General features: G+C 44.2%; 1 protein-coding gene across 1 annotated transcript; it reads left to right on the top strand.

Annotated features, from left to right (window-relative positions):
• The first annotated feature begins 61,418 nt into the window (after positions 1-61,418).
• On the top strand, positions 61,419-67,368 carry LOC125508993 (uncharacterized). Its single transcript, XM_048673823.2, has 8 exons — positions 61,419-61,688; positions 63,242-63,872; positions 64,428-64,850; positions 64,953-65,243; positions 65,364-66,158; positions 66,530-66,585; positions 66,660-66,753; positions 66,880-67,368. The coding sequence occupies exons 2-8, from the start codon at positions 63,246-63,248 to the stop codon at positions 67,066-67,068; spliced, it is 2,475 nt and encodes an 824-aa protein (XP_048529780.1). The 5' UTR covers positions 61,419-61,688; positions 63,242-63,245; the 3' UTR covers positions 67,069-67,368.
• The last annotated feature ends 4,721 nt before the right edge of the window (positions 67,369-72,089 follow it).

Here is a 72,089-nt window from a genome sequence, read left to right as displayed (position 1 = left end):
CATCGACGCCGTGCGCCGGCGGCCACTACCCAACGTCCACCGTGCCTACCTGCATCCACCTGCAGCTAGAGGAGGGCTTGGCCTGCAGCAAGAGGACGACATGACCTGCAGCTGGGTGGCCACATCCAACAGAGAGGATAGAGGCGGTTGGGTGATGGATCTTGCACGCCGTCCTCCGGACACGAGGCTGCCGAGCTGCTGGGTCACCGTCCACAAGCAGCAGCAGGTTGTCTTTCCTACCTCCCATACAGAACGCAGACGACGCTGAGCTTCTCAGCCCCTCCTCCCTCCTCTAGTGTTCCTTTGCAGAAAAACTAGCTCTGGGCCTGTTCGTCCCGACCTTCCTCTTCGACCGCACCAGTGACGATCTCCTCCGAGCAGTGAGCTACTGTCCGCAGCATCCTCTCCTCGAGCATTGTCGAGCTGTTGTTGGTGCACTACTGCTGCAGTTCAGCTTGAGTGCGAGAGGAAAGATTTCTGAGACAGATTAGTTGTTGTTGTTGTCCTTGGGATTTTTTGTTTGAACCTGCTATTGTCCGTGGTTAAAGAGGTACAATTTTGTTAAATGAACTCGCAGTACACCTCTTTTCCTAACAAAGGCAGCCAGCTATGGTTTCTGACCTTCAATTTGCTTGTGTGTCCAGTGTGTATGTATATATGTGCCAATGTTTTATATACTATATTGGTGCTGAAATTAAGTGCAAGATGTGCAGATTTTGTTTTCTAGCATGCGCGCGTGAATGTGTAGGCAAACTCCCATTGACATTTTGTTCTCAACTGTGGCACAATTTGTCAGATAGAATATGTAGATATTTCTTCCATTGGTGTCCAAAATTCCTGACACATACGTACGAGCAATTTTTAGTTTAGATTTTAGTTTTGCTGTGCAATTGGGTCATACTAGGCACCCCTAAGGATTGGAGAAAACTCTCCGCACAGTATGTTTTCGCATTGGATATTTTGTCAGGAAGTTTTGATGTATGTTTGGGGTACTTCTAGGCGCTAAAGTTTTTCTCCATGCTGAATTTTGTGTGGCCCAAGGTTTGCTCCAATCCCCTATATGTCATAGTAAAAGAATCATAAGCGTATGTTTGGGGTACAAACGCGTACTGGCCTTCTCTCCAAACACATACTTGACCTTTAATTTTTTTGTGTGAAGGTCAAAATGTTTTGTTCGAGAAGGTCAATTGTGTTACGTGTATCTCAGCAAGTTCAAATAATTTGAATATGCAAAATGTTGTGTTCGAGAAGGTCAAGTGTGTTATGTGCATCACCTCACCCCCATTGAATCTTTTGCATTTTTGTGTATTCTTCAAAAGTTCAGGTCATCATGAGATGCTTCGATTGAGTTACTATGAAATTTTTTTCGCTAAAAATATAGTGTAGTTTAAAAAGTTTTTTAAAAAGCAAAATTTTCCTGTTTCTAAAAAACCTAGAAGTTCAATTAAAATACCAGAGAAGTTCAGTGTTTATAAGAAAACTTGGATTTCTTTAGTTCCTAAAAAATAAAACCCAAGAAGTTCAAATTAAGATAACACAGAAGTTCGATGGTTATATACCATGAAGAAAAACAAAGCTTCAACTATAACAGTGTTAACTTGAGAAGTTCAAATTTCATAAAATAGAGTTCAAAGAAAATGTTACTCTTGTACTAAAAAATTCCCATGGATTTTCCTATTATTAAAACATGATAACCAAAAAGTTCAAACTAAAATAACAAAGTCATTCAAAATAACAAAGCAATTAACTCTGAGAAGGTCAAATTAAAATAACAAAGCAATTCAAAAATATATATTTTTTAAATATTTTCTCCGTTTCTATGAAAAACCTAGAAGTTCAAATTTATAAAATGAAGTGGTTCTATGTTTATTTATAAAAACAATCCCTGTTACCAAATAATAAAGCCAAGACATTCACTTTAAAGAAACGGAGGGTCTGATGTATACAAAAAAATCAGATTCTTCTCATTTCGCGAAGAAATAAGTATAAAGTTCAATTTGAAAAAGTAAAGTATAAAAGGATTTTCACCGTTTCTAAATAAAAAACTCTTGAAGTTCAAATTAAAATAATAAAGCATTTTGATTTTACTAAAAACTAGGTTTATTCCCATTACTAAAAAACAAGAAGTCCAAATTTAAAAAACGATGAAGTTCGGTGTAAATAAAAAAACTCATATTTTTTTCGTTACTAAAGAATAAAAATAAACTCGTGAAATTCCTTATAGGGACAAACACATCCGTTTTATTTTCCACCTTTATAAAATAAATACAAAGAAGTTCAAAATAAAAATGTTGAGAAGTTCAAATTCAATTAATAAAGTAGTTCAACATTTAAAACATCTTAGATTTTTTTTCGTTACTAAAATATGCTCAAAACAAGTCTTAGCATGTTCAAAACAAGTCTTAGCATGTTCAAAATATGCTCATAACTAGTTATGATTTGTCAAAAAAATCCTTTCCAATGCTATCATTTGCTCAAATTCGACGAGTGCTTTGGGTGTTAGGGACAACTATTTTACAGAGAAGTTGAAATTGAAAATGGCCAGAAGTTCACGTGCTGCATGGTGTGTGTTTTCATATGAGAAAATAGAATAAAAAGTTAAAGTATAAAAATTTCACTGTTAGAAGTTCAGGTGCTCAGCACGGGGAAGTTCAAAAACTTCTTGTGAGAGAGGCAATCGGCACTATATATCAGTTGTGCAACTCCGACGAACGGGTGAGAAATTACGAACAAAAAAACATGGTAGAAGTTCAAGTGAAAACATCGGGAGGTGCGATGATATAGAAAGCTTAGATTTTTCTCGTTATTAAAGAATGAAAAAAAAGAAGTTCAAAAATAAAACAACAAGAAGTTTAACTTTTAAAAATAGAGTGCTTCAAAATTCCATAAAAAGATTAAAGAAATAAAATCAGGAAGTCCATATTAAAAAGATGAAGAAGTTCGATGATTATAGAAAACTCAGATTTTCCTCGTTATTAAAGATTGGAAACAAGAAGTTCAAAAATAAAAAACAAGAAGTTCAACTTTTAAAAATAGAGTGCTTCAAAATTTTATAAAAAAGGATTAAGAAATTCAGATAAATATTTATAAAAACTCACATATTTTCACGTAACTGAGAGAAGTTCGATTGATAACTGCCAGAAGTTCACGTACTACACGGTGTGCATTTTGTATTAAAAAAGGAATAAAAAAGCAAAGACTAAAAGTTTTGTTGTTATAAGTGCAACTCCTCGGTCGAACAAAGTTAAAAAAAATATTGTGAGAGGGGTTTGTACAAAAGGAGTATCATTTTTGTAACACTAACGAATGGATGAGAAAATTACAAACGAAAATACGTCACAGAAGTTCAACATGAAAACAACATGAAGTTCAACTACTACGCTGAATGAATTTCATATGAAAAACTTTTAAAATCATCGCGAGTATGAAAAAACGATCAACACGGGAAAGTTAAGTGCTTACAGCAGCTTTCCACCAGTATATCACTTGCTCAATTCCGGTGAGTGGATGGAGAGTTACGAGCAGTGGATGGAGACCTACGAGCAAAAAAATCATGTGAAAAACAGAGTGAAGTTTAGGTACACGCGCCGAGAAGTTCAGGTTCTTCACGTGGTGCATTTTCGAAGAATCTGTTTCGCGATAAAGGCAGAACGAATGATCTCGCTGTTTTCGAAATTACAGGAAAACGGCTAGGAATCAGAGAAAACCATCAACATGGAAAAGTTTCGCATTTTCCATAGCTTTTCAGAGATATATTATTAGCCTCATTCCGATAAAGTTTGTAGAAATTATGGGGAAAATATGTTTTTAGACATTTTCCAAATTGACTTAAAACTGTAAGGAATTAGGAGAAACAATATATACAAAAAGTTTCGTGTTTGTTCAATCTTTCCAACGCCATATCATTTGCTGCATTCGGACGTACGTTTAAATAATTAGCTCGAAAATATGAACTCGGTGGAACTTGTATCATTTTCAAAATTACTTTTAAACCGTTCAAAATTAGAAAAATCTTTTAACATGAAAAAGTAGCGCATTTTCATAAGCTTTCCAACGCCATATTATTTGCCTCAATTGGATTAGCCATTTAGAAATGCATCAAAAATACAAACTCGGGTGTTCCATTTGTGAAATTCTACGATTTTCCGAATTACTCTTTAACCGTAGGGAATTAGAGAAAACTTTCAACATGTGGAAGGAGCAGTTTTGCAGCAGCTTTCCAACGCCATATTATTTGCCTCATTCCGATAAACGGTTTAAAAATGCGATCGAAATATGATTCACGTTTTTTGTATGAAGAAAAAAAGGTTTTCAAAACTGCTCTTAAACCGCTTACATTTTGCCAAAAATTTAACTTGGGTCATGATACTGATGTCCATAGCTTTCCAACGGTATATTGCAAGCCCCATTTGGACACCTTTTAGCTGAAGTTCAACCTAGTACTAGGGGAAGGTCAGGCGCGTTACTCAGGAAGTTCATGTTGTGATCAGAATATTATTCTGATCCCGTGATCAAAATAGTGTTTATGTATATATATATATATATATGAAAAATGTTTCTGGAGATGTTAAATTATATATAATATGCTCTAGTAATTGTTAGAGGGATTTTAAATTTAATTTAATATCAACGGGTCTTAAAAGTTCAGGTGTTGGAAGGATAATTGGGCCACAAGGGCCCAATAGGGGAGGTGCCACCCCTTTGCCCTTTTTGAGGATAAGGGGAGGCCGAATTGGAGTGGAAAACTCCTTCCTTGGCCGGCCTAAGGGGGAGGTTTCCTCCCCCACCCCTGTGGCGCCCCTCTCCCCTCCTCCAACCTATATATACTAAAGGTTTTGGGCATTTTTGAACACATAAGTTTTGGAGCCTCCTCTAGTTCATCTAGTTCTAGTTTTAGTTGGTCATAATTGACTAATTAGAGCTAGACCTAGTTCCTATAATCCTCATAATTATAAACCCAATGTTGTTCTAATCTCCTCCCTCTAATTCTCCAGCGATGATTAGCTCTGGACGGCGAAGCGCTACCGGATCATGAAGATTGTATGCTTGCAACCAAGTAGAGAGGTCATGCTTTCGGTCTTCCATTTGATGGATCATTCGAGGGCGGTTCACGGGATCATCATCAATGGTTCGAGGGACTCTAAGTACGATCTACACCGGCTTGTCTACTTCTTCTGCACTCCGGAGTCGGTAACGGTCGTTGATCGAAACCTTATATGCATCTTCGTATTGTTCTTGGGTGTTCGTAGGGTGTTTTTTTGTTTTCTACTACGTTTCCCAAACAGTGCCATCAAGAATGGTTCTACGAGTAGATGAAGGTTTCGATCTAGATCACATACGGATATGATGGTTTGATGTTCTTGCTATGCTTCCCTCAAGTGTTGCTTCAATTCAGTGCAATGATGTCATGATGTACCTTTGTACAAAGTTCTAACAATCGGTCGACTCTGGCTGTCGACAATATGCTAGCAGTTCATTGGACTTCGTCATAGTCAAGAATAGTGAACTGTCGTGTACACAATAGGGCAATGTAGATGAATGATCTTTTAGGGGTCATGCATATTAAACAAAGTTTAGTGTGGGGCTAGAGATATTTAATTAAGTCTCTTCTCTCATACATCCTGAAAGTTAATCTAGCAACAAGAATTATCACCTTGATTTTGCATGTAGGTAGTTAGTGTTATCCCGAAACCTTAGCAACCACATAATTAAATTTTGCCAAACTGTTAGAGGACGTCTAACTTGGTTTTGCACGTTTGCATGCGATGTGGTATAGTCTTTGATACATCTCCAACGTATCTATAATTTTTGATTGTTCCATGCTATTATATTATCTGTTTTGGATGTTAATGGGCTTTATTTTACACTTTTATATTATTTTTGGGACTAACCTATTAACCGGAGGCCCAGCCCAAATTGTTTTTTTTGCCTATTTCAGTGTTTTGCGGAAAAGGAATATCAAACGGAGTCCAAACGGAATTCGGGAGCGCGATTTTTGGAACAAACGTGATCCAAAGGACTTGGAGTGGACATCAAGCAATCAACGAGGTGGCCACGAGGCAGGGGGCACGCCTACACCCCCTGGGCGCGCCCTCCCCCCTCGTGGGCCCCTCGTGGCTCAACCGACCTACTTATTCCTCCTATATATGTTCGCATACCCCAAAAACATCCAGGAGCACCACAAAACCCTATTTCCACCACCGCAACCTTCTGTACCCAAGAGATCCCATCTTGGGGCCTTTTCCGGAGCTCCGCCGGAGGGGGCATTGATCACGGAGGGCCTCTACATCAACTCCATGGCCCCTCCGATGATGTGTGAGTAGTTTACCTCAGACCTTCAGGTCCATAGTTATTAGCTAGATGGATTCTTCTCTCTCTTTGGATCTCAATACAAAGTTCTCCTCGATTCTCTTGGAGATCTATTCGATGTAATCTTCTTTTGCAGTGTTTTTGTCGAGATCCGATGAATTGTGGGTTTATGATCAAGATTATCTATGAACAATATTTGAATCTTCTCTGAATTCTTTTATGTATGATTGGTTATCTTTGCAAGTCTCTTCGAATTATCAGTTTGGTTTGGCCTACTAGATTGATCTTTCTTGCAATGGGAGAAGTGCTTAGCTTTGGGTTCAATCTTGCGGTGCTCAATCCCAGTGACAGAAAGGGAAACGACACGTATTGTATTGTTGCCATTGAGGATAAAAATATGGGGTTTATATCATATTGCATGAGTTTATCCCTCTACATCATGTCATCTTGCTTAAAGCGTTACTCTATTCTTATGAACTTAATACTCTAGATGCATGCTGGATAGCGGTCAATGTGTGGAGTAATAGTAGTAGATGCAGGCAGGAGTCGGTCTACTTTTCACGGACGTGATGCCTATATACATGATCATACCTAGATATTCTCATAATTATTCGCTTTTCTATCAATTGCTCGACAGTAATTTGTTCACCCACCGTAATACTTATGTTATCTTGAGACAAGCCACTAGTGAAACCTATGGCCCCCGGGTCTATTTTCCATCATACAAGTTTTCAATCTATTTTATTTTGCAATCTTTACTTTCAATCTATATTATAAAAATAGCAAAAATATTTATCTTATTATCATTATCTCTATCTGATCTCACTCTTGCAAGTGGTCGTGAAGGGATTGACAACCCCTTTATCGCGTTGGTTGCGAGGTTCTTATTTGTTTGTGCAGGTACGAGGTGACTCGCGCGTGGTCTCCTACTGGATTGATACCTTGGTTCTCAAAAACTGAGGGAAATACTTCCGCTGCTTTGCTGCATCACCCTTTCCTCTTCAAGGGAAAACCAACGCATGTTCAAGAGGTAGCAAGAAGGATTTCTGGCGCCGTTGCCGGGGAGATCTACGCCAAGTCAAGACATACCAAGTACCCATCACAACTCTTATCCTTCGCATTACATTATTTGCCATTTGCCTCTCATTTTCCTCTCCCCCACTTCACCCTTGCCATTTTATTCGCCCTATTTTGCTTTCACTCTTTCTTTTACTTGCTTAGTCATTATGGCTAGTCCTTTATATAATCCTTTATCTCCAAGAATGAGGTCCTTAATTTTAAACAAAGGGGGAGAAAATCTAAAACATGCTTGGTACAGAATTTGCAATGCACAGAATAGATCTACTAGGAAGCAATCTACTTCCGTTCTTCTTTGCAATTTTTATGTAGGCATCACTCCTTGGAATAGATATATTCTTGATACCATTACCAGAGGAAATTTCTTGGGTAGCCATACTTTTGATTCTTATAATGCTATGCTAGATTTGTTTGGCTCACCACCTCTTTTGGTTAATGGAACTATTTTAACTTTGGAACATATGATGCAACGACTTGAAATTATTGAAAATAAAGTTGCCACCGTAGAGTTAATTGAAAATTTGGATAGAAAAATCTGTAACCAAATTACCCAATACGGATCTAAGGTAGGAGTTGCTCTTAAATTTTTTAAAGAAAAGGGACCTATGGTTAATGAAAAGATAGATCAAGATTCCACTGGAATTGATAAAATTGAGGGTATTATTACCAACCTTGGGTCTGCCTTTTCTTCCGTGAAGAACACTCCTCCTAGTGCTAAGATTTCCAAATTGATGTATGTTCCTAAAAATAAGGGTGAAACTTCTAGTAAGGGAAATGCGGACCTCAAATCCATAAGTGTTCACCCCAACTTTCTCTCACTATCCTTAAGGAACCTTTTGCTACAAATGATTTTCTCGATTTCATGCCTAGGATTTTGATAATTAATAAAAAGAAAGAAACTCCTAGGAGTTATAGGTGTTTTATTAAAGAATTGCCTACCAAAGATGGCAATACCTAGATCTATCTTCGCTTTTATGCCTCGCTAGGGGCGTTAAACGATAGCGCTTGTTGGGAGGCAACCCAATTTTATTTTTATTCCTTGCTTTTTGCTCCTGTTTAGTAATAAATAATTTATCTATCCTCTATTTTGGTTGTGTTTTTTGTGTTTAGTTAGTGTCTGTGCCAAGTAGAACCGTTGGGAAGACTTGGGGAAAGTCTTTTTAATCTTGCTGTAAAAAACAGAAACTTTAGCGCTCGCGAGAATTGCTGCCATTTTTTATTGGAGAGTCATATTTAGTTAATTATTTTTGCAGATGGTTAATAGATAAATTCCTCACGTCCAGCAATTTATTTTAGAATTTTTGGGGTTCTAGAAGTTTGCGTTAGTTACAAATTACTACAGACTGTTCTGTTCTTTGACAGATTCTGTTTTTCGTGTGTTGTTTGCTTATTTTGATGAATCTATGGCTAGTAATGGAGTTTATAAACCATAGAGAAGTTGGAATACAGTAGGTTTAACACCAATATAAATAAATAATGAGTTCATTACAGTACCTTGAAGTGGTGTTTTGTTTTCTTTCGCTAACGGAGCTCACGAGATTTTCTGTTAAGTTTTGTGTTGTGAAGTTTTCAAGTTTTGGGTAAGGATTTGATGGATTATGGAACAAGGAGTGGCAAGAGACTAAGCTTGGGGATGCTCAAGGCACCCCAAGGTAAAATCCAAGGACACCAAAAAGCCTAAGCTTGGGGATGCCCCGGAAGGCATCCCCTCTTTCGTCTTCGCCTATCGGTAACTTTACTTGGAGCTATATTTTTATTCACCACATGATATGTGTTTTGCTTGGAGCATCTTGTATGATTTGAGTCTTTGCTTTTTAGTTTACCACAATCATCCTTGCTGTACACATATTTTGAGAGAGACACACATGAATCGTAATTTATTAGAATACTCTATGTGCTTCACTTATATCTTTTGAGCTATATAATTTTTGCTCTATGTGCTTCACTTATATCTTTTAGAGCACGGTGGTAGTTTTATTTTATAGAAATAATTGATCTCTCATGCTTCATTTATATTATTTTGCGCGTCCTTTTGAACAACATGGCAATTTTATTTTAGGAATAATAAAAACTATCATAAAAAGTGCATTGAATACTATGAGAAGTTTGATACTTGATGATTGTTTTGAGATATGGAGGTAGTGATATTAGAGTCATGCTAGTTGAGTAGTTGTGAATTTGAGAAATACTTGTGTTGAAGTTTGTGATTCCCGTAGCATGCACGTATGGTGAACTGTTATGTGATGAAGTCGGAGCATGATTTATTTAGTGATTGCCTTCCTTATGAGTGGAGGTCGGGGACGAGCGATGGTCTTTTCCTACCAATCTATCCCCCTAGGAGCATGCGCGTAGTACTTTGTTTCGATAACTAATAGATTTTTGCAATAAGTATGTGAGTTCTTTATGACTAATGTTGAGTCCATGGATTATACGCACCCTCACCCTTCCACATTTGCTAGCATCTCTATTACCGCGCACCTTTCACCGGTATCATACACCCACCATATACCTTCCTCAAAACAGCCACCATACCTACCTATTATGGCATTTCCATAGCCATTCCGAGATATATTTCCATGCAACTTTCCACCGTTCCGTTTGTTATGACACGCTTCATCATTGTCATATTGCCATGCATGATCATGTAGTTGACATCGTATTTGTGGCAAATCCATCGTTCATAAATTTTTTCATACATGTCACTCTTGATTCATTGCATATCCCGGTACACCCCTGGAGGCATTCACATAGAGTCATATATTGTTATAAGTATTGAGTTGTAATTCTTGAGTTGTAAGTAAAAAAAGTGTGATGATCATCATTATTAGAGCATTGTCCTAGTGAAGAAAGGATGATGGAGGCTATGATTCCCCCACGGGTCGGGATGAGACTCCGGACGAAAAATAAAAAAAGGAAAAAAAGAGGCCAAAAGAAAAAAAGAAAGAAGGCCCAAATAAAAAAATGAGAGAAAAAGAGAGAAGGGACAATGTTACTATCCTTTTTCCACACTTGTGCTTCAAAGTAGCACCATGATCTTCATGATAGAGAGTCTCCTATGTTGTGACTTTCATAAACTAGTGGGAATTTTACATTATAGAACTTGGCTTGTATATTCCAATGATGGGCTTCCTCAAATTGCCCTAGGTCTTCGTGAGCAAGCAAGTTGGATGCACACCCACTTAGTTTCTTTTGTTGAGCTTTCATACACTTATAGCTCTAGTGCATTCGTTGCATGGCAATGCCTACTCACTCACATTGATATCTACTGATGGGCATCTCCATAGCCCATTGATATGCCTAGTTGATGTGAGACTATCTTCTCCTTTTTGTCTTCTCCACAACCATCATTCTATTCCACCTATAGTGCTATGCCCATGGCTCACGCTCATGTATTGCGTGAAAATTGAAAAGGTTTGAGAACATCAAAAGTATGAAACAATTGCTTGGCTTGTCATCGGGGTTGTGCATGATTTAATATTTTGTGGGATGAAGATGGAGCATAGCCAGACTATATGATTTTGTAGGGATCACTTTCTTTGGCCATGTTATTTTGAGAAGACATAATTGCTTAGTTAGTATGCTTGAAATATTATTATTTCTATGTCAATATTGAACTTTTATGTTGAATCTTTCGGATCTGAACATTCATGCCACAATAAAGAAAAATTACATTGAGAAATATGTTAGGAAGCATTCCACATCAAAAATTCCATTTTTATCATTTACCTACTCGAGGACGAGCAGGAATTACGCTTGGGGATGCTTGATACGTCTCCAACGTATCCATAATTTTTTATTGTTCCATGCTATTATATTATCTATTTTGGATGTTGATGGGCTTTCTTTTACACTTTTATATTATTTTTGGGATTAACCTATTAACCGGAGGCCCAGTCCAAATTGCTGTTTTTTTGCCTATTTCAGTGTTTCGCAAAAAAGGAATATCAAACGGAGTCCAAACGGAATGAAACCTTCGGGAGCGTGATTTTTGGAACAAACGTGATCCAGAGGACTTGGAGTGGACGTCAAGCAATCAACGAGGCGGCTACGAGGCAGGGGGCGCGCCTACCCCCCTAGGCGCGCCCTCCCCCCTCGTGGGCCCCTCGTGGCTCAACCGTCCTACTTCTTCCTCCTATATATGTGTGACGCCCGGATAATTAAGCTACAGTAAACCTCTGCTAATGGTGCCACGTCACCTCGGTTACTGTTGATAAACTCGAGTTGGTTCAAGCCGATTCAAATTCAAATTCAAAATCAGGCAAACAATAAAGGTTTTCAAACGTTAGAATTTAAAATGATCATCATGTGGCAAATAATCCGTAACTTATTTTGGGTGTTGGAACCAACCTTTTTCAAAATGTTTAAGTGCCTAAACTAAATAAAAACAGGGGCTAAAACAATTATTAAATACTTTTCAATAATAAACAAATGTAAAACTAATTTATTTAGTGCCAAATTAATTATGACAGTAGCCTAACTAATAATGCTAATTTAGGGGCTGAGTTGATATATTATAAAAAAAACTGCATATAGAGTAAAACTAAAAGAAACAGGAAAATAGAAAAAAAAGGAAAAGGTCAAACAAAAAAAACATAAAAATAGAAACACCCCCCCCACGCTGGGCCGAGCGGCCCAGCTGGCCTCCGCACCGGCCGGCCCACCAGGCCCAGCCGGCCCTCCTCTCTGGCCCACAAGGCCACCTCCCCGAACCCTAACCCCCACCCGATCCCCACTCTCCCCCACTCGCACCACTCCTCTCCCCCCCTCGCTGGATCTGGATCAGGATCCCGATCCCCTCGCCCCGACGCCCGTCGCCGGACCCCCCCCCCCCCCGCCGGGCACGCCCTGCTCCTCCCCTGAGCTCGCCTCTCCCTCCCCTGCTCCAACCTCCGTCGCCACTCCCGCGCCAGAACCCTCCCCCACCGACGCCTCGCCAAGCCCGACGCCTCCCGTCGTCATCGTCGGCACCAGGCGCCGCCTCGCGTGCGCTGCCCCGCCGCCGAGCTCCGTCGCCGGATCTGCACCAGCCCGCCGCCCGTCTCCGGCTCACCTCCCCTCTCGCTCCTCTTCCCCGACCCGATCTGGATCGGGAAGGGGCAACGAGCCCGACGCCGCCCTGCCTCTGAAGCCGCTAGACCTCGCCGCCACCTCGCCCCGTAGTCACCCCGCCTCCCTGACGCCGCGTCGCCGGACCGCCCGTCTTCGTCCTCCTCCACGACCGGCCTCCTCACGCCTCGTCGCCCCCTCTCCCCATCAACGCTGGTGAGGCCCCGGGCCTCTCCCCTTCTCTGCCTCGCCCCTCGCTCGCGGTCACCGCACGTTAGACCGCCCACGCGTGCGCCTGCGGTGAGCACGCGCTCACCGCGCCCTCTGCGCCGTCCTCGCCGTCCGCCGCATCCGCCGTGGCCCGCTCCCTTCCATGGCCGGCGTCGTGCCCCGTCATGGCTGCCGGCAAGGCACCGCCCGGGTCCAGGCGACCCGGCGCCCGCAACCGCGCCCGTTCGGGCGACAACCATCGCCCCGGCGCCCAAAACCCGTTAAGGCCCCCTGTGCCTATGACAGGGGGGCCCACGACCAGAACGTTTTTAACAAAAAAAGAAAAATAAATAATAAATATAATAATTAAAATGTTAATTAATTAATTAGAGAATTAATTAAATCGGATTAGATTAACCTAATCATTTAGCTAAAGCTAATTAGCCCTATTTAATTACTATGAGCCTATGACATATGGGCCCCATGCCCCAAAAAAAGGAATTATAATAATTAATTAATTAGGATAATTAATTAATTTAATTAATTCTGTTTAGTTAACCTAAACCTAATTAGGCTAATTAATTCTGATAATGAGATAACAGTCAATGACCGACGGGCCCCACCCACAAGTTGACTGGTCAACGGTCAGAGTTGACCGCTGACATCATGATGATGTCATAATTGTATTTCCTAAATTAATTAATTCTGTTAGTCCTAAAAATGATTTAAATCTTTAATAATTAATATAAAATAAACCGTAATTCGGATGAAAAAACTTTGTACATGGAAGTTGCTCAGAACGACGAGACGAATCCGGATACGCAACCCATTCATCCGCCACGCATCCCTAGCATACCAAACACGCAACTTTCCTCCTCCGGTTCATCTGTCCGAAAATGCGAAACACCGGGAATACTTTCCCGGATGTTTCCCCCCCTTCGCCGGTATCACCTATCCCTGCGTTAGATCACCTCTAGCACCACGTTTGTCATGTTATGCTTTGATTGCTCTGTTATTTATTGTGTTCCCCCTCCGTTACTTTTCCGGTAGATCCCGAGACTGCCGCTGATGCCCCTGTGATCGACTACGTCGACGACGACCCTCCTTCTTGTCTGAGCAACCAGGCAAGCCCCCCCTTTGATCACCAGATATCGCCTACTCTTCTCTATACTGCTTGCATTAGAGTAGTGTAGCATGTTACTGCTTCCCGTTAATCCTATACTGATGCATAGCCTGTCCTTGCTACTACTGTTGTTACCTTACTTGCAATCCTAATGCTTAGTATAGGATGCTAGTTTTTCATCAGTGGCCCTACATCCTTGTCCGTCTGCCATGCTATACTATCGGGCCGTGATCACTCGGGAGTTGATCACGGGTATATACTATATACTTTATACATGATACATGTGGTGACTAAAGACGGGTCGGCTTGAGGAGCACCCGCGAGTGGAGTTTTGAGGCGGAGCGGCAGGGCAGGTTCCGACCACCTAGGAGAGAGGTGGGCCTGGCCCTGGTCGGCGTTCGCGGATACTTAACACGCTTAACGAGATCTGGGTATTTGATCTGAGTCTGGCCATTTGGTCTATACGCACTAACCATCTACGCGGGAGTAGTTATGGGTATCCCGGCGTCGTGGTATCAGCCGAAGCCTTCGTGACGTCAGCGACTGAGTGGCGCGCGCCGGATTGGACTGGAAGGCCACTAGGCTAGGTCTGCTTTCGGCCGCGTTCGCAACGTGCAGGTGTGCTAAGGGCGATGGGCCCAGACCCCTGGGCGCTTAGGTTTAGACCGGCGTGCTGACCTCTCTGTTGGTCTAGGTGGGGCTGCGACGTGTTGATCTTCCGAGGCCGGGCATGACCCAGGAAAGTGTGTCCGGCCAAATGGGATCGAGCATGTTGGGGTATGTGGTGCACCCCTGCAGGGAAGTTAATCTATTCGAATAGCCGTGATCTTCGGTAACAGGACGATTTGGAGTTGTACCTTGACCTTATGACAACTAGAACCGGATACTTAATAAAACACACCCTTCCAAGTGCCAGATACAACCGGTGATCGCTCTCTCACAGGGCGACGAGGGGAGGATCAACGGTTAGGGTTATGCTATGCGATGCTACTTGGAGGACTTCCGTCTACTCTCTTCTACATGCTGCAAGATGGAGGTTGCCAGAAGCGTAGTCTTCGAAAGGACTAGCTATCCCCCTCTTATTCTGGCATTCTGCAGTTCAGTCCACATATGATAGCCTTATTCCAATTGATACCAATGCATACATATGTAGTGTAGCTCCTTGCTTGCGAGTACTTTGGATGAGTACTCACGGTTGCTTTCTCCTTCTTTTCCCTCTATCCCTTCTACCTGGTTGTCGCAACCAGATGCTGGAGCCCAGGAGCCAGACGCCACCTTCGACGACGACTCCTACTACACCGGAGGTGCCTGCTACTACGTGCTGCCCGCTGACGACGACCAGGAGTAGCTAGGAGGATCCCAGGCAGGAGGCCTGCGCCTCTTTCGATCTGTATCCCAGTTTGTGCTAGCCTTCTTAAGGCAAACTTGCTTAACTTATGTCTGTACTCAGATATTGTTGCTTCCGCTGACTCGTCTATGATCGAGCTCTTGTATTCGAGCCCTCGAGGCCCCTGACTTGTAATATGATGCTTGTATGACTTATTTTATTTGTAGAGTTGTGTTGTGATATCTTCCCGTGAGTCCCTGATCTTGATCGTACACGTTTGCGTGTATGATTAGTGTACGATTAAATCGGGGGCGTCACAATATGTTCACATACCCGAAAACATCCGGGAGCACCACGAAATCCTATTTCCACTACCGCAACCTTTTGTACCCAAGAGATCCCATCTCGGGGCCTTTTCCGGAGCTCCGCCGGAGGGGGCATTGATCACGAAGGGCCTCTACATCAACTCCATGGCCCCTCCGATGATGTGTGAGTAGTTTACCTAAGACCTTCGGGTCCATAGTTATTAGCTAGATGGCTTCTTCTCTCTCTCTGGATCTCAATATAAAGTTCTCCTCGATTCTCTTGGAGATCTATTCAATGTAATCTTCTTTTGCGGTGTGTTTGTCGAGATCCGATGAATTGTGGGTTTATGATCAAGATTATCTATGAACAATATTTGAATCTTCTCTAAATTCTTTTATGTATGATTGGTTATCTTTGCAAGTCTCTTCGAATTATCAGTTTGGTTTGGCCTACTAGATTGATCTTTCTTGCAATGGGAGAAGTGCTTAGCTTTGGGTCCAATCTTGCGGTGCTCGATCCCAGTGACAGAAAGGGAAACGACACGTATTGTATTGTTGCCATCGAGGATAAAAAGATGGGGTTTATATCATATTGCATGAGTTTATCCCTCTACATCATGTCATCTTTCTTAAAGCGTTACTCTATTATTATGAACTTAATACTCTAGATGCATGCTGGATAGCAGTCGATGTGTGGAGTAATAGTAGTAGATGTAGGCAGGAGTCGGTCTACTTGTCACGGACGTGATGACTATATACATGATCATACCTAGATATTCTCATAATTATTCGCTTTTCTATCAATTGCTCGACAATAATTTGTTCACCCACTGTAATACTTATGCTATCTTGAGAGAAGCCACTAGTGAAACCTATGGCCCCCGAGTCTATTTTCCATCATACAAGTTTTCAATCTATTTTATTTTGCAATCTTTACTTTCAATCTATATCATAAAAATACCAAAAATATTTATCTTATTATCATCATCTCTATCAGATCTCACTCTTGCAAGTGGCCATGAAGGGATTCACAACCCCTTCATCGTGTTGGTTGCGAGGTTCTTATTTGTTTGTGCAAGTACGAGGTGACTCGCGCGTGGTCTCCTACTAGATTGATACCTTGGTTCTCAAAAACTGAGGGAAATACTTACGCTGCTTTGCTGCATCACCCTTTCCTCTTCAAGGGAAAACCAACGCATGCTCAAGAGGTAGCAGTCTTCATCATGATAATAAGTTTATGTATGGGCTGATTATATGATGCAACATTAAGTGTAATCAGGAGTACTATGTTACCACATGTTTAAGTACGTGAGATGGTTATATGATGCAACGTTACGAGGAGTACTATGTTACCACATGTCTCTCTTTCCCATTAATTACTTGCCATATCATCTATTTTGCCTAAATATATGTGATGTTATCACTTATACTACTCCCACTATGGGTAGTTCATGGATGCAATCTTCGTGTTTACTCCATGGCCCTGTAATAACCAACCAAGTGAGGCCACGTCATCCATAACTATCAATTATGTTAGACTAGTCACAGTGAAGAGTAACTTACACTATTAACATACACGCTACCTTAGGCTATGTTACTACCTTCATAGTGGGTAGTAACATATGTGTTGTGTCATGTAAAGTTTCATTTATTATGTTATAGACTCATATTGTCTTGGGATATGTGATGTTACGGTAACTAGCTAAGTTACTCACTGCCACATAGGCAAATTTGCTGAGTTGAACCCAATATTACTCTTGAAGTTAGGCCAACTGCAACACACGACCCCAAACGGACGTCCGTTTCGTCCGTTTGGGGTGGCAATGGGGTCGTGTCCGCCCGGATTTGTGGATGCGTCGGACGTGCTCCTAATGCACGGCCGCATTTCGGCCGCATCTCGTCTGTTCGAGAATATAACAAATATCTGGAATTAAACATGGCAATAGTTGCACGTCCGAAATAGTCTTATTACAACCCAATCGAATTAAAAATAATATCAAATAGTCTTATTACAATCCAATTGAAAAATGTTTGGACGTAAAGAAATTAAACCGATAGATAGATCTATTGGTTGTCAATGTGAGTCCACATGTGCTCAACCAAGTTATCCTGGAGCTGGACATGAGTAATGACAATCACACAATTCCTGATGAAACTCGACAAACTGTTCAATGGTTGCAAGAGGTGCATGCTCAGGCTCAACATTTTCACCCTGAAAATCAAACCCTTGGTCGTAGATGATATCATCGCGCTCATCCTCCACGATCATATTGTGCATGATCACACAAGCAGTCATCACCTCCCAAAGCTTCTTTGTGCTCCATGTCAATGCAGGGTTACAAACGATACCCCACCGAGACTTAAGCACACTGAAAGCATGCTCCACATCCTTCCTAGCACTCTCCTGCATTTGGGCAAACCTCTATCTCTTCTCTCCTTGCGGATTGGGTATGGTCTTCACAAGAGTGGACCACTGAGAATAGATACCATCAGCTAGGTAATATCCCTTGTTGTAATGGTGGCCATTGACCTCAAAGTTGACCTCCAGGGAGTGGCCTTCTGCAAGCCTTGCAAATGCAGAGACCGCTGAAGAACACTAATATCTTTCTGAGAACCAGACATGTTGAAGAAAGCATACCATATCAATACATCTCCAACGTATCTATAATTTATAAGTATTCATGCTGTTATTTTATCATTCTTGGATGTTTTACAATCATTTTATAGCAACTTCATATCATTTTTTGGGACTAACCTATTAACCCAGTGCCTGGTGCCAATTGTTGTTTGTTGCCTGTTTTTTACATTGCAGAAAATCAATATCAAACAGAGTCCAAACACCGAGAAACTTTTTGAGGATTTTTTATGGACCAGAACACTTCCAATGGGCCAGAGCTGCACCTGGGGGGTGCCTCGAGGGGGGCACAACCCACCAGGGCGCGCCTGGGCCCCCAGGCACGCCCTGGTGGGTTGTGCCCACCACGGTGGCTTCCCGTACCCCCTCTTTGCACTATAAATTCCCAAATATTCCGAAACCCTTCGGGGTTAACCTAGATCAGAAGTTCCGCCGCCGCAAGGCTCTATAGCCACTGAAAACCAATCTAGACCCTTTCCGACACCCTGCCGGAGGGGGGAATCATCTCTGGTGGCCATCTTCATCATCCCGGCGGCCACCACGATGAGGAGGGAGTAGTCCACCCTCGGGGCTGAGGGTTTGTACCAGTAGCTATGTGTTTAATCTCTCTCTCTTGTGTTCTTGAGATGTCATGATCTTGATGTATCGCGGGCTTTGTTAATATAGTCGGATCATATGGTGTTTTCCCCTCTCTATCTTGTTGTGATGAATTGAGTTTTTCCCTTTGAGATTTCGTTGTTATCGGATTGAATACTTTTATGGATTTGAGAGCACTTGATATATGTCTTGCATATGAATACTCGTGGTGACAATGGGGTATCATATTGATTCACATGATATGTGTTTTGGCATTCAACTCGCGGATTCCCGCGGTGACATTGGGGTAATCTATGCATAGGGGTTGATGCACGTTCTCGTCTTTTGTTTCTCCAGTAGAAATCTTGGGGCACTCTTTGAGGTTCTTGTGTTGGATTGAGTATTATGAATCTGAAATTATTTGGTGTTATTTTAGTACAAACTCTTGGATAGATCAATCGGAAGGAATAGCTTCGAGGTGGTTTCGTACCCTGCAAATAATCTCTTCTTATGTTCTCCACTAGATAGGAACTTTGGAGTGATTCTTCATCGCACTTTGAGGGGTGGTTATATGATCCAATTATATTAGCATTGTTGAGAGATTGCACTAGGCCTCATTTTCAAGCATTGCAATACTGTTTTTGTGCCTGTTTACTATTTGCTACCTTGCTGTTTTTATTTATTAAGATTATAAAAATATATTTATACCATCCATATTACACTTTTATCACCATCTCTTCGCCGAACTACTGCACCTATACAATTTGCCATTGTATTGGGTGTGTTGGGGACACAAGATATTTCTTGTATTTGGTTGCAGGGTCGTTTGAGAGAGACCATCTTCATCCTACACCTCCCACGAATTGATAAACCTTAGGTCATCCACTTGAGAGAAAATTGCTACTGTCCTACAAAACTCTACACTTGGAGGCCCAACACAAGTCTACAAGAATAAAGTTGCATAGTAGACATCACATACACAGATATCTTGTGAAGCCACAGCTTCGAGTATAATAGTGGCACCTTTCACATGCAGCTTGTACTGCCCCTGCAAGCAAATGGATAGTTCTTCTACTTCCAGTGCATACAATCTATACTACCCAGCATGCCCAAAAGCCCCTCTCGGCATTGATCACCAACAACCTCTCTGTATCAATGCCTGCTACCTCTTGAGCATGCGTTGGTTTTCCCTTGAAGAGGAAAGGGTGATGCAACAAAGTAGCATAAGTATTTCCCTCAGTTTTTGAGAACCAAGGTATCAATCCAGTAGGAGACAATGCAAACAATCAAGAACCTTGCAACCAACGCGATAAAGGGGTTGTCAATCCCTTCACAGCCACTCCCAAAAGTGAGATCTGATAAAGATAGTAAGATAAATATTTTTGGTATTTTTGTTGTATAGATTGGAAAGTAAAGATTGCAAAATAGTAAATGAGATGCGATGTAAATAAAAGAGATGCAATATAATAAGAAAGAGACCCGGGGGCCATAGGTTTCACTAGTGGATTCTCTCAAGATAGCATGTATTACGGTGGGTGAACAAATTACTGCTAAGCAATTGATAGAAAAGCACATAGTTATGAAGATATCTAAGGCAACGATCATGAATATAGGCATCACGTCCGTGTCAAGTAGATCGAAACGATTCTGCATCTACTACTACTCCACACATCGACCGCTATCCAGCATGCATCTAGAGTATTAAGTTCATAAGAACAGAGTAACGCATTAAGCAAGATGACATGATGTAGAGGGATAAACTCAAGCAATATGATATAAACCCCATCTTTTTATCCTCGATGGCAATAATACAATATGTGCCTTGCTGCCCCAACTGTCACTGGGAAAGGACACCGCAAGATTAAACCCAAAGCTAAGCACTTCTCCCATTGCAAGAAAGATCAATCTAGTAGGCCAAACTAAACCAATAATTCGAAGAGACTTGCAAAGATATCAAATCATGCATATAAGAATTTGATACGTCTCCGTCGTATCTATAATTTTTGATTGTTCCATGCCAATATTATTCAACTTTCATATACTTTTTGGTAACTTTTTATATTATTTTTGGGATTAACATATTGATCCAGTGCCCAGTGCCAGTTCCTGTCTGTTGCATGTTTTTGGTTTCACAGAATATCCATATCAAGCGGAGTCCAAACGGGATAAAAACGGATGGAGCTTATTTTTGGAAAATATGGAAAATTCGGAAGGAAAATCAACGCGAACCAGTGCCCGAGGTGGTCATGAGGCAGGGGGGCGCCCCCCCTTATGGCGCGCCCCCTACCCTCGTGAGCCCGCCGTAAGGCGGATGACGCTCTTCTTTTGCCGCAAGAAAGCTAATATTCAGAAGAAAAAAATCACGGCGAAGGTTTCAGGCCAATCGGAGTTACGGATCTCTATATATATACGAAACGGTGAAACAGAGCCAGAAGAGAACGCAGAACCAGAGAGAAACAGATAGATAGATCCAATCTCGGAGGGGCTCTCGCCCCTCCCACGCCATGGGAGCCAAGGACCAGAGGGGAAACCCTTCTCCCATATAGGGAGGAGGTTAAGGAAGAAGAAGAAGGGGGGCCTCTCCCCCTTGCTTCCGGTGGCGCCGGAGCGCTGCCGGGGCCATCATCATCACCGCCATCTTCACCACCATCATCACCAACTCTTCCCCCCTCTATGCAACGCTGTAACCTCTCTCTTACCCATTGTAATGTCTACTTAAACATGGTGCTCAACGCTATATATTATTTCCCAATGATGTATGGCTATCCTATGATGTTTGAGTAGATCTGTTTTTTCCTAATGGCTATTTGATGATCAAGATTGGTTTGAGTTGTATGTTTTATTATTGGTGCTGTCCTATGGTGCTCTCCGTGTCGCGCAAGCATGAGGGATTCCCGCTGTAGGGTTTGCAATATGTTCATGATTTGCTTATGGTGGGTGGCGTGAGTGACAGAAGCACAGACCCGAGTAAGTAGGTTGCTTGCGTATGGGATAAAGGGGACTTGATACTTTAATGCTATGGTTGGGTTTTACCTTAATGAATCTTTAGTAGTTGCGGATGCTTGCTAGAGTTCCAATCATAAGTGCATATGATCCAAGTAGAGAAAGTATGTTAGCTTATGCCTCTCCCTCGAATAAACTTGCAATAATGATTACCGGTCTAGTTATCGATTGCCTAGGGATAAATAACTTTCTTGTTGACAAAAGCTCTCTATTAAAAATAATTTAGTTGTGTCTTTATCTAAGAAGCCCCTAGTTTTATTTACATGCTCTTTACTTTCTTGCAAGCTTATCCAAAAACACCTACAAAGTACTTCTAGTTTCATACTTGTTTCTGGTAAAGCGAACGTCAAGCGTGCGTAGAGTTGTATCGGTGGTCGATAGAACTTGAGGGAATATTTTTTCTACCTTTAGCTCCTCGTTGGGTTCGACACTCTTACTTATCGAAAGAGGCTACAATTGATCCCCTATACTTGAGGGTTATCAAGACCTTTTTCTGGCACCATTGCCGGGGAGCAATAGCGTGGGGTGAATATTCTCGTGTGTGCTTGTTTGCTTTAGCACTAAGTAATTTTTATTTGTTGTTCTTAATTGTTTTCTATCTTTAGTTATGGGTAGAAAATGCAAAATACCAAAAAAATTAGTTGTACCTACTGAACCAATGGTTGAAGAACCACTCAAAATCTATCACACTGCTGAAGCTTTTTACTTGGATCATCTTCGATCCCTTTGTGCTCGTGCCGAAACCCCAACTAGCTTAGTTGAGGGCAAATCTTTAGATGAGTATGCTTGTTATGTGCGACACCGTATATCAAAAAAAGGGAAACTATTATGGGGTCAAATTCAACGTTTGCAATGCTATGCTTGGAATTTATGTGAAATATATGATTTTACTTGTTGTTCTGAAAACCCTAAGAAACACCTTCCCTGTCAATGTGAGTTTAGTGATAATGGAATCGTATCTTCGTATGCTAAGGGTGTTTACAATTACTATGATGTTCAACAAATTGAAGAATTTGTTGCTTTTGAGGGTGCTTATGAAATTGCTTCTTTGATTGAAAAGTATGATGCTACTTTTCACAAATCTGAAATTTTTGCTATACTTAAATATTGCTATGATAATTATGCTTCTAATACCTATGTTAAACAATATATTGAGGAATACTCCGCTGTCCAAGAAGAGATTAATATTTTGCAGGAGTCTATGGAAGAAGAAATTGATGAAACCGTGAGCTCATTGGATGAAAAAGATGATGAGGAGAGTGAAGAACAAAAGGAGGAAGAGCGGATTGATCACCCATGCCCACCTTCTAATGAGAGTAACTCTTCAACTCATACATTGTTTAATTCCCCTTCGTGCTTACCGAAGGATGATTGCTATGATGACTGTTATGATCCCTATGATTCTTTTGAAATATCCCTTTTTGATGATGCTTGCTATACTTGTGGCCAAGATGCCAATATGAATTATGCTTATGGAGATGAACTTGCTATAGTTCCTTATGTTAAACATGAAATTGTTGCTATTGCACCCACGCATGATAGTCCTATTATCTTTTTGAATTCTCCAAACTACACTACATCGGAGAAGTTTGCACTTATTAAGGATTATATTGATGGGCTGCCTTTTATCATTGCACATGATGATTCTGATGAATATAATATGCATGTGCTTTCTGCTCCTACTTGCAATTATTATGAGAGAGGAACTATATCTCCACCTCTCTATGTTTCCAATATGACAAAATTGCAAGAAACTATTTATACTATGCATTGGCCTTTACTATGTGTGCATGAATTGTTCTTTTATGACATGTCGATGCATAGGAAGAGAGTTAGACTTATTCATTACATGATATATGTTGCTTTGTGCTCATTACTAAATTACAAATCATTGCTAATTAAAATTGGCTTTGATATACCTTGGGATCCGGGTGGATTCACTACTTGAGCACTATATGCCTAGCTTAATGGCTTTAAAGAAAGCGCTGCCAGGGAGACAACCTGGAACTTTTAGAGAGTCATTTATTTCTGTTGACTGCTTTTATATAGTTTAAAAACAACAAAAATAAAGAGGGGAACCCAAAACTTTTTCAAAAAGGAAAGTGAAAGTGATAGAGACAAGCATTGTTGAAGTGGGAGCTAGCCTTGAACTTTGTTCATGCTCACGGCAACTTTGTGAATCTTGATTACAGAAACTTTTCAACAAAAATAATTATCCCCTTGTACAATTCCATTTTATTATAAAAATAATGTGCCAAGGTTTGCCTTTAGGGTGTTTACATTTGCTTGATGGTTTGTTCGGTGCAGGACAGAAACTTTGGCTGTAGTGCGCGATTTTATATTTTTAGCTGGAACGTCAAATGGTTCTGATTCTTTTTGCAATGTCTTCCTATACAAATTTTTTATTTTTCCTAATTTTGGCAGAATTTTTCAAGTAACAGAAGTATGGTTAATGTTCAGATTGCTACAGATTGTTCTGTTTTAGACAGATTCTATTTTTGATGCATAGTTTGCTTGTTTTGATGAAACTATCAATTTATATCAGTGGATTAAGCCATGAAAAAGTTATATTACAGTAGACACAATTCAAAAACAAAATATGAATTGGTTTTCAACAGTACTTAGAGTAGTGATTTGCTTTATTATACTAACGGATCTTACCGAGTTTTCTGTTGAAGTTTTGTGTGGATGAAGTGTTCGATGATTGAGAAGGTCTCGATGTGAGAAGAAGGAAGAGAGGCAAGAGCTCAAGATTGGTGATGCCCGAGGCACCCAAAGTAAATATTCAAGGAGACTCAAGCGTCTAAGCTTGGGGATGCTGGGGAGGCATCCCCTCTTTCTTCAACAAATATCGGTATGTTTTCGGATTCGTTTCGTTCATGCGATATGTGCAAGTCTTGGAGCGTCTTTTGCATTTAGGTTTTTATTTTTATTTTTATGCACCATGCTGGTATGAGATAGTCCTTGGTTGATTTATAGAATGCTCTTTGCACTTCACTTATATCTTTTGAGTATGGCTTTATAGATGCTTCATGTGCTTCACTTATATCATTTGAAGTTTGGATTGTCTGTTTCTCTTTACATAGACAACCGCCATTTGTAGAATGCTCTTTTGCTTCACTTATACTTGTTAGAGTGTGGGCATATATTTTGTAGAAAGAATTAAACTCTCTTGCTTCACTTATATCTATTTAGAGAGATGACAGGAATTGGTCATTCACATGGTTAGTCATAAAATCCTACATAAAACTTGTAGATCACTGAATATGATATGTTTGATTCCTTACAATAGTTTTGCGATATAAAGATGGTGATATTAGAGTCATGCTAGTGGATAGTTGTTGATTGTAGAAATACTTGTGTTGAGGTTTGTGATTCTCGTAGCATGCACGTATGGTGAACCGTTATGTGATGAAGTCGGAGCATGATTTATTTATTGATTGTCTTCCTTATGAGTGGCGGTCGAGGATGAGCGATGGTCTTTTCCTACCAATCTATCCCCCTAGGAGCATGCATGTAGTACTTTGTTTCGATAACTAATAGATTTTTGCAATAAGTATATGAGTTCTTTATGACTAATGTTGAGTCCATGGATTATACGCACTCTCACCCTTCCACCATTGCTAGCCTCTCTAGTACCGCGCAACTTTTGCCGGTACCATAAACCCACCATATACCTTTCTCTAAACAGCCACCATACCTACCTATTATGGCATTTCCATAGCCATTCCGAGATATATTGCCATGCAACTTCCATCATCGTCATATACATGACTTGAGCATTTATTGTCATATTGCTTAGCATGATCGTAAGATAGCTAGCATGATGTTTTCATGGCTTGTCCGTTTTTTTATGTCATTGCTACGCTAGATCATTGCACATCCCGGTACACCGCCGGAGGCATTCATATAGAGTCATATCTTTGTTCTAGTATCGAGTTGTAATATTGAGTTGTAAGTAAATAAAAGTGTGATGATCATCATTATTAAAGCATTGCCCAAAAAAAGGAGAGGCCAAAGAATCCTAAATAAAAAAGGGGGCCAAAGAAGCCCGCAAAAAAAGAAAAAAAGGGCAATGTTACTATCATTTTATCACACTTGTGCTTCAAAGTAGCACCATGTTCTTCATATAGAGAGTCTCTTGAGTTAACACTTTCATATACTAGTGGGAATTTTCATTATAGAACTTGGCTTGTATATTCCAACGATGGGCTTCCTCAAATGCCCTAGGTCTTCATGAGCAAGCAAGTTGGATGCACACACACTTAGTTTCAGTTTGAGCTTTCATATACTTATAGCTCTAGTGCATCCGTTGCATGGCAATCCGTACTCACTCACATTGATATCTATTGATGGGCATCTCCATAGCCCGTTGATACGCCTAGTTGATGTGAGACTATCTTCTCCTTTTTTTTCTTCTCCACCATCATATTCTATTCCACCTATAGTGCTATGTCCATGGCTCACGCTCATGTATTGCGTGAAAGTTGAAAAGGTTTGAGAACGTCAAAAGTATGAAACAATTGCTTGGCTTGTCATCGGGGTTGTGCATGATGTGAATATTTTGTGTGGTGAAGATGGAGCATAGCCAGACTATATGATTTTTTAGGGATAACTTTCTTTGGCCATGTTATTTTGAAAGACATGATTGCTTTATTAGTAGGCTTGAAGTAGTATTGTTTTTATGTCAAATGATAGACTATTGCTTTGAATCACACGTGTCTTAATATTCATGCCATGATTAGACATATGATCAAGATTATGCTAGGTAGCATTCCACATCAAAAATTATCTTTTTTATCATTTACCTACTCGAGGACGAGCAGGAATTAATCTTGGGGATGCTGATACGTCTCCATCGTATCTACAATTTTTGATTGTTCCATGTCAATATTATTCAACTTCCATATACTTTTTGGCAACTTTTTATATTATTTTTGGGACTAACATATTGATCCAGTGCCCAGTGCCAGTTCCTGTCTGTTGCATGTTTTTGGTTTCGCAGAATATCCATATCAAACGGAGTCCAAATGGGATAAAAATGGACGGATCTTATTTTTGGAAAATATGGAAAATTCGGAAGGAAAATCAACGCGAACCAGTGCCCGACGTGGTCACGAGGCAGGGGGGCACGCCCCCCCCCCTTAGGGCGCGCCCCCTACCCTCGTGAGCCCACCGTAAGGCGGTTGACGCTCTTCTTTTGCCGCAAGAAAGCTAATATTCGGAAAAAAAAATCACGGCGAAGATTTCAGGCCAATCGGAGTTATGGATCTCCATATATATACGAAACAGTGAAACAGAGCCAGAAGAGAACGCAGAACCAGAGAGAAACAGAGAGATAGATCCAATCTCGGAGGGGCTCTCGCCCCTCCCACGCCATGGGAGCCAAGGACCAGAGGGGAAACCCTTCTCCCATCTAGGGAGGAGGTCAAGGAAGAAGAAGAAGAATAAGGGGGGCCTCTCCCCCTTGCTTCCGGTGGCACCGGAGCGCTGCCGGGGCCATCATCATCACCGCCATCTTCACCAACAACTTCACCATCATAATCACCAACTCTTCCCCCCTCTATGCAGCGGTGTAACCTCTCTCTTACCCGCTGTAATCTCTACTTAAACATGGTGCTCAACGCTATATATTATTTCCCAATGATGTATGGCTATCCTATGATGTTTGAGTGGATCTGTTTTGTCCTAATGGCTATTTGATGATCAAGATTGGTTTGAGTTGTATGTTTTATTATTGGTGCTGTCCTATGGTGCTCTCCGTGTTGCGCAAGCGTGAGGGATTCCTGCTGTAGGGTTTGCAATATGTTCATGATTTGCTTATGGTGGGTGGCGTGAGTGACAGAAGCACAGACCCGAGTAAGTAGGTTGTTTGCGTATGGGATAAAGGGGACTTGATACTTTAATGCTATGGTTGGGTTTTACCTTAATGAATCTTTAGTAGTTGCGGATGCTTGCTAGAGTTCCAATCATAAGTGCATATGATCCAAGTAGAGAAAGTATGTTAGCTTATGCCTCTCCCTCAAATAAAATTGCAATAATGATTACCGGTCTAGTTATTGATTGCCTAGGGACAAATAACTTTCTTGTTGACAAAAGCTCTCTATTAAAACTAATTTAGTTGTGTCTTTATCTAAGCAGCCCCTAGTTTTATTTACGTGCTCTTTACTTTCTTGCAAACTTATCCAAAAACACCTACAAAGTACTTCTAGTTTCATACTTGTTTCCGGTAAAGCGAACGTCAAGCGTGCGTAGAGTTGTATCGGTGGTCGATAGAACTTGAGGGAATATTTGTTCTACCTTTAGCTCCTCGTTGGGTTCGACACTCTTACTTATCGAAAGAGGCTACAATTGATCCCCTATACTTGTGGGTTATCAGAATTCAGAGAAGAACCAAATAATATTCATAGATAATCAAGTTCATAAATCCACAATTCATCGGATCTCGGAAAACACACCGCAAAAGAGTATTACATCGAATAGATCTCCAAGAACATCGAGGAGAACTTTGTATTGAAGATCAAAGAGAGAGAAGAAGTCATCTAACTAATAACTATGAACCTGAAGGTCTGTGGTAAACTACTCACACTTCATCGGAGAGGCTATGGTGTTGATGTAGAAGCCCTCCATGATTGATTCCTCCTCCGGCAAATTGCTGGAAAAGGTCCCTAGATGGGATCTCACGGGTACAGAAGGTTGCGGCGGTGGAAAAGTGGTTTCGTGGCTCCCCCCGATGTTTCTAGGGTATAAGAGTATATATAGGCGAAAGAAGTACGTTGGTGGAGCTTCATGGGGCCCACGAGCGTGGGGACTGCGCCTAACCCCCTTGGGCGCACCCTCCTACCTAATGGCCGCCTCACGGAGTTCCAGACTTCAACTCCAAGTCTTCTGGTTTGCTTTCGGTCCAAGAAAGATCATTGAGAAGGTTTCATTCCATTTGGATTCTGTTTGGTATTCCTTTTCTGAGAAACTCTAAAATAGGTAAAAAAAACAGAAACTGGCGCTGGGCCTCCGGTTAATAGGTTAGTCCCAAAAATAATATAAAAGAGCATATTAAAGCCCATTAAACATCCAAAATAGATAATATAATAGCATGGAACAATCAAACATTATAGATACATTGGAGACGTATCAAGCATCCCCAAGATTAATTCTTGCTCGTCCTCGAGTAGGTAAATGATAAAAACGGAATTTATGATGTGGAATGCTACCTAACATATTTACCAATGTAATTTTCTTTATTGTGGCATGAATGTTCATATCTGAAAGATTTAAGACAAAAGTTTATATTGACATAAGAATAATAATACTTCAAGCATACTAACAAAGTAATTATGTCTTCTCAAAATAACATGGCCAAAGAAAGTTCATCCCTGCAAAATCATATAGTTTGGTTATGCTCCATCTTCGTCACACAAAATATTCAAATCATGCACAACCCTGATGACAAGCCAAGCAATTGTTTCATACTTTAGTATTCTCAACCTTTTTCAACTTTCACGCAATACATGAGCGTGAGCCATGGACATGGCACTATAGGTGGAATAGAGTGGTGGTTGTGGAGAAGACAAAAAGGAGGAAGATGGTCTCACTAGAGCTATAAATGTATGAAATCTCAACAAAAGAAACTAAGTGGATGTGCATCCAACTTGCTTGCTCACGAAGACCTAGGGAATTTGAGGAAGCCCATTGAGGGAGTCCTGGATTAGGGGGTGTTCGGGTAGCCGGACTATACCTTCAGCCGGACTCTTGGACTATGAAGATACAAGATTGAAGACTTCGTCCCGTGTCCGGATGGAACTTTCCTTGGTGTGGAAGGCAAGCTTGGCGATGCGGATATTCAAGATCTCTTACCCTTGTAACCGACTCTGTGTAACCCTAACCCTATCCGGTGTCTATATAAACCGGAGGGTTGTAGTCCGTAGGCAATCAACTCCATACACAACAATCATACCATAGGCTAGCTTCTAGGGTTTAGCCTCCTTGATCTCGTGGTAGATCTACTCTTGTACTACCCATATCATCAATATTAATCAAGCAGGAGTAGGGTATTACCTCCATAGAGAGGGCCCGAACCTGGGTAAAAAAACATCGTGTCCCTTGTCTCCTGTTACCATCCAGCCTTGACGCACAGTTCGGTACCCCCTACCCAAGATCCGCCGGTTTTGACACCGACATTGGTGCTTTCATTGAGAGTTCCTCTATGTCGTCGCCTTTAGGCCCGATGGCTCCTTTGATCATCAACAACGATACGGTCCAGGGTGAGACTTTTCTCCCCGGACAGATCTTCGTCTTCGGCGGCTTCGCTCTGCGGGCCAATTCGCTCGGCCACCTTGAGCAGATCGAAATCTACGCCCCTGGCCATCAGGTCAGGTTTGGAAGCCTAAACTACACGGCTGACATCCACGGGGACTTGATCTTCGACGGATTCGAGCCACAGCCAAGCGTGCCGCACTGTCTCGATGGGCATGATATAGCTCTGCCGCCAAACAACGCCTTGGAGGCCGCACACGCATCGGTTCCGACCCCTAACTCGGAGCCTATTGCGCCAACCGAGGATGAACGGTTGGATGTCACCTCGGGGGCTGCGATCCCAAAAGCGATCGAGCCAAACGCTAGCCCCGCACTCTGCACGACCCGTGACTCCGAGGATCCGGACTCCTCCCCGGACTCCGAATCCCCCGCGCCCCTGCCAATCGAATCCGATTGGGCGCCGATAATGGAGTTCACCGCCGCAGACATCTTTCAGCATTCGCCTTTTGGTGACATCCTGAATTCTCTTAAGTCTCTCTCTTTATCAGGAGAGCCCTGGCCGGACTACGGTCAGCGAGGGTAGGATACGGACGATGAGGAAATTCAAAGCCCACCCACCACCCACTTTGTAGCCACTGTCGACGATCTAACCGACATGCTTGACTTCAGCTCCGAAGACATCGACGGCATGGACGACGATGTAGGAGACGAACAGGAACCAACACCTGTAGGGCGCTGGAAGGCCACCTCGTCATATGACATATATATGGTGGATACTCCAGAAGATGGAGATGGCGATGGAACAGTGGGGGATGACGCCCCCAAGAAACAGCCAAAGCGCTGGCGTCAGCGGCGCCGCTCTAAATCCCGCCAAAGCAAAAACGGTGATTCTGGCACAGGAGATAATACTACCCCGGATAGCGCCGAAGAACACCCACCTCAGCAAGATTCGGCACAGGAAGATGGAGAAGCCATCCCTCATGAGAGAGCGGCAGACCGAGAGGTCGAGGATGATAACTATACGCCTCCCTCCGAAGACGAGGCAAGCCTCGATGGCGACGAATTCATCATACCATCAGACCCCGCCGAACAAGAGCGTTTTAAACGCAGGCTTTTAGCCACGGCAAGCAGCCTCAAGAAAAAACAGCAACAGCTTAGAGCTGCCCAAGATTTGCTAGCTGACAGATGGACTGAAGTCCTTGCGGCCGAAGAGTATGAACTCGAACGCCCCTCCAAGAGTTACCCGAAGCGCAGGCCGCTACCCCGATCAGAGGAGGAAGCACCTACATCATCAGCGCATGACATGGAAGACCGGACACCTCGCGGCCGCGACAGAGAGGCCTCTCGGCCCTCCACCCAAGCCATGCCCCGACGCCGCTCAACTAAGGCACGGGAAAATGCGCCCGACCTGCGAGACATACTGGAGGATAAGGCAAGACAAACAAGATCGATCTACGGATCGCGCAGGCGCCCTACGGCATGTGACAATGATCTTCACGCCGGATACAACAAATCCGGTCGGGCCGAACACAAAAGACATAGCTCTTCCGAGCTGCGTCGTGATATAGCCCAGTACAGAGGCGCCGCACACCAGCTATGCTTCACGAAACCATCATGCTTGTTGTGAGAAGCTCTGGTTTGTGAGAAGCATATACCCAAACCTGCCCCAAATGGGACAAAAATTTTACCACGTCATGTTGATGCCGCTCCATGAAAGCATGCCAAGTTTCATGAATTTCAGACGAGTTTTGGATTTACTAGAATTAAAAAACCAGGCATCTCAATGTTTTGTCGGCAATCAATGGTGCCCTGATGTTTGAAATTCATTCCCGTTTCTTGCATGGGACCTAAGCATGCACCCAAGGACACGGTGATTTTTCAACCAATTTATATGCACTGGAGCATGTGCATGTAGTTCAAATTTGAACTATGCACATAAATGCATTGAAAGCTCAGTTAATGCATAAAAATATGCAAACGAACCTCGAAAAATCACAAAAAATGACAGAACACTCATGTTGTTCTATGTTGACACGAGAAAAAAAAATTGGAAGCAATAAGAGGCAATGGATATCGTTTCGTCCCCAAAGGTGGGACGTTCCCTACCCAAACCATCATGCTTGTTGTGAGAAGCTCTGGTTTGTGAGAAGCATATATCCAAACCTACCCCAAATGGGACAAAAATTTTACCACGGCATGTTGATGCCGCTCCATGATAGCATGCCAAGTTTCATGAATTTCAGACGAGTTTTGGATTTACTAGAATTTAAAAACCAGGCATCTCAATGTTTTGCCGGCAATCAACGGTGCCCTGGTGTTTAAAATTCATTCTCGTTTCTTGTATGGGACCTAAGCATGCACCCAAGGACACAGATTTGATTTTTCAACCAATTTATATGCACTGGAGCATGTGCATGTAGTTCAAATTTGAATTATGCACATAAATGCATGGAAAACTCAGTTAATGCATAAAATGTCCAAACGAACCCCGAAAAATCACAAAAATTGACACAACACTCCTGTTGTTCTATGTTGACACGAGAAAAAAATTTGGAAGCAATAAGAGGCAATGGATATCGTTTCATCCCCAAAGGTGGGACGTTCCCTACCCATACCATCATGCTTGTTGTGAGAAACTCTGGTTTGTCAGAAGCATATACCTAAACCTGCCTCAAATGGGACAAATTTTTTACCACGGCATGTTGATGCCGCTCCATGATAGCATGCCAAGTTTCATGAATTTCAGACAAGTTTTGGATTTACTAGAATTTAAAAAGCGGGTTTCTCAATGTTTGTGGCCGAGTGACGGTGGCAGGGTGTTTGACATTCATTCCCATTTCTTGCATGGGACGTAAGCAGGAAACCAAGGACACAGATTTAAATTTTCAACCAATTTATATGCATTAGAGCATGTGCCTGTAGTTCAAATTTGAATTATGCACATGAATGCACAGAAAACTTAGATAATGTATAAAAATGTCCAAGCGAACCCCGAAAAAATACCAAAAATTGACACAACACTTCTGTTGTTCTATGTTGACACTAGGAAAAATAATTGAAATTGAGAAGAGGCAACGGATATCGTTTCGTCCAGAAAGGTGAAACGTTCCCTACCGAAACCATCACACTTGTTGTGTGAGAAGCTCTGGTATATGAGAAGCTTATTCCCAAACCTGCCGCAAATGGGACAAAAATTTTACCACGGCATGGTGATGCCGCTCCATTATAGCATGTCAAGTTTCATGAATTTCGGATGAATTTTGGATTTACTAGAATTACAAAAGCAAGTACATCGACGTTTTCCGGAGAGCCACGGTGCCGTGTTGTTTGAATCTCATCCCCATTTCTTGCATGAGAGATAAGCATAAACCCATGGACACATATATGATTTTACAACCCATGTTGGTGCACCGGAGCATGTGCATTTAGTTTAATTTTGAATTGTGCACCTGAAATGGCTAGAAAACCAATTTAATGTATAAAATGTTCAAACAAACCCTGGATAATTCCAATTCTTTTACGACACACATATATGTATGTTCACTCCAGATAAAAGGCCTAGCAATTCAAACACTGTCCATTGCCGCTGTGACCCCATTATGTAATTCAAATCAAGATGAAAAATCAAGTAGATCGCACACAGTTTATTATCACCAACCGTGTGAGATGCAACACAAAATATCCTGGAGCACCGTCAGTGTATAGTACGCCTATGGCTTACGCGAGAAGGTGATTCGGCTACAATCCACAGCTGGCGTCTCAAGCACACTAGCTCGCTCCCCAAATATCATTTCACTATTCAATCGTCGCCGGTGAAAGATAGGCACGTGGACCTGCGTCGTGAGGGAAACTTCGGTGGCCCACTCCGGCGGGAGCGCGGCCACAGCCGCCATGCGCATGCTAACAAGGTGCATGAGCGCGGCCGCAATCTGCAACCGGGCGGCTATGGCAGCCCAAACGGCCACTGTTGCTTCTCATGTGGCGGCAGCAACATCTGGCTCGGGGATAACAACTGGCGAGAGCAGCACAACAGCTGTCCGTTCCGTAGCGGCGGCCTTAGCCCTGATGGAGGGCGCCCACGACCATGTCGAGGCCGCCCACGCCTAGCTCCTGGCGGTCACCGCACAAATCGAACGAAGCTTCTCTGACAACGGTCGGCAACCCACGGCCGAAGAGCTGGCAATCGCCGAGAGCGTCCAAGCAGCCGTCCGTTCCTCCACCGCATACCTTGCGACGACGGAGCCCGTCCAAGCCCAGATCGCATCCGCCCACGCCCAGCTCGTGGCGGCCTTTTCCAAAGAGATGGCAGACACGGATGATGGCGATATGCTTGTCGAGTATGGTGCGATGGATGCGATGGAGCCCCTTCCCTAGGAGACCGTCGGGCGCGAGCTGGACATGGAGGCGGCGGCGGAGATCGACGAGCACGAGCCGTAGTAGTACTCTTTGTTTTGTTTAATTAAGAGGGCCGGTCTTTAATTTGTTAGAGTAATGTTTAGGTCAGCTAGCTTTGTTTAATTGTTGAACTTGCTTGATTAAGAAGTTAGTCTCCTTTGTGTACCCAAATTATGCAATGACGTGGATGACCACTGTAACCAGGGAAATTCGAACCAAATTTTTTTATGTTCAAACTCATCACACATGGGTTAAGCTATCTGAATCATTTGTGATGTTCACATATCATACATAGTTCTGAATAAGGGACCGTGTCTGATGACACTTTGTGCTCCAGTTTTTTCGCTAAAGCGATTCCAAATTTTCGACTTCCGCAGAAATATCTACCTCCCCTCCCCCTCCCCCTTACCAAAAGCCACATTTCCCTTGTTTCCGCCTTACTTTCCAAGTTGAAACCTTCACTCCTTGCTTGCAGCGCCGCCGCCTCCTTGTCGGTGACCCTCCTTCACGCTGCTCGGCCTCGCCTATCCAGGCAGGTAATCCACACCCGACCACCATCCTCCACCTCCTTCCACATGCCCCGACCGCCGACGTGAACGCGACACCTTCCACCCAAATCACCGACCCCTCCACCAAATAAGCGTGGCCCTAAGCCATGGTGTGCGTAATATAGCCAGGATCTCAAGGAGCATTTGGCAGCGGAGAAGCAAATCGCGGCCGCACGCGCGGATGAGGTCGCGATGGCTGCTATTCGTGCTGACCCCCATATCTTGGAGGAACACCTTGCCATTTGCTAGCTACGTCAGTTAAGCATGCTCGGTTTACCCGTTGTGTGTGCTGCTCCTGCATTTCCTTCACAAATTCTAGTGAATTGTGCTATCTAATTTTACCATGCAATCTGTTGCTGTAGTGTATATGTTCTATATGTCGTGCAGTGTGGTGCTCACTTATTAACTGTTTTGTTAATTAGTAGTTGTCGTCTTTAGTTAACTGTTTGGTTCAATTCTGCAAATATGATGTTCAATTCTTCAGGCTGCAATTTTGTATTGTCTTCCATGTAAGAAATAAATCAAATTTATCTTTACAAAATACATGAGAAACGAATAAATTTGATGCGGAGCATCCTACGGACATCACCATGTCAAGAGTCTGTTTGACAAGTGACACGTTCGACATCCACTTCACATACACAAAGGTGAATCATCTCCTTTACGCGTGTTCACTTGACCCCTTCGAGGATGGTATACTACTTGACACTCCACTTGTGTGCATGCATAGGTATTGTCGAAACGCTACGGATGACAAGGAGGAGTGTGAGAGCAAGTGTACAACTACACCATCCGCGAGGGAAGCGTGGAAACGAAGACGCAAGAAGAAGCTCCAGCGAGCGGACGTCCGGACGACACCGGACGACCGGCCCCTCCTAGCGAGCGGACGTTCGGCCCCCACCGGACGACCGACACATCTACACCCGAGCCAAATCAGCGACAGACCGACGACACCGGACGACCGCTAGCTACCGGACGTCCGGTGCCACCTCAACCGAGCCAAAGTGAGCGGAAGTTCGGCGACTACCGGACGTCCGGAAGCCCACGAGCCACCGGACGTCCGGTACCTGTCTGTGTACAAAGATCGGGCACGAGGCCCATGTATCCCTCTCCCACTTACCCCTTCGTGGACTGAGGGAGTCCTGGATTAGGGGGTGTTCGGGTAGCCGGACTATACCTTCAGCCGGACTCCTGGACTATGAAGATACAAGATTGAAGACTTCGTCCCGTGTCCGGATGGGACTTTCCTTGGCGTGGAAGGCAAGCTTGGCGATGCGGATATTCAAGATCTCCTACCATTGTAACCGACTCTGTGTAACCCTAACCCTATCCGGTGTCTATATAAACCGGAGGGTTGTAGTCCGTATGCAATCAACTCCATACACAACAATCATACCATAGGCTAGCTTCTAGGGTTTAGCCTCCTTGATCTCGTGGTAGATCTACTCTTGTACTACCCATATCATCAATATTAATCAAGCAGGAGTAGGGTATTACCTCCATCGAGAGGGCCCGAACCTGGGTAAAACAAAGTGTCCCCTGTCTCCTGTTACCATCCGGCCTAGACGCATAGTTCGGGACCCCCTACCCGAGATCCGCCGGTTTTGACACCGACATTGGTGCTTTCATTGAGAGTTCCTCTGTGTCGTCGCTTTTAGGCCCGATGGCTCCTTCGATCATCAACAACGACGCGGTCCAGGGTGAGACTTTTCCCCCCGGACAGATCTTCGTCTTCGGTGGCTTCGCACTACGGACCAATTCGCTTGGCCTCCTTGAGCAGATCGAAAGCTACGCCCCTGGCCATCAGGTCAGGTTTGGAAGCCTAAACTACACGGCTGACATCCGCGGGGACTTGATCTTCGACGGATTCGAGCCACACCCAAGCGCGCCGCACTGTCTCGATGGGCATGATATAGCTCTGCCACCGAACAGCGCCTTGAAGGCCGCACACGCATCGGTTCCGACCATTGATTCGGAGCCTACTGCACCGATCGAGGATCAGCGGTTAGACGCTGCCTCAGGGGCTGCGATCTCAGAGGCGATTGAGCCGAACTCCAGCCCCGCACTCCGCATGGCCCGTGACTCCGAGGAGCCGGATTCCTCTCCGAGCTCCGAGCCCCCCGCGCCCCTGCCGATCGAATCCGATTGGGCACCGATCATGGAGTTCACCGCCGCGGACATCTTTCAGCACTCACCCTTCGGCGACATCCTGAATTCTCTAAAGTCTCTCTCTTTATCAGGAGAGCCCTGGCCGGACTGCGGTCAGCAAGGTTGGGATACAGACGACGAAGAAATTCAAAGCCCACCCACCACCCACTTCGTAGCCACTGTCGACGACTTAACCGACACGCTCGACTTCGACTCCGAAGACATCAACGGCATGGACGACGATGCAGGAGACGAACAAGAACCAGCACCCGTAGGGCGCTGGAAGGCCACCTCGTCATATGACATATATATGGTGGATACTCCAAAAGATGGAGATGGCGATGGAACAGTGGGGGATGACGCCCCCAAGAAACAGCAAAAGTGCCGACGTCAGCAGCGCCACTCTAAATCCCGCCAAAGCAAAAACGGTGATTCCGGCACGGGAGATAATACTACCCCGGATAGCGCCGAAGAAAACCCACCTCAGAAAAATTCGGCACAGGAAGATGGAGAAACCAGCCCTCATGAAAGAGTGGCAGACTGAGAGGTCGAGGATGATAACTATACGCATCCCTCCGAAGACGAGGCTAGCCTCGATGATGACGAATTCGTCATACCATCAGCCCCGCCGAACAAGAGCGTCTTAAACGCAGGCTTTTAGCCACGGCAAACAGCCTCAAGAAAAAGCAGCAACAACTTAGAGCTGCCCAAGAATTGCTAGCTGACAGATGGACTGAAGACCTTGCGGCCAAAGAGTATGAACTCGAACGCCCCTCCAAGAGTTACCTGAAGCGCAGGCTGCTACCCCGATCATAGGAGGAAGCACCTACATCACCAGCGCATGACATGGCAGACCGGCCACCTCGCGGCCGTGACAGAGAGGCCTGTCGGCCCTCCACCCAAGCCATGCCCCCACGCCGCTCAACTAAGGCACGGGAAAATGCGCCCGACCTGCGAGACATACTGGAGGATAAGGCAAGACAAACAAGATCGATCTACGGATCGCGCAGGCGCCCTACGGCATGTGACAATGATCTTCACTCCGGATACAACAAATCCGGCCGGGCCAAACACAACAGACATAGCTCTTCCGAGCTGCGTCGTGATATAGCCCAGTACAGAGGCGCTGCACACCCGCTATGCTTCACGAATGAAGTAATGGATCATAAAATCCCAGAGGGTTTCAAACCCGTAAACATCGAATCATACGATGGCACAACAGACCCGGCGGTGTGGATCGAGGATTATCTCCTTCACATCCACATGGCACGCGGCGATGATCTACACGCCATTAAATACCTCCCGCTCAAACTTAAAGGACCAGCCCGGCATTGGCTTAACAGCTTGCCAGCAGACTCAATCGGTTCTTGGGAGGACCTGGAAGCCGCATTCCTCGACAACTTCCAGGGCACTTATGTGCAACCGCCGGATGCCGATGACTTAAGCCACATAATTCAGCAGCCAGAAGAATCGGCCAGACAATTCTGGACACGGTTCCTAACAAAGAAAAACCAGATAGTCGACTGTCCGGACGCAGAGGCCCTAGCAGCCTTCAAGCATAACATCCGCGATGAGTGGCTTGCCCGGCACCTAGGACAGGAAAAACCGAAATCCATGGCAGCCCTCACGACACTCATGACCCGCTTTTGCGCGGGAGAAGACAGCTGGCTAGCTCGCAGTAACAACCTGTCAAAAAACCCTGGTAATTCGGATACCAAGGACAAAAGCGGCGGGACACGTCGGAATAAGCAAAAACGTCGTGTTAACAGCGATAGCAATGAAGATACGGCAGTCAATGCCGGATTCAAAGGCTATAAACCCGGTCAGCGGAAAAAGCCATTCAAAAAGAATACTCAGGGCCCGTCCAGTTTGGACCGAATACTCGATCGCTTGTGCCAGATACATGGCACCCCCGAAAGGCCAGCCAATCACACTAACAGGGATTGTTGGGTGTTCAAGCAGGCAGGCAAGTTAAGGGCCGAAAACAGAGACAAGGGGCTGCACAGCGACGACGAGGAGCCCAAGCCGCCGAACAACAATGGATAGAAGGGCTTTCCCCCACAAGTGCGGACGGTGAACATGATATACGCAACCCACATTCCCAAGCGGGAGCGGAAGCGTGCGCTACGGGACGTATACGCGATGGAGCCAGTCGCCTCAAAGTTCAACCCATGGTCCTCCTGCCCGATCACTTTTGATCGAAGGGACCATCCCACTAGCATCCGTCATGGCGGCTTCGCTGCATTGGTTCTCGACCCAATCATCGACGGATTTCATCTCACAAGAGTCCTCATGGATGGCGGCGGTAGCCTGAACCTGCTTTATCAGGATACAGTGCGGAAAATGGGCATAGATCCCTCAAGGATTAAGCCCACAAGAACGACCTTTAAAGGCGTTATACTAGGTGTAGAAGCCAACTATACAGGCTCAGTAACACTTGACGTGGTCTTCGGATCCCAGGACAATTTCCGAAGCGAAGATTTAATCTTCGATATAGTCCCGTTTCGCAGTAGCTATCACGCCCTGCTCGGACGAACCGCATTCGCAAAGTTCAATGCGGTGCCGCACTACGCATATCTCAAGCTCAAGATGCCAGGCCCTCGAGGAGTAATTACGGTTAATGAAAACACCGAACGCTCCCTCTGTATGGAGGAGCATACGGCGGCTCTCGCAGCGGAGGTACAAAGTAGCCTTCTCAGGCAATTCTCCAGTCCGGCCATTAAAAAGCCAGACACTGCCAAGCGCGCCCGGAGTAACCCACAGCAGGACCGCCTGGCACACTCTGAGCAAGCATAGCAATGCGGCCCCAACCCCAGCTTTCGCGACATAGCGAAACCAGTACCTCGCGTACATAACTATGCCCTTGAAATACCATGGGCACGGGGGAAGGGGTACAATAACGGCACGCCCAAAATATGGCTTAAAACGTACTAGGGGCTTCCGGATTCTTTTTTTTAATTTTTTCTTACTTTCAGGACTCCATACTTCGGACTACCTGTTCGGCAATTCGACTGTCGCACAAATGATGCAAGATCCAGGGAGGCAGACAAGCCATGCCGCATTATGGAACCCCCAGGTGGTCTCTATTACGAGCAGTATACTTATTTTGAATACAATTCCGCGGCCTGCCCCTGGCTAGGACATGTTAAATACTCCAATATCTTTACCTTATAATACTACTTGTATCGTTCTGCTCTGACAGCAGCCTTTATATAAACAATGCATAGCTTTTGTCTACTTTCTGCATTACTCCCTTTTATATATGTTCATTAATGACATGTTGCAACCGTACACTGTGGTACGGCAAGTACGCCAGGGGCTTCAGTACCCTTTAATATGGTGTGAGAAGTCCGTACACTTTCACAAGTGCGGCACCCCGAACTTATAGCACTATATGCATCGGCTCCGAATCATGATTTGGGTCAATAGTTGGGTTTGCCCGGCTCCTATGTTTTGGTGCCTTACGTTCCGCTATATCGGCTAAGGTAGCACTAGGAGAACCACTGCGATTGTGCCCCGGTTGAGCTGGGTTAAGCACCTCAGTGGAGAAAGCTAAAACTGACTGTCATGATGAGGCGAGAGACCGGTCGCTGTTCGAGAGGTTTTTTGAGTCCCTAAAGACTTATGCCGCTTCGAGCAAGGAGCCGGATTTGTCCGGCCAAGGCGTGGATAGCGCCCCGAACTCGGTCTTCCGAACTAGGGGCTTCGCCGAAATTTAAAATTATAAAGTTCTATGGCTAAGTGAGAGTGTTCAAGCATTATAGTCCGATTGCCTGGTTCGTTGTGCTGAGCGCCTCCCTCGAAGGACCCAACTATGGGAAAAAGAGCGCTCGGGTTTATCCCGAACACCCTAGCACTAGTGGCATGGGGGAATAAGCCAACGACTGGCCATCTCTCAATTTTTTGATAAACGGCCGCACAGAAAATAATATTTTAAATTCAACAAGCATTGCTTAGAGCGCCTATGAACAAGTTTTCAGCGCACAGGATAAAAACGAGCGAGTTTATTCAAAAATTACATCCTTGGTACATTCATCCGCCACAAGGCAGGCACCCGCAAGAACATCCTTGTAATAGTTCTCGGGCTTGCGATGCTCCTTCCCCGGCGGCGGCCCGTCCTTCACAAGCTTCTCACTGTCCAGCTTACCCCAGTGCACCTTTTCACGGGCAAGGGCCCGACGGGCACCTTCGATGCAGACGGAGCGCTTGATGACCTTGAGCCTTGGACAGGCCTCCACCAGCTGCCGCACCAGCCCGAAGTAGCTCCCAGGCAGGGCCTCTCCGGGCCACAGCCGAACTATGAAGCCCTTCATGGCCTGTTCGGCCGCCTTGTGGAGCTCGACCAGCTGTTTCAGCTGGTCGCTCAAGGACACAGGGTGTCCGGCCTCAGCATACTGAGACCAGAACACCTTCTCCGTCGAGCTGCCCTCTTCAGCTCGGTAGAATGCGGCGGTGGCGGATACGCTATGGGGAAGATCTGCGAATGCCCCTAGAGAACTCCGGATTCGGGTAAGTAACAAGTAGTTTACTTTTATATTTCTGCTTTGCATAAAGAATGCCTTACCCGCTGCTATCTTCTTCATCTCCTCCAACTCTTGGAGGGCCCTTTGGGCTTCGGCCTTGGCAGACTTGGCAGTCTCAAGGGCCGCCGCGAGCTCGAACGCTTGGGTCTTCGACTCAAGCTCCAAACTCTCATGTTTTTTCATGAGAGCCTGAAGCTCTTGCTGCACCTCGCCGACCTGAGCCCCAAGTTTCTCTCGCTCGGTGCGCTCCGCGGCCGTTTTCTTTTCGGCCTCGGACAGCGCCTGCTTGAGGGTCGCCACCTCAGTCGTGGCCCCTATAATAAGCAGTGCAATCCTGTTATTTTTTGCAATCACGCCTCTCTATAGGCACTTTTTCTGTAAGGTATTTCTTACCTTCTTTCTCCTCTAGTTGCCGCTTGGCAAGGCCGAGCTCTTGCTCGGTCCGTTCGAGTCCCTGTTTCGGGGCACCCACCTCCGCAGTCAGTGCGGCGGTGGCTAGCAGCGAAGCCTGCATACGCATATTGACTCTTTGTTGTTAGACTCCTGCAAAATTTAATAGATCCTCTATTCGGCTTTTCTTTCCGAACGCCAAACAGAGCATCAGGGGCTACTGTCTATGCGGTAATATTTTTACATATTTTTTTACTTACCTCGAAGCATGTTAGGAGGCTAGCGCAAGCTTCACTCAGTCCACTCTTGGCGGACTGAACCTTCTGGATCACCGTACTCATAATAGTACGGTGTTCCTCATCGATGGAGGCGCCGTAAGCACCTCTAGCAGATTGTCCGGCACCTCCGGTTGGACGGAGGCCGCCGGCTCAGAAGGCTTGCTCCTCTTGGAAGGAGTTCGCCTACCGCAGTCCGGAACTGTTGAAGATTCCGGCGCGGTGTCCGGCACAAAGCCGGACTTAGAGCCCTGGGGGGTCTTGTCCCCTTTACTCCTGGGGTCCGGGAGGTCGCCTTGCGGCTCCCCCAGGACCACCTCCTCCTGCCCCGAAGCTCGTTGTGACGCCACTTCGGTGTCGTCCGCAGTGCGGGGGGAGACAGCGGGTGGAACTGAGTTCACGTCCGATGAATCCAGGGAGCCGCTCGATGACTCGTTGAGTTCGGCCCGGGGCGGGCTGCATAATTATGTTCGACATTAGGGAAAGCTGTGCAACAAAGGAACATCATGAGTTATTCTGATATCCAAACTTACGATTTCGCCGGACGCTTGGCCCTGTTTGGCCACTCCTCTTTGCCCTCTTCGACGTTGGGGGCGTAGTCCGGCGGAGGGGTCTTCCTTTTCCTAGACCCCTCGGCCTCCCCCGTTGGGGCGGCCTTCCTCTTCTCTCCTCCCTCCGCTAGGGGGGGAGAGTTTTCTTCTTCCTCCTCCTCGTTTTCACGGAAGGAGGGCGTCTCGGACTCGTCAGATGACGAGTCCGACACCACCATGTTGCGGGCACTCTTTCGAGTCCTCGTGGTCTTCTTCTTCTTGGCCTTCTTCTCCGGCACCACATAAGGCGCCGGAACCAGCAGCTTCACTAGTAGAGCTGGGGCTGGGTCTTCGGGCAGCGGAGCCGGACAGTTAATCGGTCCGGATATCGCTCGCCAAGCCTGTCAAAGGTAAGGGAGCTTAGATCCCGCATAGAGTCAAACTATGAAAAAAGCTTAACATCCTGTAAAAGGTGAAGATAGCTTACCTCGCTAGCATGACGCTGCGAGCTGTATCCGCGGTCCTCGGAAGGGGATGCGGGAGCCTCAGCGCCCTTGAATAGCACCTTCCAGGCATCTTCATGCGTCGTGTCGAAGAGCCGGCTAAGGGTTTGGTGCTGCGCCGGGTTAAACTCCCACATATTAAAATCCCGTTGTTGGCACGGGAGGATCCGGTGGACGAGCATGACCTAGATTACATTAACAAGCCGGATTGGCTTGTTCACCGGGGATTGGATGCATGTTTGCAATCCGGTCACCTCTTTTTCGTCGCCCCATGACAGGCCCGTCTCTTTTCAGGACATAAGCCGCGTGGGGGGTCTGGATCGGAACTTGGGGGCTGCGATCCAGTTCGGATCGCGTGGCTCGGTGATGTAAAACCACCCGGATTACCACCCCTTTAGGGTCTCCACAAAAGAGCCCTCGAACCATAGGACGTTGGCCATCTTGCCCGCCATGGCGCCTCCGCACTCCGCCTGGCTGCCGCGCACCACCTTGGGCTTGACGTTGAAGGTCTTGAGCCAGAGGCCGAAATGAGGGCGGACGCGGAGGAAAGCCTCGCACACGATGATAAACGCTGAGATGTTGAGGATGAAGTTCGGGGCCAGATCGTGGAAATCCAGGCCGTAGTAGAACATGAGCCCCCGGACAAATGGGTGGAGTGGAAAACCCAGTCCGCGGAGGAAGTGGGGAAGGAATACTACCCTCTCATGGGGCCTTGGGGTGGGGAGAAGCTGTCCCTCCTCGGGAAGCCGGTGCGCGATGTCTTTGGACAAGTATCCGGCCTTCCTTAGCTTTTTGACATGGCCCTCCGTGACGGAGGAGACCATCCACTTGCCTCCCGCTCCGGACATTGCTGGAGAAGGTTGAGGTGGGAAGTGCGGGCTTGGGCGCTGGAGCTCGAGTGCGCAGGATATGGATAGGCAAAGGAGGAAGAAGGCGTAGGTAAAAAGGTGGATCCTTATCCCCTTATATGGGCGGATGCGGTTGTGCGTCCCCACCAGCCTAGTAAAACTCACTTGTCTCCCAAGCGCCGTGATAAATGGCGCGGTTGGGTTACCCACATCCGTATTGATGAGAATCCCGTAAAAGGGGTACACGATCTCTGCTTTGACAAGACGTGCCAAGGAAACCGCCTCGCAAAACACGCTGAGGTGGAAAAGTAAAAACGATTCGAGTAAAGGACTTGGTTGTAGTGTGATGACGCACTGCGGAATACGTCAGCAGATTTGATTTGTGTTAATATTATTCTCTCTATGGCAATATGTGGAAGCTTATTTTGCAGAGCCGGACACTACTCTTGGTGTTTACAATCTTCTATGAAGGACTTGGAGGAGGAACCCGCCTTGCAATGACGAAGACAATTTGCGCGTCGGACTCGTCGTCATTGAAGCCTGGTTCAGGGGCTACTGAGGGAGTCCTGGATTAGGGGGTGTTCGGGTAGCCGGACTATACCTTCAGCCGGACTCCTGGACTATGAAGATACAAGATTGAAGACTTCGTCCCGTGTCCGGATGGGACTTTCCTTGGCGTGGAAGGCAAGCTTGGCGATGCGGATATTCAAGATCTCTTACCCTTGTAACCGACTCTGTGTAACCCTAACCCTATCTGGTGTCTATATAAACCGGAGGGTTCTAGTCCGTAGGCAATCAACTCCATACACAACAATCATACCATAGGCTAGCTTCTAGGGTTTAGCCTCCTTGATCTCGTGGTAGATCTACTCTTGTACTACCCATATCATCAATATTAATCAAGCAGGAGTAGGGTATTACCTCCATCGAGAGGGCCCGAACCTGGGTAAAAAACATCATGTCCCTTGTCTCCTATTACCATCCGGCCTTGACGCACAGTTCGGGACCCCCTACCCGAGATCTGCCAGTTTTGACACCGACACCCATCGTTGGAATATACAAGCCAAGTTCTATAATGAAAATTTCCCACTAGTATATGAAATTGACAAAATAAGAGACTCCCTATCATGAAGATCATGGTGCTACTTTGAAGCTCAAGTGTGGAAAAAGGAGAGTAGCATTGTCCCTTCTCTCTTTTTCTCTCTTTTTTTTTCTTGGCTTCTTTGGCCTCTTTTTTCTCTTTTTTTCCTCACATGGGACAATGCTCTAATAATGATGATCATCACACTTCTATTTATTTACAACTCAAAGATTACAACTCGATACTTAGAAAAAAAATATGACTCTATATGCGTGCCTCCGGCGGTTTACCAGGATGTGCAATGCATCAAGAGTGACATGTATGAAAAAATTATGAATGGTGGCTTTGCCACAAATACGATGCCAACTACATGATCATGCAAGGCAATATGACAATGATGGAGCGTGTCATAATAAACGGAACGGTGGAAGGTTGCATGGCAATATATCTCGGAATGGCTATGGAAATGCCATAATAGGTAGGTATGGTGGCTGTTTTGAGGAAGGTAAATGGTGGGTTTATGGTACCGGCGAAAGTTGCACGGTACTAGAGAGGCTAGCAATGGTGGAAGGGTGAGAGTGCGTATAATCCATGGACTCAACATTAGTCATAAAGAACTCACATACTTATTCCAAAAATCTACAAGTCACCAAAAACCAAGCACTACGCGCATGCTCCTAGGGGGATAGATTGGTAGGAAAAGACCATCGCTCGTCCCCGACCACCACTCATAAGGTAGACAATCAAAGAAATACCTCATGCTTCAAATTTGTTACACAACGGTTACCATACGTGCATGCTACGGGACTTGCAAACCTCAACAGAAGTATTTCTCAAATTTACAATTACTTTACTAGCATGACTCTAATATCACCATCCTCATGTCTCAAAACAATCATCAAGCATCAAACTTCTCATAGTATTCAACGCACTTTATATGAAAGTTTTTATTATATCCATCTTGGATGCCCATCATATTAGGACTAGTTTTATAGCCAAAGCAAATTACCATGCTGTTCTAAAAGACTCTCAAAATAATATAAGTGAAGCATGAGAGATCAATAATTTCTATAAAATAAAACCACCACCGTGCTCTAAAAAGATTTAAGTGAAGTACTAGAGCAAAATTGTATAGCTCAAAAGATATAAGTGAAGCACATAGAGTATTCTAACAAATTCCGAATCATGCGTGTCTCTCCCAAAAGGTGTGTACAGTAAGGATGATTTTGGTAAACTAAAAATCAAAGACTCAAATCATACAAGACGCTCCAAGCAAAACACATATCATGTGGTGAATAAAAATATAGCCTCAAGTAAAGTTACCGATGGACAAAGACGAAAGAGGGGATGCCTTCCGGGGCATCCCCAACTTAGGCTTTTGGTTGTCCTTGAATTTTACCTTGGGGTGTCTTGGGCATCCCCAAGCTTAGGCTCTTGCCACTCCTTCTTCCAAAATCCATCAAATCTTTACCCAAAAACTTGAAAACTTCACAACACAAAACTCAACAGAAAATCTCATGAGCTCTGTTAGTATAAGAAAATAAACCACCACTTTAAGGTACTGTAATTAACTCATTCTTTATTTATATTGGTGTTAAACCTACTATATTCCAACTTCTATATGGTTCATACCCCTCGATACTAGCCATAGATTCATCAAAATAAGCAAACAACACGCGAAAAATAGAATATGTCAAAAATAGAGCAGTCTGTAGCAATCTGTAGGTTCCGAATACTTCTGCAACTCCAAAAATTCTGGAAAATTAGGACGACTAGGAAAATTTGTATATTGATCTACTGCAGTTGGAATTGGTATTTTATTGCTCTATGGTAAAAACATTAAAATTATTTTCGTGAGCGCATACTTTCTGTTTTCATCAGTAAGATCAAACAACAATCGCCCAAGAAGATCCAAAAGGATTTACTTGGCACAAACACCAATTAAAACATAAAAACACAATCATAACAGAGTCTAGATGAATTATTTATTACTAAACAGGAACAAAAAGCAAAGAACAAAAATAAAATTGGGTTGCCTCCCAACAAGCGCTATCGTTTAACGCCCCTGGCTAGGCATAAAAGCAAGAATAGATCTAGGTATTGCCATGATAATGATAAGGGAAATCGCGAAAACTCATCTCATACTCCCTATGTTCAACAACAAGTTTTCTTTGTGGCAAGCAAAAGTAATCAAAGGACTAATTTTAATGGGACAAAAGTGAAGGAAATATACCCTAGAGGCAATAATAAAGTTGTTATTTATATTTCCTTATATCATGATAAATGTTTATTATTCATGCTAGAATTGTATTAACCGGAAACTTAGTACATGTGTGAATACATAGACAAACAGAGTGTCACTAGTTTTCCTCTACTTGACTAGCTCGTTGAATTAATGATGGTTATGTTTCCTAACCATAGACATGAGTTGTCATTTGATTAACGGGATCACATCATTAGAGAATGACGTGATTGACTTGACCCATCCGTTAGCTTAGCACGATGATCGTTTAGTTTTTGATATTGCTTCTCCATAACTATACATGTTCCTATGACTATGAGATCATGCAACTCCCAAATACCGGAGGAACACTTTGTGTGCTACCAAACGTCACAACGTAACTGGGTGATTATAAAGGTGCTCTACAGGTGTCTCCGATGGTGTTTGTTGAGTTGGCATGGATCAAGATTAGGATTTGTCACTCCGATTGTCGGAGAGGTATCTCTAGGCCCTCTCGGTAATGTACATCAAAATAAGCCTTGCAAGCAATATAGCTAATGAGTTAGTTATGGGATGTAGCATTACGAAACGAGTAAAGGGACTTGCCGGTAACGAGATTGAACTAGGTATTGAGATACCGACGATCGAATCTCGGGCAAGTAACATACCGATGACAAAGGGAACAACATATATTATTATGCGGTTTGACCGATAAAGATCTTCATAGAATATGTAGGAGCCAATATGAGCATCCAGGTTCCGCTATTGGTTATTGACTAGAGACATGTCTCGGTCATGTCTACATAGTTCTCGAACCCGTAGGGTCCGCACGCTTAACGTTCGGTGACGATCGGTATTATGAGTTTATGTGTTTTGATGTACCGAAGGTAGTTCGGAGTCCCGGATTTGATCACGGACATGACGAGGAGTCTCGGAATGGTTGAGACGTAAAGATCGATATATTGGAAGCCTATATTTGGACATCAGAATGGTTCCGGGTGGTTCGGGCATTTTTCCGGAGTACCGGGAGGTTACCGGAACCCCCCGGGGAGTATATGGGCCTTATTGGGCCTTGGTGGAATAGAGGAGAGGGAAGGTAAAAGAGGGAGGCGCACCCCCCCCAAGCCCAATCCAAATTGGGAGGGGGGCCGGCCCCTCTTTCCTTCCTCCCTCTCTCCTCCTTCCTTCCTCTCCTACTCCTACTTGGAAGGGGGGAATCCTACTCCCGGAGGGAGTAGGACTCCCCTAGGGCGCGCCATAGAGAGGGCCGGCCCTCCCCCTCCTCCACTCCTTTATATAGGGGGGAGGGGGGCACCCCATGGACACACAAGTTGATCATTGATCTTTTAGCCGTGTGCGGTGCCCCCCTCCACCATAATCCACATTGGTTATATCATAGCGGTGCTTAGGCGAAGCCCTGTTCCGGTAGCAACATCATCACCGTCATCACACCGTCGTGCTGATGAAACTCTCTCTCTCTCTCTCGAAGCTCTACTGGATCGTGATTTCGTGGGACGTCACCGAGCCGAACGTGTGCAGATCGTGGAGGTGCCGTACCTTCGGTGCTAGATCGGTCGATCGTGAAGACGTACGACTACATCAACCGCGTTGTCATAACGCTTCCGCTTATGGTCTACGAGGGTACGTAGACGATACTCTTCCCTCTCGTTGCTACGCATCACCATGATCTTGCGTGCACGTAGGAATTTTTTTGAAATTACTGCGTTCCCCAACAAAAAGTCCCCAAAATCAACCTCGGGAGGTATTGGTTCCTCCTTTGGCCCCTCATATTGCACAACCAATTCATCATTATAAGCATTCTTTTGGCAAAAAGTCATGAGCCTTTGTTCAAGATAAAATCCTAACCCATTGTTCTGGATAGCAAAATTATCATTAAGTTCGGAAATCTTGTCAACTAAAACATCGGTAGGAACCTTTTTTCTAATGTTTTCATTAAAAGCAACATGATCTAAAGATCGTAAACGCATTATGCCTTCTTGATAAAAAAAGGTTGCTTCTATGGGAGGACGGCCGACATCCACCCTATAATGCACAAAAATTTCGTTGGCCTCTTTTATTATAAATCTGAACTCATGAGCTAAAAAGATGGTAGTTGCTCGCTTAACAGAAGAATGCTCAACATTGGAAAATTCTAGAAAAATCCTTTGTATGCAAGGATGCATGTGGATAAATTGTCTTTCAAGTTCAACCACGAGTAGAGATATAGCATCTGCAAGACTACTAGTTTTATGAAAAATAGACCCGCCCATAGTGGGCAAAGCACCGGTGCAAGTAAAGAAATCTTGAATAACTCCTTTTCCAATAATATTACCACTACCAATCCGAAACTTTTTAGTGTGTAAAATAGTAGGTTCTTCATGAGGATTATTAAAAGCATCAAAGTTTCCCTCATCGTTACTACTATCCTTTTCAATGATAACCTCCCCAGTTTCAGACATGATGGCAACAAACCGCACTAAGAACGAACACACAAGAGGCAAGCGGAAAGAGGCGAATGGAAGAGGGCGAATAAAATGGCAAAGGTGAAGTGGGGGAGAGGGAAACGAGAGTGGAATGGCAAATAATGTAATGCGAGGGAGAAGAGTTTATGATGGGTACTTGGTATGTCTTGACTTGGCATAGATCTCCCCGGCAACGGCGCCGAAAATCCTTCTTGCTACCTCTTGAGCATGCGTTGGTTTTCCCTTGAAGAGGAAAGGGTGATGTAACAAAGTAGCATAAGTATTTCCCTCGGTTTTTGAGAACCAAGGTATCAATCCAGTAGGAGACAACGCACAAGTCACCTAGTACCTGCACAAACAATCAAGAACCTTGCAACCAACGTGATAAAGGGGTTGTCAATCCCTTCACAGCCACTCACAAAAGTGAGATCTGATAAATATAGTAAGATAAATATTTTTGGTATTTTTGTTGTATAGATTGGAAAGTAGAGATTGCAAAATAGTAAACGAGATGCAATGTAAATAAAACAGATGCAATATAGTAAGAAAGAGACCCGGGGGGCGTAGGTTTCACTAGTGGCTTCTCTCAAGATAGCATGTATTACGGTGGGTGAACAAATTACTGTCGAGCATTGATTGAAAATCGCATAGTTATGAAGATATCTAAGGCAATGATCATGAATATAGGCATCACGTCCGTGTCAAGTAGATCGAAATGATTCTGCATCTACTACTATTACGCCACACATCGACCGCTATCCAGCATGCATCTAGAGTATTAAGTTCATAAGAACAGAGTAACGCATTAAGCAAGATGACATGATGTAGAGGGATAAACTCAAGCAATATGATATAAACCCCATCTTTTTATCCTCGATGGAAACAATACAATATGTGCCTTGCTGCCCCTATTGTCACTGGGAAAGGACACCGCAAGATCGAACCCAAAGCCAAGCACTTCTCCCATTGCAAGAAAGATCAATCTAGTAGGCCAAACTAAACCGATAATTCGAAGAGACTTGCAAATATATCAAATCATCCATATACGAATTCAGAGAAGAACAAAATAATATTCACAGATAATCAAGTTCATAAATCCACAATTCATCGGATCTCGGCAAAGACACCGCAAAAGAGTATTACATCGAATAGATCTCCAAGAACATCGAGGAGAACTTTGTATTGAAGATCAAAGAGAGAGAGAAGAAGCCATCTAGCTAATAACTATGGACCCGAAGGCTTGTGGTAAACTACTCACGCTTCATCGGAGAGGCTATGGTGTTGATGTAGGAGCCCTCCGCGATCGATTCCTCCTCCGGCAGATCGCCGAAAAAGGTCCCAGATGGGATCTCATGGGTACAGAAGGTTGCAGCGGTGGAAAAGTGGTTTCGTGGCTCCCCCCGATGTTTCTAGGGTATAAGAGTATACATAGGCGAAAGAAGTATGTCGGTGGAGCTTCGTGGGGCCCACGGGGGTGGAGGGCGCGCCTACCCCCCTGGGCGCGCGCTCCTGCCTTGTGGCCCCCTCACGGAGTTCCAGACTTCAACTCCAAGTCTTCTAGTTTGCTTTCGGTCCAAGAAAGATCATCGCGAAGGTTTCATTCCGTTTGGTATTCCTTTTCTGCGAAACTCTAAAATAGGCAAAAGAAGAGAAACTGGCATTGGGCCTCTGGTTAATAGGTTAGTCCCAAAAATAATATAAAAGAGCATATTAAAGCCCATTAAACATCCAAAATAGATAATATAATAGCATGGAACAATCAAAAATTATAGATAAGTTGGAGATGTATCAGCGCGAGTTGGCTCTCTGAGGTACTCAGGGCCGAACACTTTCACCACGTCCGCACAAAAACTATACATTGGGAAGAGACATATGGACTCACTCATACGGACATACTCATCCACAAGATCACCAGGAATTCCATATGCAAGCATGCGGTGCATTTCTGGTATGAAGAGAAACCAGGCTTGCCTAGGGCATCCTCTTTGCACTCAAAGTATGGGTCATGCATGCCCACTCCCTCGCGAATACGATTGAACACATGTCTTCTCATTCGGAATCGACGATGAAATTGATGTGGTCTGAAGAGTGCACCATCCTTAAAGTAATCAGCATAGAGAAGGGTGTGGCCTTTTGAACAAAATATGCCCTACAGGCAATAATAAAGTTATTATTTATTTCCTTATTTCATGATAAATGTTTATTATTCATGCTAGAATTGTATTAACCAGAAACTTCGTACATGTGTGAATACATAGACAAAACAAAGTATCCCTTGTATGCCTCTACTTGACTAGTTCGTTTATCAAAGATGGTTATGTTTCCTAACCATAGACATGTGTTGTCATTTGATGAACGGGATCACATCATTAGGAGAATGATGTGATGGACAAGACTCATTCGTTAGCTTAGCACTATGATCGTTACAGTTTCATTGCTACTGCTTTCTTCATGACTTATACATTTTCCTCGGACTATGAGATTATGCAACTCCCGAATACCGAAGGAACACCTTGTGTGCTATCAAACGTCACAACATAACTGGGTGATTATAAATATGCTCTACAGGTGTCTCCGATGGTGTTGGTTGAGTTGGCATAGATCGAGATTAGGATTTGTCACTCCGTGTATCGGAGAGGTATCTCTCGGCCCTCTCGGTAATGCACATCACTATAAGCCTTGCAAGCATTGTGACTAATGAGTTAGTTGCGGGATGATGCATTACGGAACGAGTAAAGAGACTTGCCGGTAACGAGATTGAACTAGGTATTGAGATACCGACGATCGAATCTCGGGCAAGTAACATGCCAATGACAAAGGGAACAACGTATGTTGTTATGCGGTTTGACCGATAAAGATCTTCGTAGAATATGTAGGAACCAATATGAGCATACAGGTTCCGCTATTGGTTATTGACTAGAGATGAGTCTCGGTCATGTCTACATAGTTCTCAAACCCATAGGGTCCGCATGCTTAACGTTCTGTGACGATTTGTATTATGAGTTATGTGATTTGATGACCGAAGTTTGTTCGGAGTCCCGGATGAGATCGGGGACATGATGAGGAGTCTCGAAATGGTCGAGACGTACAGATCGATATATTGGAAGGCTATATTCGGACATTGGAAAGGTTCCGAGTGATTCAGGTATTTTTCGGAGTACCGGAGAGTTACCGAAATTCGTATTGGGCCTTAATGGGCCATACGGGAAAGGAGAGAAAGGCCTCAAGGGTGGCCGTGCCCCTTCCCCATGGGCTGGTCCGAATTGGACTAGGGAAAGGGGGCCCTTCCTTCCTTCTCCTTCTCCCTTCTCTCTTTCCTATTCCATGTGGGAGGTGGAATCCTACTAGGACTAGGGAGTCCTAGTAGGACTCCACACTTTGGGCGCGCCCTATGAGGGTTGGCCTCCTCCTCCCGCCATCATTTATATACTTGGCCAGGGGGCACCCCATAGACACACAAATTGATAATTGATCTCTTAGCCGTGTGCGGTGCCCCCCTCCACCATAATCCACCTCGGTCATATCGTAGCGGTGCTTAGGCGAAGCCCTGTTCCGGTAGCATCATCATCACCGTCATCACGCCGTCGTGCTGACGAAGCTCTCCCTCGATAATCTGTTGGATCGTGAGTTCGTGGGACGTCACCAAGCCGAACGTGTGCAGATCGCGGAGGTGCCGTACTTTCGGTACTAGGATCGGTCGATCATGAAGACGTACGACTACATCAACCGCGTTGTCATAACGCTTCCGCTTATGGTCTACAAGGGTAAGTGGACAACACTCTCCCCTCTCGTTGCTATGCATCACCATGATCTTGCGTGTGCGTAGGAATTTTTTTGAAATTACTGCGTTCCCCAACAGTGGCATCCGAGCCAGGTCTATGCATAGATGTTATATGCACGAGTAGAACACAAAGAAGTTGTGGGCGTAAGTATATACATATTGCTTGTCGTTACTAATTGATTCTTGATTCGGCGGTATTGTTGGATGAAGCGGCCCAGACCGATATTACGCGTATGCTTACGGGAGACTGGTTCTACCGCCGTGCCTCGCACACAGGTGGCTAGTGGGTGTCTGTTTCTCCAACTTTAGTTGAATCAGTTTCAATGAACAGGGTTCTTTTTGAAGATCAAAAAGAGATCACTATACTACGCTGTGGTTTTTGATGCGTAGGTAAGAACGGTTCTTGCTCAGCCTGTAGCAGCCACGTAAAACTTGCAACAACAAAGTAGAGGACCTCTAACTTGTTTTTGCAGGGCATGTTGTGATGTGATATGGTCAAGACATGATGAGATATAAATTGTTGTATGAGATGATCCTGTTTTGTTGAAGTTATCGGCAACTGGCAGAAGCCTTATGGTTGTCTCTTTATTGCATAAGATGCAAGCACCAAATAATTGCTTTACTTTATCGCTATGCGATAGCAATAGTTGCAAGAGCAATAGTTGGCGAGACGAGCATGTGACGACACGTTGATAGAGATCAAGATGATGGAGATCATGGTGTCATGCCGGTGACGATAGAGATCATGACGATACTTTGGATATGGAGATCAAAGGCGCAAGATGATCATGGCCATATCATGTCACATATTTTGATTGCATGTGATGTTTATGATTTATGCATCCTATTTTGCTTAGTTCGGCGGTAGCATTATAAGATGATCTCTCATTAAATTTCAAGGTATAAGTGTTCTCCCTGAGTATGCACCGTTGCGACAGTTCGTCGTGCCGAGACACCACGTGATGATCGGGTGTGATAAGCTCTACATTCACATACAACGGGTGCAAGCCAGTTTTGCACACGCGGAATACTCGGGTTAAACTTGACGAGCCTAGCATATGCAGATATGGCCTCGGAACACTGGAGACCGAAAGGTCGAGCGTGAATCATATAGTAGATATGATCAACATAGTTATGTTCACCATTGAAAAACTACTCCATCTCACGTGATGATCGAACATGGTTTAGTTGATTTGGATCACGTGATCATTTAGATGACTAGAGGGATGTCTATCTAAGTGGGAGTTCTTAAATAATATGATTAATTGAACTTTAATTTATCATGAACTTAGTCCTGATAGTATTTGCATAACTATGTTGTAGATCAATAGCTCGCGATGTAGCTCCCCATTTATTTATGATATGTTCCTAGAGAAAAACTATGTTGAAAGATGATAGTAGCAATGATGCGGACTAGGTCCATGATCTGAGGATTATCCTCATTGCTGCACAGAATAATTATGTCCTTGATGCACCGCTAGGTGAGAGACCTATTGCAGGAGCAGATGCAGACGTTATGAACGTTTGACAAGCTTGGTATGATGACTGCTTGATAGTTTAGTGAACCATGCTTTACGGTTTAGAACCGGGACTTAAAGAATGTTTTGAATGCCACAGAGCATATAAGATGTTCCAAGAGTTGAAATTGGTATCTCATACTCATGCCCGTGTCAAGAGGTATGAGACCTCTGACGGTACTTTGCCTACAAGATGGAGGAGAATAGCTCAACGAGTGAGCATATGCTCAAAATGTCTGAGTACTACAATCACTTGAATCAAGTGGGAGTTAATCTTCCTAATAAGATAGTGATTGACAAAGTTCTCTAGTCACTATCACCAAGTTACTAGAACTTCATGATGAACTATAATATGCAAGGGATAACGAAAAAAATTCCCAAGATCTTCGCGATGCTAAAATCGGCAGAGGTAGAAATCAAGAAAAGCATCAAGTGTTGATGGTTAACAAGACCACTAGTTTCAAGTAAAAGGGCAAGGGAAAGAAAGGGAACTTCAAGAAGAATGGCAAGCAAGTTTCCACTCCCATGAAGAAGACCAAAGCTAGACCCAAGCCTGAAACTGAGTGCTTCTACTGCAAAGGAAATGGTCACTGGAAGTGGAACTGCCCTAGATACTTGGCGGATAAGAAGGATGGCATACTGAACAAAGGTATATTGGATATACATGTTATTGATGTGTACTTTACTAGTGTTTATAGCAACCCCTTGGTATTTGATACTAGTTCAGTTGCTAAAGAGTAGTAACTCAAAACGGGAGTTGCAAAATAAACAGAGGCTAGTTAAGGGCAAGGTGATGATGTGTGTTGGAAGTGATTCCAAGGTTGATAAGATCACCATCGCACTCCCTTTACCTTCGGGATTAGTGTTGAACCTAAAATAAATGTTATTTGGTGTTTGCATTGAGCATGAATATGATTGGATCATGTTTATTGCAATACGGTTATTCATTTAAGTCAAATAATAATTGTTGTTCTATTTACATGAATAAAACCTCCTATGGTCATACACTCAAAATAAATGGTTTATTGAATCTCGATCGTAGTGATACACATATTCACAATATTGAAGCCAAAAGATGCAAAGTTACTAATGATAGTACAACTTATTTGTGGCACTGCCGTTTAGGTCATATTGGTGTAAAGCACATGAAGAAACTCCATGCTGATGGGCTTCTGGAATCATTTGATTATGAATCACTTAATGCTTGCGAACCATGCCTCATGGGCAAGATGACTAAGACTCCGTTCTCCGGAATGATGGAGCGAGCAACTGACTTATTGGAAATAATACATACTGATGTATGTGGTCCGATGAGTGTTAAGGATCGCGGCGGGTATGGTTATTTTCTGACCTTCATAGATGATTTGAGCAGATATGGGTATATCTACTTGATGAAACATAAGGCTGAAACATTTGAAAAGTTCAAAGAATTTCAGAATGAAGTGGAAAATCATCGTAACAAGAAAATAAAGTTTCTAAGATCTGATCGCGGAGACGAATATTTGAGTTACCAGTTTGGTCTTCAACTAAAACAATATGGAATAGTTTCACAAATTCATGCCACCTGGAACACGACAGCTTAATGGTGTGTCCGAACGTCATAACCGTACTTTATTGGATATAGTGCAATCTATGATGTCTCTTACCGATTTACCACTATCGTTTTGGGGTTATGCATTAGAGACAGTTGCATTCATGTTAAATAGGGCACCATCTAAATCCGTTGAGATGACACCGTATGAACTATAGCTTGGCAAGAAACCAAAGCTGTCATTTCTTAAAGTTTGGGGTTGCGATGCTTATGTGAAAAAGTTTCAAACTGATAAGCTCGAACCCAAATCGGAGTAGTGCGTCTTCATAGGATACCCAAAAAGAAACTGTTGGGTACACCTTCTATCACAGACCCGAAGGCAAGATATTTTGTTACTAAGAATGGATCCTTTCTAGAGAAGGAGTTTCTCTCGAAATAAGTGAGTGGGAGGAAAGTAGAACTTGATGAGGTAATTGTACCTTCTCCCAAATTGGAAAGTAGTTCATCACAGAAATTAGTTCCAGTGATTCCTACACCAATTAGTGAGGAAGCTAGTGATGATGATCATGAAACTTCAGATCAAATTACTACCGAACCTCGTAGATCAACCAACCCTTGAGGCCTTTCTCTCCTTTCCTATATGGCCCATTAAGGCCCAATATGAATTCCCGTAACTCTCCGGTACTCCGAAAAATACCCGAATCACTCGGAACCTTTCCAATGTCCGAATATAGCCTTCCAATATATCGATCTTTACGTCTCGATCTTTTTCGTCCAAATCATGTTAGCAATTGCCGCGTTTTATGATTATGAAATTTGGCAAATGGATGTAAAGATTGCATTCCTGAATGGATTTCTGGAAGAAGAGTTGTATATGATGCAACCTGAAGGTTTTATCGATCCAAAGGGAGCTAACAAAGTGTGCAAGCTCCAGCGATCCATTTATGAACTGGTGCAAGCCTCTGGGAGTTGGAATAAATGTTTTGATAGTGTGATCAAAGCATATGGTTTTCTACAGACTTTGGAGAAGCCTGTATTTACAAGAAAGTGAGTGGGAGCTCTATAGCATTTCTAATATTATATGTGGATGACATATTGCTGATTGGAAATGATATAGAATTTCTGGACAACATAAAAGGATACTTGAATAAGAGTTTTTCAATGAAATACCTCGGTGAAGCTGCGTATATATTGGGCATCAAGATCTATAGAGATAGATCAAGACGTTTGATTGGACTTTCACAAAGCACATACCTTGATAAAGTTTTGAAGAAGTTCAAAATGGATCAAGCTAAGAAAGGGTTCTTGCCTGTGTTACAAGGTGTGAAGTTGAGTAAGACTCAATGTCCGACCACTGCAGAAGATAGAGAGAAAATGAGAAGTGTTCCCTATGCTTCAGCCATAGGCTCTATCATGTATGCAATGCTGTGTACCAGACCTGATGTGTGCCTTGATATTAGCCTACCAAGGGAGGTACCAAAGTAATCCAGGAGTGGATCACTGGACAGCGGTCAAGAACATCCTGAAGTACCTGAAAAGGACCAAGGATATGTTTCTCGTTTATGGAGGTGACAAAGAGCTCATCGTAAATGGTTACGTTGATGCAAACTTTGACACTGATCCGGACGATTCTAAATCGCAAACCGGATACATGTTTATATTAAACGGTGGAGCTATCAGTTGGAGCAGTTCTAAACAGAGCGTCGTGGCGGGATCTACATGTGAAGCGGAGTACATTGCTGCTTCGGAAGCAGCGAATGAAGGAGTCTGGATGAAGGAGTTCATATCCGATCTAGGTGTCATACCTAGTGCATCGGGTCCAATGAAAATCTTTTGTGACAATACTGGTGCAATTGCCTTAGCAAAGGAATCCAGATTTCACAAGAGAACCAAGCATATCAAGAGAAGCTTCAACTCCATCCGAGATCAAGTCCAGGTGGGAGACATAGAGATTTGCAAGATACATACAGAACCGAATGTTGCAGACCCATTGACTAAGCCTCTTCCACGAGCAAAAAATGATCAGCACCAAGGCTCCATGGGTGTTAAAATCATTACTGTGTAATCTAGATTATTGACTCTAGTGCAAGTGGGAGACTGAAGGAAATATGCCCTAGAGGCAATAATAAAGTTATTATTTATTTCCTTATTTCATGATAAATGTTTATTATTCATGCTAGAATTGTATTAACCGGAAACATAATACATGTGTGAATACATAGACAAACATAGTGTCACTAGTATGCCTCTACTTGACTAGCTCATTGATCAAAGATGGTTAAGTTTCCTAACCATAGACATGAGTTGTTATTTGATCAATGAGATCACATCATTAGGAGAATGATGTGATTGACTTGACTCATTCCGTTAGCTTAGCACTTGATCGTTTGTTTACTGCTATTGCTTTCTTCATGACTTATACATGTTCTTATGACTATGAGATTATGCAACTCCCGAATACCGGAGGAACACTTTGTGTGCTACCAAACGTCACAACATAACCGGGTGATTATAAAGGTGCTCTACAGGTGTCTCCGATGGTACTTGTTGAGTTGGCATAGATCATGATTAGGATTTGTCACTCTGATTGTCGAAGAGGTATCTCTGGGCCCTCTCGGTCATACACATCACTATAAGCCTTGCAAGCATGATAACTAATGAGTTAGTTACATGATGATGTACTACGGAATGAGTAAAGAGACTCGCCGGTAACGAGATTGAACTAGGTATTGGGATACCGACGATCAAATCTCGGGCAAGTAACATACCGATGACAAAGAGAACAACGTATAGTGTTATGCGGTTTGACCGATAAAGATCTTCGTAGAATATGTAGGAACCAATATGAGCATCCAGGTTCCGCTATTGGTTATTGACCGGAGACGTGTCTCGGTCATGTCTACATAGTTCTCGAATCCGTAGGATCCGCACGCTTAAAGTTCTGTGACGATCGGTTTTATAAGTTTATATATTTTGATGTACCAAAGGTGGTTCGGAGTCCCGAATGTGTTCACGAACATGACGAGGAGTCTCGAAATGGTCGAGACATAAAGATTTATATATTGGAAGCCTATATTTGGATATCGGAAATGTTCCAGGTGAAATCGGGATTTTATCGGAGTACCGGGGGTTACCGGAAACCCCCTGGGGGTTTAATGGGTCAAGATGGGCCTTAGTGGAAGAGAGGAGGGGCTGCCAGGGCAGGCCGCCCCCCCTCTCCCTCTAGTCTGAATTGGACAAGGAGGGGGAGGGCGCCCCCTTTCCTTCCTCTCCCCCTCCTCCTCCCCCTTCTCCTATTCCAACTAGGAAAGAAGGGAGTCCTACTCCCGGTGGAAGTAGGGCTCCTCCTGGCGCGCCTCCTCCTGGCCGGCCGCCTATCCCCCCTTGCTCCTTTATATACGGTGGCAGGAGGGCACCTCTAGACACACAAGTTGATCGTAGAGATCTCTCCAGCCGTGTGCGGTTCCCCCTTCCACCATAATCCACCTCGGTCATACTGTAGCGGTGTTTAGGTGAAAGCCTGCTACGGTAGCTTCATCAACATCGTCACCACGCCGCCGTGCTGACGAAACTCTTCCCCGAGCTCTACTGGATCGTGAGTTCGCGGGACATCACCGAGCTGAACGTGTGCTGAACGCGGAGGTGCCGTACGTTCGGTACTGAGGATCGGTCGATCATGAAGACGTACGACTACATCAACCACGTTATCATAACGCTTCCGCTTAACGGTCTACGAGGGTACGTGGACGACACTCTCCCCTCTCGTTGCTATGCATCACCATGATCCTGCGTGTGCGTAGGAATTTTTTTTGAAATTACTACGTTCCCCAACAGGCCGTCCTCGACCACATCGAGACCGGCAACACGCCGCGCCTCGAGTACCCGGCGCGGCCATCCTTCTCTCGCCGCCGGGGCAGCTCATGGATGTCGCGGCAAATGGAGGCGGTGACTTCCTCATCGCCGGGCTCCGGTTCACGCTCCTACGGGTCGCCGGCGCTCCGCCCCGTCAAGCCGGAGCCGCAGGAGACACCGCTTGGGCGCCGCACCCGCAACGACGCCCTCGTCATCAACCAGGGTGGTCGCCCGTCCCCGCGTTCCCTCCGCCTAGTCCGGCCGAAGACCGATCCGGGGCTGCTCCCCGTGAAGCCGGAGCACGCGGAGATGGGCGCCGTCGACGAGACCGCCCTCAAGTGGGCGAAGGCGGATTACGTCCGGGAGCAGGTGGCGCGCCAGCGCCGGGCCTACGAGGAGAAGGCCCGGCATCGCGGACGCGAGGAGGGCGTCGTCGTCGTCCTCGACAGTGACGAGGAGGACGAGCCCGGGCCATCCAACCCCCCGCGCGTCGGCGACCCTGGTCAGGAGTGTAGTAGGGACGGCGGCAACTCCGGCGGGACGCAGCGCGGCGACGGCGACGACGGTGGCGGCGACTACACCCAGTTCTACAGGCTCCTCGGCATGTAGAAGGCGGGCGGCGGCCGCAGCGTAGTAGGGCTAGGCGTAGTTTGTATGTTTTTCTGTTTTTTATACGAATTTGAATGAGAAATCTCCGAGTTTGTGTCAAATTCGTATCAGATCGTCGAGTTTGCGCGATTTTGGAGGCGACCTGGGGTGACGATTGGGAATGCAATCGTCCTCACGCCGAAAATAAACGTCGATTCGATCTCAGATGGCGCTTTTCAGCATCGGCCGAACGGCTGGAGATGCTCTTAGTCTTAGGTGTAGCGTTGGTCTATCTCTTGTGCCCCGGGTTATACCCTAAAAGAAAAGTGCACCTGGTTATGAATTTAGGATAATTTTTTTCGTTTCGTCTTCCCCGTCCCCGTCAAAATCCATCTCTTCCCACAGCGACTTTTCCTCTGCGCCGTCCCGTTGAGAAATTTCCTCTTCTTCCCCGGTGCCCTAGCTCCAAGCTGCCGCCTTGCCGTGGCACCGCCCACGCCTCACACCCCTAAGCTCCCAACCCCACCCCTGTCACGCGCGTCGCCGCCTCCAACCTTATCGCGGCACCGCGGCCCTGCCGTATCCCCCAGCCGCCGCCGCCGACGCCGCCATCTTCGTCATTAGTTTGAAGGTACGAGCTTCTTGTTATCCAGGGAATTGCTCCCACCCTAAGTTAGCCCGCACGAATTTTGGGCGCGACAGCCGACGCACCATCTAGATCCGGCACTAGAAACTAGGTTTGTGATGCGATATGCCGGTCCCCAAGGATGGAGATTGTGTCGCGGGGGATGTAAATACTGCTTCTTTTGTTTGGCGTCTTCGATGGGTGTGACTGAAGCTGTGCGTGTGAGCAATTCTGCCCACACGCCTGGACTTGTGTGGTCAATCTGGCGCCTTTTCTGAATCCAGGTCGAGATCCTTCAGTTTGCCAAACAAAATTTTATGGCTGGATGAGGTAGTGAGCTGATATGCGAGGTCAAACTGTCGTCTTTTGCTTGTTCTTCTGACCTAGATCAGTGGAGTTTCTTCAAGTCATATATATAAGCGTGCTGAAAAGGGCTAGGTCAATTTAGCGCACCTGTTTGCTTATTTGGTTATGTGTTTGTGAATTTGGCATGTTGCTTTATGTGGTGGGCTGATGCGCTATAATTATCACCATCAACTCTTACCACTTATAGATGCAAAGCCAAGTTACTGTAGATTTCACTTCACATGGAGCTGCTGCAAGTCCCATATGCTAGGATGCCTTTTTTTTTCCTTTCTATGGATATTTGGCCTTATTCGCTCAGCACTGTAGCTTCTCTTGATGTTATTCTGTACATACTATAAATTCAAGCCTTATCTTTCCAGTTGCCTAACAGTCCTTCTACCATTGTAAAGCTAGGACATCTTTGCATCCATAAACTGACAGAATTATGGTTGCGTACTTATTTTGTACTCCGTCCGGAAATACTTGTCATCAAAATGAATAAAAGGGGATGTATCTAGATGTATTTTAGTTCTAGATACATCCATTTTTATCCATATTGATGACAAGTATTTTCTGACGGAGGGAGTACCATTCAGATCTCTATGCAATTATGATTGGTTAAGTTTTATGCAGTTTTACCTTCCCGTTGTAAAGCTATGTTATGATGTTAAGTCATTTATCACCACTACGCCCTCTGCATATTTCATCTTTAAGTGCTTGCTTTCACTATTCGTTCAAATTACTATGACTAATTCTTGCACTGGACTTGCACTCCAAACTCCAAGTACTTCCCGATTGATACTCTGTTTATGCAGTGTTACATGCACCATGTTTCTTTGTGCCAATTACATAGTGGTAGTGTTTCATCTGAATGAAATACAGTAGGTGGGAGCTCTGGATGAAACCGTGAGGATCTTATTAGTTTAGTACAGTTAATAGATTTGAATCTGGTAACCTACCTGTAAACAGTCATTTGACTACAAAAAATTATACCTTTTCTTGCACTTGTGAACAACCTACAGCAGTTTTCCGTAGGTCTAAGTAGCAACATGAGCATTTATCAGCAATATCTCAATTTTGAGGTACGCACAAGCGAGAAGGTTATGCATGTGTCATAATCAGACAGCTAATGGAGTAATGGAATCGTAGGGCGCCCCACACCTTCTTTGCTACCTCTACAGTTTCTTTATATTGATGGACCTTTCTTTATGTAGACTGATGGATTATGATAACTCTAGAAGACACAATCAAAGTACTTCCAAAAAGAGGACTCGTTTCAATTCTGATGATGGAAAGAGGAAACGGCTAAACTACAGGCAGGATGGCGGACATATGTCCTCTCAGCCAATAGAAACCGTTTACAGGATATTGTGCCCAGGAAAAAAGATCGGCGGTGTCTTGGGGAGAGGTGGTCATGTTGTTAAGGCCCTTAGAGACGAGACTAAAGCAAAGATACGGGTTGCTGATTCTATTCCTGGTGCAGATGAGAGAGTAATTATCATATTTGATTACCAAAATAACTCCGAACAAGCTAGTCAAAATATTTCTAATATTGATGGCCCAGAGAACATGAAGCCCCATTGTTTTGCTCAAGATGCGTTGTTGAAGATACATGATAAGATTGCTGCTGATGAAGATTCCAACGATGGAGTTACCTGTGAGAATTCTGAAACTGCTGGTGATGTGACTTCCCGAATTTTGGTTCCAGGCAATCAAGTTGGCTGCCTGCTAGGAAAAGGTGGCTCTATTATACAACAATTGCGAAATGATACCGGCGCAGGGATCCGGATCTTACCATCCGAAAACCTTCCTCAGTGTGCACTTAAGAGTGATGAATTGGTGCAGGTAAATTTGTTTTAGTAGCAAAATATCCTTTGTTGTGTTGTGTTCCAACTTGTAATGCCTTTTGCTTGTATTGATCTCCAGGGACTTTTGTATTGGTTTTGTTTAGCTTAGATTTGGATTCATTACTCTACTGTATCATTTTATTTTACTATAGAAGTTCTCTGTTATGTTTATATTCTCTGTTAAATTCCTAAATAATTGGATTTTAGAGTTTGGTATCTGGCATGGGTTAATTGATATATAGCATGTACTTCCTCCGTTCCTAAATATAAGTCTTTCTAGAGATTTCAATATGGACTACATATGGAGCAAAATGAATGAATCTATACTCTAAACCACGTCTATATACATCCGTATGTAGTCGATATTGAAATCTCTAGAAAGACTTATATTTAGGAACGGAGGGAGTAGTTTATTTTTAGATTATAGTTTACCAAGATATTTGCCAGTTCAGTTAAAATAAGATATCTGTCACTTACAACATGCTCTTTTTTGTGTGCTTTATTATCTTTAGACATGAATAATATTGATGCATAATTGCTTATATCATGTCAGATATCTGGTGCACCTTCTCTTGTAAGAAAAGCTCTCTACGAGATATCTACTCGTCTCCATCGGCATCCTCGTAAAGAAAATCCATCTCTTGAAGAAATTATAGATGCAAGCACACAAAGGAAGCGCGAGTCCCCACCACCGCTACCACATGAAAATCACATGTTACCACACCTGCATGTGGATCATCCACCACCAATGCCCTTGCTTGATCCATATAGAAACGGACCATTGCAATATCCTGTTCCTGAACCAGAAGAGTTTTCTATTAAAATTCTGTGCGCTTCTGAGCTTATTGGACCTGTTATTGGCAGAAGTGGGGCAAATGTTCGGCAGTTAGAGCAGCAGACTGGTGCTCGAATTATGGTTCAGGAATTGCACAAAGATGCTTCTGGAGAAAGGTTGATTGTTATTTCATCCAAGGAGGTAAGATGTAGATGGTTGTTTAAATTGCTATATCTCCTTATCATACCAATCTTCACAATTGAGTCCTCACAGTTTTATCTCCTATGTATTTTTTCAATCCAGATTCCGGCTGATCCAGTATCCCCAACAATTGAGGCACTTATTTTGCTCCATAGTAAAGTAAGTGAGAGCAAAGTAAGCGAACCTTCAGTAAGTGCACCTTCAGAAAGTGCACCTTCTGAGGAGCACAAATTGGTTACAAGACTTGTTGTACCATCAAAAAAAGTTGGTTGTATTATTGGGGAAGGTGGGAAGGTAATTACTGAAATGAGAAGGCGTATTGGGGCTGAAATCCGAGTTTATTCAAAAGCAGACAAACCAAAGTACTTATCTTTTCACGATGAGCTTGTGCAGGTGATTTATATTCAATTGTATCTGCATCAAGTTGTCCATATTGTTTCAATATATCTGCCTTTTTAATGTTTTTGTTTCTTGACTTGTTATTATGCTGTTACATGTGTTCCGAGCTTTCAGGTTTCTGGGTCTCCAGATATTGCAAGAGAAGCCCTCACAGAGATTGCTTCGAGGCTTAGAAATAGAATCCTCAGAGATGGAATTTCCTCTTTTGATGGTCCTCCTGCTGATATATTTCCTAGCAGGGATTTCACACTGTATGGAAGACCTGCCAATCCACCATATGGAAGGCTTGCCAATGATACCCCTTATGGAAGGCCTGCTAATGATACCCCTTATGGAAGGCCTGCTAATGATTCCCCATATCAAAGGCGGCTTGCCATTGATCAACCATACGGGCTTGCCAGTGATTCACTGTATGGAAGACCTGCCAATGATCCACTATATGGAAGACCAGCCAATGATCCACCATATGGAAGACCAGCCAATGATCCACCATATGGAAGACCAGCCAACGATGCATCATATGGGAGACCTGCCAACGATGCACCATATGGGAGACCTGCCAACGATACACCATATGGGAGACCAAACAATAAACCCCATGATTCAGTAGATTATTTCTCTAAAAGAAGAGAGTATCCTAGTGGAAGTCCATTTGCTAGCGACGCTCCACCATCTGCTTCTTATGATAGATATGCAGCATCTGCTCGCTTGCCTACTAGAGAAATGCCCTTGCCTGTTAGTCCTGGTGCTGATTATATGTCGCATCGTTCTTATCATGACCATATGCCTACTGATAGCTATTCTAGTAGAGGCATGCAGCAATTAGGCCTCTCAAGAGCTGGGAATAGTAATATGCAACAATTAGGCGTCACCAGAGCCGGAAATTCCAATGCTTATGATTACACTGAGGTACAGTTTAATGCGTCAGTTCCCCTGTTTTGCAAATGGCCCTCACCTCATAGTTTTCATTGGAAACCTGAAACTGTGTAGTGTATGCAATTTTTCCATAACTGGTTGGGATTCCTGAAGAGGGAAAAAAATATCCGTAGGTTTGCGTAGGTTATACTGATCTGCATTCATATCATTCTAGCTGTCACTTCTGTGCACTATAACTTGTTGATGTTCATTGTTTTCTTGATTGGTTGACGGTCTTTACTTATATTATCAACTTTCCTTGTCTGGCTCTGTTCATGCTGATTCACATGCGTGGACATGTGCATCTGAATATATTTGGTTCTCATTTGCTTCAGTGCTGAATAGATTCAAATTTCACTCTTCAGGCTGCCGGGCAGATGCATGGACGTGAGGATTATCAAAGAGTGGCAGATGTTACAGGGTATGTTTTCGCAGCTCGTCTCCCTTCTGAAATGCTACGTGGGAATTGTCATTGAGAGATAATCCTTTTGGCAGGTATTCAAGTAGCTCTGTTGAACTGAGGATTCCAAATAGTTCTCTGGAATCTATTGTTGGAGCTGGTGGTGTCAATCTAGCAGAGATCCGCCAGGTACCAGCTATGCTCTGATCTTTCTGAACTACAAATGGGACTGCGTCATCCATTGAGCCAGTCTTCATTATTTTATTCCCTGTAATAGTTTAGAAGTTTTTCTCATGTATAAGTTCTCGATCTCAGATCTCTGGTGCAAGAATGAAGTTGCTTGAAGCCCGTCCTGGTTCTTCGGAATCCATCATGGAGATCCAAGGTATGCCGGACCAAGTGAGAGTGGCGCAGAGCCTTCTGCAAGGCTTCATTGGTGCCAACAGCCAGAGCGTGCAGCCATCCCAGTCTTCTCGCGACGTCCATTACCCAAGGTGGAACTAAACCCTAGAGGCTTGTTGTGAAGAACAACAGAACACCGTGCAAACTCCAGGTCGATTGCCAAGCTGCCACATTAACTAGGTTGAGCGGTGTAACTTAGATCATGTTTGTTGACCAAAATAATCTGGGCTTTGGTTATTTCCAAGGATGTACTGCTAAACGTGCTTGTTTTCTTACTCTTTTTACCCCCTTTTGAGTGAAATACATCTGATGACAAGAGTTGCAAGTACTCTGTAGTCATTGTACACATGGAACCTGGATGGTTGAAGCTGTTGTTATATGCAGTGCTATTTACGAACTTCACACAGTCACATACTCACATCTGATTTTCTCCGAGACTGGCCTGACTCTTGCTATTTTGCTGATTGTGTTAGGAGGCCATAGTTTCGAACTTAGAATTCTGTTTGTAGCAGCAATTAAGCTGTTATTGGTTATTGCACTACATGAAACAACATTAGGTCTCCATTACCCTTTGTCAGCTTATATTATTGTCCATCACTAGACAATGCTTTGTGATTTGCTACCGAAAAAATGTATTGCTTTGTGCTCAGTAGTAACAATTATCTTGATGTATACATTTACCACATAATGGATGGCAATTAAGATAATTTCCCGTTTGCCTTTGTGGGGTGAACAGCAAATCAGTCCATAACTGGGTTTCTAGGGCGAACATAAAACATTTTAATTTCATTATTAGTTTCAAAATATACATTTAAATTTCACAGATCATACCATCATCTTGAACCCTTTCTCCCGCTCATTTTGCAAAACGAATCTGAAGGTAGACAGTCATAAGGCTGCCTAAGAGTACATAATGGCACATGTGGAATTCCAAAAGATAAAAAGACCCGGTGAAAAGGCAAAAGAACCCAGTAGGGTAACTAATATTCAAACAAGTTTAACATTGATTCTTTTTCTTGAGCTTTCCTTGGCCAAAAAATAGCACAATTCTTCTAGCAAAGATCAAAGGCAGCATGGCCCTGGTCCTTGGCCTTTCCTCTTGAGTCCCAATATATGACACCTGCAAAACGCAACACCTTGTCTCTATGGTCATGTTATGCGTTAAGAAAATGCAACCCCTTAATAAATAATAACTACTCCCTCTGTCCCTAGTGTAGTGTAGTGTCAAAAAAAGCATCTTACATTATGGGACGGAGGGAGTACCATAAAATACTTCAAAGGCATTTCCTGAAGGCAGCAAGCATTTCACCCTTCTACCCCCAGTCGCACCAATCAACATCCTTTGTTTCTAAATATGAGACGTTTTGGCGGTTTGAACGCATCGGCGGCGCTGGGGGTATTCCTGGAACTTCCCTGGAATACCCAAGATTCTCGTGTAAAAAAAATATACTACATGTATTATACGGTGATGATTTGGCCCATGACTCAATTGCAGCCCAAACTGCAACAGCGGCAGCCACGCACGAAGCGAAGGTATTATCCAGAGTCCACTTTCCACACACTCGTTCATTGAGCGGTTCATTGCCGAGCTCGATCTTCTACAGGATGGAAAGCAGACAACTTTGCAGTTAGCCCCTTGGGAGATGAGGAAGGCACATGCAAGACCAAAAGCTCCCCCGCAGGGGTATGCCAAGATACACACTGATGGAGCGGTCTATCGAAACCGGGGCGGCTCGGCCGTTGCTATCTGCCGAGATGATGCGGGCAACTATCTAGGGAGTTCCTCCCTGGTCATTGATGGACAGATTGATCCAGCCACTCTTGAGGCAATTGCGGTCAGAGAAGCGTTGGCGTTCGCGGAGGATCTTCTTGTGCATGATCTTATTATTTCCTCGGACTGCAAGCAAGTTGTTGATGACATTATAAATGGAAACCAGGGGCACTACGGATCCGTCATCACAGAGATAAAACTTCGATCTACTAGTTGAAGGAAATATGCCCTAGAGGCAATAATAAAGTTATTATTTATTTCCTTATATCATGATAAAAGTTTATTATTCATGCTAGAATTGTATTAACCGAAAACATAATACATGTGTGAATACATAGACAAACAGAGTGTCACTAGTATGCCTCTACTAGACTAGCTTGCTGATCAAAGATGGTTATGTTTCCTAACCATGGACAAAGAGTTGTCATTTGATTAACAGGATCACATCATTAGTTGAATGATCTGATTGACATGACCCATTCCATTAGCTTAGCACCCGGTCGTTTAGTATGTTGCTATTGCTTTCTTCATGACTTATACATGTTCCTATGACTATGAGATTATGCAACTCCCGTTTGCCAGAGGAACACTTTGTGTTCTATCAAACGTCACAACGTAACTGGGTGATTATAAAGGAGCTCTACAGGTGTCTCCAAAGGTACATGTTGGGTTGGCGTATTTCGAGATTAGGATTTGTCACTCCGATTGTCGGAGAGGTATCTCTGGGCCCTCTCGGTAATGCACATCACTTAAGCCTTGCAAGCATTGCAACTAATGAGTTAGTTGCGGGATGATGTATTACAGAACGAGTAAAGAGACTTGCTGGTAACGAGATTGAACTAGGTATGGGATACCGACGATCGAATCTCGGGCAAGTAACATACCGATGACAAAGGGAACAACGTATGTTGTTATGCGGTCTGACCGATAAAAGATCTTCGTAGAATATGTAGGAGCCAATATGAGTATCCAGGTTCCGCTATTGGTTATTGACCGGAGACGAGTCTCGGTCATGTCTACATTGTTCTCGAACCCGTAGGGTCCGCACGCTTAAGGTTACGATGACAGTTATATTATGAGTTTATACATTTTGATGTACTGAAGGTTGTTCGGAGTCCCGGATATGATCACGGACATGACGAGGAGTCTCGAAATGGTCGAGACATAAAGATTGATATATTGGAAGCCTATGTTTGGATATCGGAAGTGTTCCGGGTGAAATCGGGATTTTACCGGAGTACCGGGAGGTTACCGGAACCCCCCGGGAGCTATATGGGCCTAAGTGGGCCTTAGTGGAAAAGAGAAGGGGCAGCCCAAGATGGGCCGCGCGCCCCTCCCCTCCCTTGGTCCGAATAGGACAAGGAGAGGGGGCCGGCCCCCCTCTCTCTTTTCCCCCCTCCGCGAATCCTATTCCAACTAGGATTGGGGGGGGGATCCTACTCCCAGAGGGAGTAGGACTCCTCCTGGCGCGCCTCTCCTAGGCCGGCCGCACCCCCCCTTGAGCCTTTATATACGGAGGCAGGGGCACCCCAGAGAAACACAAGTTGATCCACGTGATCATATTCTTAGCCGTGTGCGGTGCCCCCTTTCACCATAGTCCTCGATAATATTGTAGCAGTGCTTAGGCGAAGCCCTGCCGCGGTAGTACATCAAGATCGTCAACACGCCGTCGTGCTGACGGAACTCTTCCCCAACACTTTGCTGGATCGGAGTCCGGGGATCGTCATCGAGCTGAACGTGTGCTAGAACTCGGAGGTGCCGTAGTTTCGGTGCTTGATCGGTCGGGCCGTGGAGACGTATGACTACATCAACCAAACGCTTCCGTTGTCGATCTACAAGGGTACGTAGATCACACTCTCTCCTCTCGTTGATATGCATCACCATGATCTTGCGTGAGCGTAGGAATTTTTTTGAAATTACTACGAAACCCAACACTAGTTTTCATTGTAATTTTATTTTTGAGGGGCGAGCCGTCAATGGTGAGGCCCATAGTTTAGCTAAGCACTCTCTTACTCTCGGTCCGGGACGCCACGTTTGGTTGGCCAATCCCCACGATCCGAATTGTATCCCACTACATCAATAAAGCTTAGCTTATCCCTAAAAACAACGCACGAAGCGAGACACGGCCGAGCGGGCGTCTGGTTAGGCGCGCGACTCGTCTGCAGCCACTGCTCGTCTCCCTCCCCAATCCCAAATCGATCCCCTTTCCCCTCTTCGAGCACTGCTCCAGCGCCCAGGTCCGGCCGGCCCTCTCCTGCGCCGCCGTCTGTGTGAGATTTCTATTGAGCCAAGGCTTGGCATTTAGGGGGCATGATGAAAGTGAAGACTCGCTAAATAAAGGAAATTTCCTTGAGCTTCTAAATTGGCTAGCAGGAAATTTTGAAGAGGTTGATAGGGTTGTTCTCAAGAATGCTTCACAGAACTGCAAGATGACTCACCATGATATACAACAAGAGGTGATCAAATGTTGTGCACAAGAGACTACTAAGGCCCTGTTTGGTTTAGCTTTTATCGACGGAGCTACTTTCTTGCATGGCAGCATTTTGTCCACTTCATCTATTTGCTGCTTGGCACAAGAGAAGTTGGTTAGGCTTGCTACAAAGTTTTATGCTTCCGATTTTACAAGTGATGAACTGGCAAGACTTCCATGGCAACTAAACATGTATGTTATTAATGTGCGTAGAGATGAAAGGTTTCAAAACCTGAAAAATCTGTGTCGGCTTTCAGTTATGCTTGTTGAGACAAACAAGCATGAACTATATCATATTGTTTACAAGCTTCTTAAGTTGGTATTGATTCTCCCAGTAGCTACTGCTAGTGTTGAAAGGGTATTCTCTTTAATGAGCTATGTGAAGAATAAGTTAAGGAACAAAATGGGTGATGAATATTTGAACAATTGTTTGGTTACATTTGTTGAGAGAGAATTTTTCAATCAAGTGAAGGATGAAGATGTCATCAATCTCTTCCAGAAAGGCGACCGCAAAGTTATATTGTAAGAAGGATATCATCACTTTATCAATCAAAAGGTACTTATGTATTCATGTTGTTATGGTCTGATACATTGAAATATTGCTACTGCCATTATCCTAGTGTTGTTTTGTTCATATATTGCTTGTGGTCTGTTGTTTGGTTCATATACTATGTTTAGAGCAAAAAAAAAAAAGGTGAATACCCAGCCTTCATTTCCTGGAGCCGCCACTGTTTGAACGTTTCGGCAGTACCTCTCAACAACCTGAAAATAAAAACGCATGAATGATCACTGTTGATGAAGTAGGCCAGCATTGATCTTAACACATTTGCAAGCTGACAAGTTCTTGTACAATGGATAGAGAGCTGAAGGCACTAGACAGCC

This window comes from Triticum urartu, chromosome 1A (assembly GCF_056163025.1).
Source record: "Triticum urartu cultivar PI428250 chromosome 1A, HENAU_Tu73, whole genome shotgun sequence".
In the NCBI taxonomy this organism is placed as follows: domain Eukaryota; kingdom Viridiplantae; phylum Streptophyta; class Magnoliopsida; order Poales; family Poaceae; genus Triticum; species Triticum urartu.
The sequence above is the reverse complement of the archived record's forward strand: the minus strand, read 5'-3'. Positions and strand labels throughout refer to the sequence as shown.

Bases quoted from the DNA above. Each gene is read 5' to 3' on its own strand.
- LOC125508993 (XM_048673823.2), top strand. From the start codon at position 63,246: ATGGATTATGATAACTCTAGAAGACACAATCAAAGTACTTCCAAAAAG. The intron at 64,851-64,952 runs GTAAGATGTAGA...TTTTCAATCCAG, and splicing joins TTGTTATTTCATCCAAGGAG to ATTCCGGCTGATCCAGTATC. The intron at 66,586-66,659 runs GTATGTTTTCGC...TCCTTTTGGCAG, and splicing joins AGAGTGGCAGATGTTACAGG to GTATTCAAGTAGCTCTGTTG.